Here is a 60,361-nt window from a genome sequence, read left to right as displayed (position 1 = left end):
AAACTCACCTGCCTAATGATCCCAAAAACATTGATTAGCATGCTCAGGTGTGTTTGATTAGGGTTGGAGCCAAACTCTGCACCGTACTAGCCCTCCAGGGCAAGATTTGAATAGCCCTGATGTAGACTATGGGTCAATCTGGCTACAGAGGCACCCTGATCCTCCTTTCCTTAAGCACTCCATCCTCCAGATGGAAACAGGGACGATTGGAATATGCATTTATTAAGTCCTAGACATGGAGAATGTACACATTTTGGGGACAGATGTTAATTAGCTTGAAAGACACTGGGAAACGGCACACCCTGTGACTAGTATTCTAGTCTACTTGTAAAATTGAGATCATTGTATCGGTTGCACAGAGGCAATTCAAATGACACCAAACATGACTGTGAATATCACTTGCATTCATGTAGAACATTATATTATGCTCTTGACCATTCTGAGTGAGGGAAGGATGGGAAGGAAGTGGATGAAAAGGATAAGTGAGAAAGGAGCTCTTCTCGCATCTTCTCTCAGTGAGATGTCGAATCGGATGCCTGTATGCTAATACACTGTCCGTATCCCAGAAGATCAAAGTGTCTGAGGTTCTTCAAGTCTTACATTATGCTTGAACAGAAGCTTGACAGATTCTAAAGAAACAATGACTTTATTCACTGCCAAATATATCTACTGTACATCAACTGATGCTTATGATTTTGGGAAATTGTTCAACAAATATTGATGTTTATATTTTGGAATGAATATCTATCCAAGATATCGATCAGATTGTATAATTCATATTGGTTTGTGTTCACAGCCACAAAGATGTGTTTAGGTGATAAAGAATTTGTAATATGAAGTGCACAGTTCCAAACTGTAAATATCTTTTTTTTTTTTATCCATTTCTATATAAGTGAAAGTTTTTATGTCTAATTCTGTGCCTGGTTTCATGTACTTTTCTGTATGGGTTTTAATCCGATAAAAAAAAACTTTGTGAAAGAGTGCCGGATAAGCTTTTTAATGTCTGTGCAGTATGCGCTACTTTGTTAAGTGCCGTAAAAGTGGTTTCAGTGTATGCTGGATTCTTATTGTGGAAGAAGCCAGTGCTCAGAAGCAAGCCAAATAAAAACTCTGAATGTAAACACTTTCTTTTGTCTTGTATTTTTCATTAGTGTAATTACAGTGCTGTCACTCCTACCAATTATATTTTAACCTTTAGAATGATTTTTCTATGATGAATAAATGAAATTAAGTATTCAAATATCTGAATTGAGTAAATATTGAAAAATCCCTGCAATTTATTTTAACAGGGCCGCTGCTGGTCAAATGGGAGCCCTAAGCAGAATTGTATTGTTGTCACTTATATTCAGGTCTATACTGCCACCTGTTGGCGCAGTTGTGTAACTGAGAGAACAATCTTTGTTATGTCGAGATCACGAAAGAAAAACAAGAATCCATGGCCTCTTAGGACTTCCGTAGGCTGAAGTTAGGGAGATAGAAATAAGTCTTTCATCCTAGAGAACTCAATATTCTTGAATTAGAAATATTTATTCATAAATGTGATGTTTTAAAAGTCAACACTAGTAAATGATAAATAGTATAAAGAAAATGATATTAGAGACATTGCACAATAAATTAGCAAATATACTGTATATGCCAGAACCAACAATTGCTGCAGTGCTCCACTCATGAAGGAATGAGAGAACACTTTAGCAGCAGGCAGCCGACATGCTAGTCGATGCAGAGCTCATTTATGTGCTCTCACTGAATCACAAACTGTAATGAGATTGGTAAACGGAAAAACAGTTCATTATGGACGAGAGATTGCTGTGTGCAATGACATTCCTGTATTTTGCAGGCAAAACTTTGTAGATAAAGATCTTTTTGAAAATAACCCATCGATATTGCTATATGACTTACTGTTATTTTTTGTAGCGGTAAGTGGAGAGATCTACACTGTTCATTCTATTCTCCTGCATTCATGACACTTTTACAATTAAAAGAGCGTTACCACAAAAGAGATTTATTTTGAATATCACTGGCTACAATTTTTAATATAAAACTCTTATAGAATATAAATGCATAATCTTGATTCGAAGTTTTGAAAGAGCTAATTTTTGTGCGTGTCTGTTTTTAACTAGAAAAAAGAAATAATATGCTGAAACAGGAGCAGTTTTCATTGTTTTATTTAGATGTAGCATAGGATGTTATTTACATAAATACGTTCTGAGGATTCATCTGAGGGTGTGATTAGAACTCTATAGGGTCACAGCCGGGGGTGGGTAGGGGAGGGGGGTTACTTTGCTGGTTTATCCCCAGACTCCAGTTTAGGAGCATCTTTAGGCTCGCGGTACGCAGGGAACGCTTCCCATGGACTGTTCAAGTCAAACTTACGGAACTCCTGGGCGAGCTCAACAGGTTCAGCCACAACCCGCTTCACTTCATCATCATAACGTACCTGACGAAGAAGGGGAAGAAAAATATTCAACATTACATAATCCACACCAAGTAATGTTTAAAATTAAAACATTAATTGCTCTATACCTTGGAACACACACTACTATTTTAATAATTTTGAACGGAGTCTATCAAGTTCAAGGCTGCATTTACTTGATCAAAATACAGTAAACAGTAATTTTGTGAAATATTATTACAACTTAAAAAAATGTCCTATTTTAAAATATTTTTAAATGTAACTTATTCCTGTGATGGCAAGACTGAATTTTAAGCACCAATGACTCCAGTTTTCAGTGTCACATGATCCTCTAGAAATCTAACATGCTGATTTAGTGCTGAAGGAACATTTCTTATTCTTATCGTTATCGATATTGAAAATAGCTGGGCAGTTTAATATTTTTGTGGAAATCATGATACATTTTTTCAGGAATTTTTGATTTATAGCAGCAGCATTTGTAGAGTAAGAGTGTATGAGACCGAGAAACAGTATTCAGAAAACAGTAACAGAATTCATATTCCGTGCATTTACCTCAACGTATCCAGACAAAGGAAAGTCTTTTCTGAATGGATGACCTTCAAATCCATAGTCTGTCAAGATGCGTCTCAGATCTGGATGGTTTGCGAAGAAAACTCCAAACATGTCCCAAATCTGTAATGAAATATCAGCTATGCTGCATGATCTCATGGACCATTGACAAGACATTCACAGTCATTCACAGTGTGTCATAGCAGGTGGGAAGAAGCTCAGGGGCTTCACTGCATGAGCACTGCAGCTTGTGTCCGAGTATACCGCAGACAAAACAGACGTCTATTTTTATAGTCTGTAAAACACAAAGCTCAAAACTTGTTCATGAAACCTCATCTGATCACAATAAGACACATACCTCTCTCTCATACCAGTCAGCTGCCCGGTGCACAGGCACAGAGGAGTCAAGAGGAGTCAGTTCATCAGTGTAGGTCTTCAGGCGGATACGAGAATTATAACGCAGGGACAGCAGATTATACACAATCTGAAAAGGAAATAATTGGATTATCAATGCTTTGCAGAACAGTTTCGGAAATGTTTTATTCAGTTAAATGGATGGGATATTTTCATGCTAATAATTTCTCCCATCCAGACTACCAAACTATGCACCTTTTTATGTTATTTTTACATGAATATATTACAAATAAAAATCTAATACAATAAATAAACACCTCGAAGCGGCACTGCCTTGTAGGGACATCCACGGCTGTCAGGTCAGTCATGTTGTGGAACTGAGCATTTGTGTGATCCTTCAAGAAGGTGAGAACAGGTATAATCCCTTCTGGGTGGATCATTACCTCCAGCTCATTAAAACAGGTCACCTACAATTCAAACAAAACGCTGTATATGAGAAAACCATTTCTGAGGAACTGCCGAGTGCATCTTCAATATATTTCACAAATCGGTCATCTGAAATGATGAATTTGAGAATAACTGACCTGAACTTGTTGCACGTATTTGGGGAGAATCTCTGCAATGTATTCTCCAAACTCTGAAAGCTGAGTGTGTGTGACTGGATCCTTGGGCCTTACAGTAGCTAATGCAAAAACACATTTAAACATCAACAGCCCACACGTTAACAACAATCACAAACCCAATTCCCCAGATCTACTCACGTCTGGTTTCAGTTGTCGTTGTTCTTGTCTGGACAACCGCAGGGCTCTGTCTAGCAACTATGAGAGATTGATAGAGATTAATGCAGTGCAGTATAGTGCTGCTATTGTGACAGCTTCAGATCAAACATCAAAATGAGTTAAATTAGTAGCTTGTGTCTGACCAACTCAAAATTAAATGATTCCTGAAATTTTGCAAAAAATAAAATAAAATAAAAATCATTCTCTCTAGAAGGGCGATGTGTTAATTTCAAGAATAAGAGAAGCATGACTTGCATAATTGATATTATAAATTTCAATCAGTCGACAATGTTATTATGATGGAGGAAGAGGAAAGGTCAACAGCGGGGAAAAGCCTAACCATAGAAGAGTGGGTTGTGGATCCTGCACAGTGCTCATAATGGTGATTACGTATATAACTAGTCACAAAGTGGACAGTGCTGCTCTTGGTTATTTCTTACCATTTAGACTTCTTCCAAAACCGCTGCGGACAAATCGAACGAAGGAGGCCGCCATCTTTACTCCCTCACCGCGTCATTCCTCGCGAGATCTGCTGATGCTGCGGTGCGCTCGAGTTCCGCAGTGCACTGCTGCCATCTTCAGGCGGCACGACCAAAATCTATGGGCACGACCGAGCCCTTCTTCTTCTTCTTCTTCTTACTTTTTTACGGCGGATCGCAGACAGATACGTGCATTACCGCCACCTATCTTGGAAATGGACCATTAACACTTCCTATACTATAACCTCTCACCAACATAACACCCTTTATTTACCCGCACAGAGGCCGACCGAGCCCTTTAACCCTGTATGGGCATATATATAGAATAATAGTCGGAAAATCGATTTTTAAGTAGTTAAATTGACTATAAGACAAAATATAAAATATAAAAAGTTTGCATATGTGTTTTATGCTTTGTTTCATATTTGATACATCAGGCTTTTATGGCGCATAGGCTATAACAATATACAGTGAGAATTTAAAGCTCACAAAAATACACCTTTTTTTTCTTAGGCCCCAACTGAGCAAAAATTGGCATTTTGATGCAGTTGTTTGATGCAGAAGTAATTTCGAAATTCTGATTGTAGTGTACTGTAAATCAATGAGATTTTGAATAAATGGCCTTTTACATACTAATAACATGTTAATTATCAATCCATCAATCAGAGGAAATAAAGCATGTAATACATTAGAACGTATACAATAGGTATTTGAGCAAACTTTTGATCATGTTGATAATTTAAAGCCACTAGAAATTCATGTTTCAAATATGGAACAGTACACCTTCCAGGGATAAAACACTGCCCTGTTGATTTCACTAAAACAGACCCCCTGTAAAGACCTTGTCTCAGAGGAGCACCAGGACAAGACCACAGGAACAGATGATTCTTCTGCACAATCTGACTTTGCTGCAGCCTGGAATTGAACTACTGGTTTCGTCTGGTCAGAGGAGAACTGGCCCCCCAACTGAGCCTGGTTTCTCCCAAGGTTTTTTTCTCCATTCTGTCACCGATGGAGTTTCGGTTCCTTGCCGCTGTCGCCTCTGGCTTGCTTAGTTGGGGACACTTCATCTACAGCGATTATCGTTGACTTGATTGCAAATAAATGCACAGACACTATTTAACTGAACAGAGATGACATCACTGAATTCAATGATGAACTGCCTTTAACTATCATTTTTGCATTATTGACACTGTTTTCCTAATGAATGTTGTTCAGTTGCTTTGACGCAATGTATTTTGTTTAAAGCGCTATATAAATAAAGGTGACTTTGACGTTGACCATCACCTACTGTTGTTTGTGATCATATTTATTAAAATGTATTCCAAAAGGTCTCTCTCTGTTTCATTATAGCATTTAATCATATAAAATTAATTAAATGCATAGGCTCTTTTAAGCTGTGTAGATAGGATTTCCTTATTTATAATTATAAAATATCATGACCTTATACAGTAGATAACATGCAGAAAGAAACAAAACACCAATTGCCAGATGTAGTCTTTTAAACAACTCCTAATACAAAGAAGCCAGCTATAAGTTCAGAAGAAAAAGAAAAAAAAACCTTACCTTACCAACTCGATCAAAAATAATTAATATTTGTAAATTCACTCAGGGGTTCCCTCACTTTTTAAGTGATCATTTCATCCAGAATCCAGGACTTTGAAGATTTTTCTAGGACAATAAAAGAAAAGGATTATGCCTTAAAGTAATATATTCATCTCCACAGAAGTCTCTAAAAACACAGTTTATGGCCATGACTTTAAAAAAATCAGATCTTTAATATGAGCTCTTAATTAAACATAACAGAAATAATTTTCGGATCTAATTTCAGCACTATAGCAAAAAAAAAAAAAATAATTATTTTATTAAACAATTTGAAAATTAAAATAAATCAGTTTATTATTCATGCTATAATGATATTAAAGAAAATTATATTTGAAAATATTGGCATGTAACCTTCAAATATTTTTCAAGCAAGTATTACTTTAAAAGGGTCAAGTAAAAAATGTGTGAATTCTGACTAATAAACACCTCTGATTGGCCCTTGCATATCACTGTTCACGGAAGGCAATATAAACATTTACGGAAGTGTTGGAAAGCAGCAGCTTGTCAGCGAGTACTGAACAGAATCTGTACCACGGATCTATATAATATTATATATGTATATATATATGTATATATATATATATATATATATATTACAGATCAGTGGTCTTTACTTGGTACTACCAGCGCTGCAGAAAGATATTGCAGTTATTTTTACATTTTTTAAAATTCAGTATCAATTTTGTACAGAAGTACCCCACTTTTGATATTAATCAAAATAATTAGTTAACAAGTCACTGAATCACTGAAATACTTCTCTTGAAGTTCACCACTGGATAACGTTGGGAAACACATCAGTGCCAAGTGCAGCCTTATAAACACTATTTTAATATTCATTATATGGAGGCAAGATGAAGATACCATCTAAACTTTTCTAATTCCCAATTCAGTATTAGGGATTTTCTTCCAATATTTCGCTCATCGTTAACAGTGAGCTGCTCTGTCTGCCACAGTATTTTCCCCTCCTGTTTACAGACTTTGTAGTATTTCCACACAAACAACATTTTGGAAGATGCTTACAACACAGTTCGTCTGCAAGTCCGAAATCGCAGTTTGGAGCAAAAACAGGCTGCTGATGTACCATTTTTTGTAACCAACTGAATTATGTGACCCTAGTTGGCGCTGTATTGAGCTTATCCAACCTACTCATAGAGACCTTAATAATTGTTTCAGACCAGAAGTTAACTGTTCGTTCTTGGCTAAAGGAAAACAATATTACATTCTAAAAAACATTTTCCAGGACATTTTCCATTTTCTCAAATTTTCCACGTGTTTTCCAGGACTGGAAGGTAGTCATCAATTTTCCAGGATTTCCAGGACACATGGGAACCCCGTCACTGTCTAAAGCGGTTGTGGCTAAAAGGGATACAGCTACGGCCAGAAACTAACAATAAATTTTATTTTCTACCTATTGGACTGTTTTATTAACGTCTACACCTACCCCCAACCCTAAACCATCCGCAGCTGTATCCATTCTAGCCTTAATGGTCTAAAACAGGGGTCACCAAACTGGGTCCTGGAGAGCTGGTGTCCTGCAGAGTTTAGCTCCAGCCCTAATCAAACACACCTGAACCAGCTCATCAAGCTCTTTCTAGGTATACTTGAAACTTCCAGACAAGTTGGAGCTGAACTCTGCAGGACACTGGCCCTCCAGGACCGAGTTTGGTGACCCTGGTCTAAAACATCTGAGGTAATAGAAATAACAACAATATTGTTTTATTCACTGTGTAATCCAGATGGATGTTATTATAGCTTTAGATCTGCTTTTATGTACAGTACACTGCTTATTGAAAGAATATATAGAAAAATATGCACTCCAACAAGGAAAAACAACTTATTAAGGCTCTACAATATAACAGAATTGGCATTATTGTCAGCATTTGTACACTGTATCTTCTAGCTGGACTCTGAAGCGCACACTTGCTTGTAGTACTCCTGCAGAATCTCCAAGTGGGCTGAGCGGATCAGCACATGAGGCCGGACTGAGGCCAGCACCTTACAGGCCTCCTCTGGACTCCAACAGTGCAGCTGTGAAAGCAAAACAAACATTTAACACATGGCTGTAACCACTATAGACAATGAGAATGACAATTCAACAATTATATAGGGACAAACTGCCCCCTCCTCTTCAATATTTGATTTTCTTATGCTACTTTGCTGCACTCCTTTACCAAAAAGATCTTTTTGTTTTTAGGATGAAAAAAAGTTTCAAAGTTAAATTTTTAGTCTGGTCTGATGTAATAGCACATAAAGTTTTAATGTTGACTGAGTATGAGTTAAGATGTAAGTAGCTAAACATTTAATATGACCGTGTTACAATAAAAATGTAAATACTTGCAGTAATATGCATTAATACAAACAACTTGACTTCATTGAATAATTAAATTCCTTTGGATAAGGACTCCCCCTACCCTGTCAAAAAGGAATAAATTAATATAAAGAATATACTGTATGTCTCTCAGTGGAATTGTGTATGGTTAGTTATTAAAAAAGGAGAACCGAAGCGTGGGTATAAAAATCCCTTTGAATTCTGCATATGTGGGTTTTATGTAGTGAAGTGATCAGCATCACATGAACTGACCGATATCATTTTTTCTTCTCCAGAATTTTCCACCAGCAATATTAAGAGACAAAAGATTATATAAAGATGAAAAAATGCAATCACACAATGACAAATATTGTTCACAGTGGTGAGCTATGACATAGAGCTGCTGGCTTTGTTATTGTATGCAGACTCCCATGATGAGTGTGTATGTATATGAAGTGTATATACCCACCCTGATGAGGTATGCGGCTGCAATAGTTGCACTGCGTGAGCGGCCAGCCTTGCAGTGGATATAGACACTGGTACCTTGATCTCGATGTTTCAAGGCGAAGTCAACCCCCTTGTGAATGTGCTCTAGGCTGGGAACACCTGTCAGGTCCACCGTGCTGAGTCTGATCTGGTCAACGCCAACAGATCGCCACTCCTGTTATTTAACCAACAGAAGAAGAAAAACATCCATATATCTACATTGACATGTGAATGTGATTATAGTTGGTAATGACTGACAGAGCTGGCAGATGCACTTACCTCAGCTGAATTGCAGAAATAGTTTGTCTCATATTCTTCATTCATAGTAATAACTCCTCTGACTTTCTCTTTTTGGACCAACTAAAGCCAAACGAGACAACAGGCATTAGGTCAATCCTGAAACAAGCCTGGAATTTGATACTGTGGTATTCTATAGATATAGTAGATTCATTTTAATTATCAGATTGGTAATTATCATACTGTAAAGGTACATATCTTACCTCCTCTGTCATTGACCTGAATGGAAGAGCACCAAGAATGACAGTAGGATCCACGCGATTATACCAATGCCTGGAAGTGATCTTTTCCATGACAACATTGTAAGCGAGTGTGGGATAAAATAAAGTCCTTGCTAAAACACTCGCCATCGTTCCTCATGTAAACTAACAGCATGCACAACTTCAAACGCGTCACAGGAGTTTCATTCTCACTCCTCTTCATATTCACTTCACATGAAGAGCTTTTTCTTCGACGCATGTTACAGATCCTCAACAATGCCATCTTCTGTTTTGGAGGTAAATTTGTTGGGGACGGATTGTTAAAGGGAATAAATTCACCGAAACAAGAACGCCTCAGCCGCTGACCAGATGCCATTAATACTGAAGAAACACATTATGTGAGGAGACTTATTAAAGTCATGGCTTACATTTGTTAGAGTCTCGTGTCATTTTGCAGTTTATCGTGCATTCGTGTTAATGTTTATGAATGAACATCAATGAATCTATTTCATTTTAATGTACATTTATACAAAGGATTACAATGCAGCGTATAAGAGGCAACAATGAACACTTGGCAGTATGTTAAATAAAAAGGAGACATGTGTTATGTCCACTGATCTATAACATAGATCTATAACATAGATCAGTGGTTATGTCTTAGTTTATTTGTAATATTCTCACACGTGCACAGTATTCCAGTAGAATGCAATCCTCTTTTAAGGATAACGCCAGTATATGGGCATCAGTTGTATAATTTTGTGCATGTAAAACGTGGTTAATGTCCTTATTGCAGTGTTTGTGTTTCCTTATGATTGTGAATGCTATTATAGTGCATTTTAACATTAAACCCATAATAACACCAACACAACTGCACTAATATGTTCACATTAACCAGCCTACCAGTTACTGTCATTTGATGTTTATCTCCATGAAGACCTCTTGGGCTTTTATTGACTTGAATGACCATGTGAGAGAAGCGCAACATCTCTCCCTTAGACAAGGGGGGGCGCTTTTTAACCAATTGCTTTTAACTATTGTTTTAAGTATTTATATACGAATTTATCATAAAATACTAATATATATTTTTATTATAGACGTGTATTTCAATGTTTTGACACCAAAAGTAAATTTTTAACCAATCCATTGCGACAGAGGCTCCACCCCACTCCCCTTTTAATAAATGTGATGGTGCATGCAGGAAAGACAGCCATTTTGCACCGTCCCTCTTCCACCCAGAAAGTAGGTTGTCGTGGGTAGACGTAATCAGAGAAAACTATTAACTCACAAATCCCACTACACAATCATTCCCCCGTGTCAGCACACCATACCTACTCAGTTACCTCCGTTTGCAAAAGGGGGCATCGAGGGTAAGTGTTGATTTTTGTAGCTGCGCGAGCTAACTGGTGGTTGTTTACGGTCGCTTGCACGCGCTAACATGCGTCATTATGTAAAAGCAGCTCGACCACCGCGCGCCAACGGGGCTTATGTCTCGTATAGTTACTGTTTGAGCAGTAGTGCATGCACAGCTGCGTCGAGAGTGATCGAAACTCGTGTAACCACAGCGCGCTGTTGGAGCTGCTCTGCTAAGTTTAGCATCTCAGAGGAGCGTAGCGATGCAAAGCTATTAAAAAGATGCAGCTGACGAGCAGGACTCGGGACAGATCGCTCCCTGTGTTGTGTTGCACACGCGGTCTTTACATCGCATGTGTTTTCACTGCGATCGCTCTCGAAATTAACAAACTAGAGGTCCTTTTGGAAAACGCATGGTCACTCCCCGGCTAAATGAGCACGTATATGAACGCAGCAAATGTGTTCGTATAGTAGTAGTGTTAAGATTTTAGCACAGAGGGCCTGTCGTGTCCCCCATTTGAAAAAGGCTCAAGTAACTTTGTGGCTTAATCTCATATCCATCAAAATGAGGAATTGATCCCAGCTAAAGTTCCCTGAGCACTAGCAGCGAATGGAAATGTCTCTTCCTGATAGAGCTTTTACTTTCTTGTTTCAACGCTAACGTGCTAATAAAAAAAATCAGTACACTACACGGAACTGCTTCTGAGGCCATCACATTCAGTGTTTGTCTAGCTTCGTTTGAAAGTGCACAATTAGATGAGTCTATAAGCTAAATGTGGTGAGAAATGTCAGTCTCTGGACTCTGAGCTCAGAGCCTGTTGAACAGAAAGCTGCTGCTCAGGACTGTCACGTGAGCTGTCACTATCATTTGATAAGAGCTTCCTAATGGACGATTGTGCAGTTAATCTCATAGCCAAAACCTTTGTGAAGGTATAATGCATACAGCTATCTGAAAATGACTCGAGGAAACCATAAAGTCGCATTATATTGACAGGACTTTAGCAGGACTAGACTGTGCAGAATGCAATGATAATCTAATGTGGACTCTGTTCTGTTGGGAATGCTTTATTCTGTTAGCAGTGTTGCAACCTTCAGTTGTAGTTTGGTATAGCATAGAAATAACAGGTTATGTCTAAAACGGGAGGCTTGTAGGTAAAAGCTTTTCAGGAAAAAGAAAACATGGATTTTTAATATGCTATTGAATAAGAGCTCTGCCATGAAGAGCAAGAAGGCCCATTTTGATTGACGTGATTGCTTGTTAATAGACTCTTTGGTGTATTTGTGTACTTCTGCTCAGTTGACATTATTAGGTGGGGTTAATGGGATATTTTATCCTGATTTCCTACAACTAATATGTATTGACACCTTTAAGCATACAGGTAACCATTCAGAAGAAATGCCCAAAATTGTGAGGACAAAGTGAAAATGTTGCACTGAAGGTTTATAATATTTTAATGTATACAGAGGGGCAGTACATCCCTGTATTGTGTTTTTGCATTACATTAGGCTTCATTAGATAGAGCCAGTGGTAACTGACCTGTTCAGTCCTTATCAGACATTGGCAGGATGTACAGCATTGACTCTCTTGCAAGACCTGTCCATCTCCGTGGCTTGATTGTAAAGGGAAAAACCCAACTCTAATAGAGACGGTCTAAATAATACACCAAGACAGCAAATGAGCCCCTGTGTCTTTCTCAGCATGGTAAAGGACAGCAAGTCCACAAATACTGGGAATCAACACAGATGTTCATTGATGAAATGCCAGTCTAACCGTACGATTGTTCTTTCTACAGATCGACAGGAGTAACATTTCAGAAAAGCAAGGCCACAGAGAGGGTAAGTGTTTCTCACTTTTGTGTTAGGATGTCTTACAGTGGACTGTATGTTAAACAAGATGTCACAGTGTTGTGCACGAATGTGGGAAAGGTAGGTATTCATATTCCAAAAGACTGCCGCTCCGAACACGATTTGACTAGAATCATCAGACGACGCGCTCCAAGCCAACCATTTAGTTTAAAAGGTTGCCTGATGAAAACTTCATTGTGTAACAATACTACTATACTGGTTCTTGAACTTCGCTTTCTATTCACATCTCTGTCATAGAAATGAACAGTTGTGGCCTGTGTTCCTCAAACTATTTGGACATTCAGTGCTTGTAGTTCCTAGAGTATTGAACTTTTACCGATAGCCACCAGCGTCGTATCTGTAAACTCTTATACTACAATGGTTTGGATAATTAGTGTCAGTTTATGTCAGCTTGTAATATTAAAGTATAAGTCATGCATGTGGAGGTTAGGGGTGTTATGGTACACGTATTTGTATTGAGAATTTTCAGTGCAGGTCTTACAGTTCAGTACGCATGTGTAACGAACAAATACAGCAATAGTTTAACCACTGCATGAGCGGAACTTAATTGGAAACTTCCTCTTTTATATATTGTTTCTTTGGATGAGAAACAAAGTCTTTTTTTTTTAATTGTCATTTTTTCAGGAAATTGAAACAATAGAAATGCCGTTGACACGATATGGTGTGACAGATCACTGTATAAATGCTTGTTTACTAGTTTTAATGCAAAATAGAATATGAATGAACTTCTTGTGCCTCACCGTTTCAACAGCAGAAACACGTCAATTAAATAGCTTGTAAACAAAATGACATTTAGCATTTCATTTACCTAAGGAAAGTCATCAGTGTCCACAGTGCGCTAGTTTGCTACAGAGAAATGAAGTGCAGAGAAGAGCATTTCACAGAACAATAGACTATATTTTACCTGTTAGTGCTGTCTCAATTATTTAATGTTTAAATAAATCTGTTATGAAACAAGTAGGGCTGGGTTAATTGATTAACGTGATAATTATTTTATCACATGTTAACGCAGGTTTTTTTATTTTTTATTATTAAAAGTCCATTGCTCACTGGCTCTGAATACACATACAGACAAATCATGGGTCACAGGAGGGGATGATCCCGATCAAATTATTCAGGCTAAGCATCAACATTCACAAACCGCTGTCCACTGTTATTTTTAACAGAAAAGAATGCAATGAGCTTATAATCACAACTTCATAAATGGAAAATAAGAAGTTTCTGGTAGTGCGAGAATACAGCAGAGAAGTGCTCTTTCTCATCACAGTGGAGTGCATTGTGTTAACTTTGTGGTTTATTGTTTTGAGTCGTATGAGACGCAGTAACACGCGGCCCTCTCACAATATATTGCAGAACACAGCTATGGCTTTTGCTGCTCAGAAATATTCATGCAGTCATGCAGCACGTATCAGAAGATCTGCACTCCAGCGCAGTTAGCGCTCACGCTCACTGATCTATAACTGAAACACGCTCTGGCCCACCTCTTCCAACCGAGCCAGGGACTGCTAAACGGAGCGATCACACTTGTCAAACGAACCAGGCTTTGGGGGTTAAGATTAGGGTGTGCTCACACTAAGCAATTATTCTCTCGCATCCCGCACACACGAGTATCTACCCGCCCATCGAGTGTTGTCCCGCGCCGCACTGTTGCGTTGGGGGCCGTGATCGTGCAGGTCTCTAATAGGAAGATGACTGTTATAATGTTATGATCAAGGCTATGGACTCTGAGCATAACTTGTTTTTCTGTAAAAAACTATAAAATATTTTCTATAAAAACGTTAATGTCCTGGCAGTGGCAAATAGCTTGTTTTATATTTAATTTAATTACATTAATGTTACAAATTAAGATTTACAATAAATATTTTAACTGCTACTATGTAGAAGGAATACTGCTGTAAAAAAGCACCTTATTTGTTTAAAGTGTTTGCAAACCAAATGTTATTGCACTTTTGTTCAGCAGTACTTTTAAATGGAAAAAAGTGCACAATACACTACTTTTGAATACATTATTGGTTTTGTGCATAACAATGGGATAAGACAATCATCTGATTAATTGCGATAAAAAATGTAATTCTTGCCCAGCACTAGAAGATAGTCACGACAGTTGCTGTGTAAATGATTATATTTCAACAACAAATATACATTTAATAAGTTGGAAGTTAATTTCTTAACTGCACTGTGCAATTTAAATTAAGTTGTGTTTGGTTATTTTATTTAAAAAATAAATAGTAATTAAATTTAAGTTTGGGCTCTGTTCATTGTCTCCGTTCATGTAATGTTAAAGGTACGTGCCCTGTAGTTTAGAACATAAGCGGAGGTAGATTTTTATCCATAAGAAAATTAATTATAATTGATTTTATTTAAATAAAAAGCAATTTAAGTAAACTACGGTTTATAAAAAAAAAAAAAAAATAGTTTTTCCATCTGCTACACTGAAAACATACCGAACCGTGACGTCAAAACCGAGGTATGTACCAAAATGCCTTGTTTGTGTACCGTTTCACCCCTATTGGAGGTCCTATGTCATTTAGGATTTTGCACCTACATTTGTCAATTTATGTTGTTTTATTAGAGAGCTACATGAAACAAAATTGCATGAAATGAACTGAAGTGTTTAGTGCTCCGACTTGAAGACAAAATGTTTCCTTGGTTACTTGTTAGTTCGCGCACACACACTCTTGTGTCGATGCTGCTACAGTGGGCTGTTCTTTGCAGTTGGATTTTTGTCTTGCATGGCAACACCTTCATTATCTGCAGCTGCGGGCTGGCAATTCCAACAGACTCTGTTCTTTGTTTGTGTGTATTTACATAAATACTACTAAGAGATTTCAGAAGTGTTCGATTGAAGGGTCTAGAGTGCAGTTGTTGTTGTGAGTTTATGAGCACTTGGTACAGCGTCAAGGGGGTTTATGTCTCTGTTACAGGGGGAAGGGACGTGTGTCAGAGTGCAGGCTCTTTAAAGGAGCCATCAATCATCTACAGCTTCACCTTTGAAAGACCCACGAGGAGACTAAAATACTTGTAAAGTGCTACTGAAAGTCTTAAGTTTCGTTTTGTATTTAATGCCCTTATACTTAAAGGCAAAAAGCTTTTTGGCTTTGCCTTCTGTCAGATTTCGCTGTAGTAAGTTCATCTCTGACAGTTGCTGCACCATGGCAGCTGTTAAATTGTGACCGTGCCCTCCAGAAGATTGTTACCACATGGAGGTCAGCAGCACCTGTCGGGAACATTTCTGTTTGTGCTCCTCCTAATGTGTTTAATGAATGCCATTAAATCCCCAAATAATTATTCCTATATATTTAATCTTCTCCAAAATTAAAAAAATAAATTGTAAGTATTGCATGTAGTGAAGGGACTAAGCTATATCTAATAGTATGCATGGCTTCACTGTTTGTGCTGCACATGTTCAAGTGAGTAATGTTTGGTCTAGATCACTGTTAATTTTGTCTGTGCAGTTATTATGAAACCCATTTCAGTATCCTCATACAGAGCTTGACGTTCTGTTTGACTTGACTTTGAGCAGGAGTTTATTATGAGGAATGGTTGCTGCTGGTCAGAGGTAGATTTGGCTGTGATGATTGTTTTCTCCAGTTTGGCAGTGGAATGGGTGAATCAGCAGAATGCAGAATGAGTCTCACTGTATCAGTCCAAAACTGACAAACCGTTGAAACCTGGAAATGGCCATGAAGAATTTTCTTCTGTCATATGTAAACGTGACGTCTCCGGGGTGTGTGTGATACCTGAGAGTTGTCTGCACAGTGCTTTTGCCCGGTGTGTGACTAACATGTATTTTTTATTTTGATTACCGGTAGTTCTAAAATAGAAGCAAATAAAGTGTGAGTATACATACAGTATCCATATGTAAGTTCAGTGTTATGGCCTTTTATGCAGATAGTTGCAATGTGTAATATTTGCAACAATCTATTTATAGAAATGGAATATAATATACATAACTGTGTTTTCAGAGGTGTATTAAGACCTTACTTAATGAACAGTTATGTTGTTATTACCTTTGAGCAATTTCTATCTACATACACCGCAGGTCCCCTTACATGGAAGTCGCCACCATGTTTGTACAGTAGCACTAAACGGTCAAACTGCTCTATGGAGCTTGCGAATAAAACTGTGATGAACAAGTACATTAACATTTGCAATAACATCGATTTATTGAATAATTAAGTAAATAGAATTCCTTAATATACCTTTTTAAAGAAGTCTCATTGCTCTCTGCTGTCTTTACCGACGACATCTTTACCGTTTCGGCCACCGTAGCTTCTCTAAAGGGAGGGGTGAGCGGGGGACTGAGCCGTTGGTTACAATTTGCAACTTCACTGCTAGATGCTGCAAAAAATTACACCGTGCACCTTTAAGCATGACTGCTGAAATTAAATGCTAACACTTTACAGTAAGACTCCATTTTTAAAATTAAAGGGATATTCACCCAAAATTTGATGTTTATCTGCTTACCCCCAGGGCATCCAAGATCAAGGTGACATTGTTTCTTAAGTAGAACACAGAGATTTTTAACACAAACTGTTGCAGTATATCAGTCTTATAATGGAAGTTGATGAGAATCATGGCTAAAACCATACAATAAAAAAAAAAAACATAAAACCAAATGAAACCCTGCGGCTCCTGATGATAAATTGATGTGATAAGACACAAAATGATCGGTCGGTGCAAGAAACTGAACAGTATCTATCTAGTTTTTTTTTACCTCTGATTCACGCAATGTCTGAACTGTTACACCTGTTTCACACATACTGTCTGCAGTGCGTATATGGGCCGTATGCATGTATGCAACATGGACTAATTTTGCTTTCACACAGGGCGCGTTTGCAGTCCGCTCCTGATCCGCGGCTGTTTAACACAAACACATTTATCCATTATTTTGATTTCAAATCCAAATGTAGTTGGCTTACTGAAAGTGCTTTTTCAGCATTGTGATCCTCTTTTATCACAGAACAGTTACACAATCTTTCATAGACATATTCACGTTTAAACTATAATATAAACAGCGTATTAAATGCATTTGGTTTCTAGATTTGTATATTTAGTTCCTCAAGCAAGTGGAAACACATCTGAACACAGAATATAGCTTTCCTGTGGTAGGTTATCACAAATATTTTAAATGAAAACTTACCACTGTCAGAAACAGTCAGCTCTTGTGTTGAATACATTTAAATCTTTATTACAGCGGTTCTCAGAGAACTTTATTTTTCTACCTCCAAAAGACACAAGTGCATAAGTTGACTTGTTTATCTAAAAGTGCACTTTTCTTTGTTTCAAACCTAGGCAAAAAACTTCAATTATATCTATTTATTGCGAAATTACAAAATTTCCGTATCAATCCATGTAAATTTTTACCGCAAAAAAAGTACTGTCACTTTAATTAAGCACGTGCAGCACAGCAAAAATAGACTCGGTGCGTAAACTATCTCTGAGCTGCTGCAGACACGCCGCTTCTGGAACACACTGACGGACCACAAACGTGTGCAGTGTGAACGCTCTCTTCCGTTAACATGGGTGTGTAAATAAATCTTACAACACACGCACACTGCAGACGGAGTATGTGTGAAACAGGTGTTAGAACTCTCCTGAGCGCATTCTCAAGCAGGCACGTGAGGAGGCTTCTTGCTTTACTGCGGATCGCAGACTTATACGTGCATTACTGCCACCTATCTCTCAAATGGACCATTGAAACTCTATCTACAATCTCCATTAGGAGTGCCAGTGGAGAGATAGGTGGCAGTAATGCACTTATAAGTTGACGATCTGCCGTAAAGCAAGATTTATTGTATGGTTTTAGCCGTGATTCTCATCCACTTCCATTATGAAACTGATAGATTGCAACAGTTTGTGTTAAAAATCTTGGTTTTTGGTTTCAACTGAAGAAACAATGTCACCCTGATTTTGGATGCCCTGAGGGCTAAGCAGATAAACATCAATTTTTCATTTTTGGGTGAACTAACCCTTTAACTAAGGCTGATAAAAGCTGTAGGAAGTATTGTTCCTTGTTAGTGTGTTAATTTCAACAATGTGTGTGTGTAATACATTTGTAATACAAATATTTTAGTTATTTCAGAAACTTCACTTTCTCCTTTACATAATGGTAAAAGTTGAGCTTGTGAAACTTCCAGTATGTGCGTGTGGTTTTCAGGACAACAGAATTAATGGAGGGTTTATGCATTTTTATCCCTGATCGATTTCTCTAAGCTGCTTTGGATCTTGGCAAAGATGCTTTCCGTATTCTGAAATGCTGCTGTGGCATTTAATGCCCAGCGTATCACAGAAATCAAATATGCACTCAAGGCAGTGAAGTGAACCAGGACTTGACCACTCCATTAGAATTATTGAGACACTCTTTGCTACACTTTGGAGATTCTAGTTCCAGTAGAACTATAGCTGTTTTATTTTCTGCCATGAAGTGACCTTCCGTTTTGGACCGTGAGTGAGCTGTGTGCGTAGGTCACCAGTTTATGATCCTTGGTATTCTGAACCGCTGGCACAGAGTGCTGCTGTGATCAGGATGTAGTAGTACAAGTTGTAATTATTGTAGTTGTACAGAGAGAAACAGGATTGAGATGCTTCATAATGAATGACTGATGGGTGGCTTGTAACTGTCCATCTATACCCTCGGTCTGATCAGTCAGCTGTGTGTGTGTGTGTGTGTTGTATTCTCAGCTGCTGGGTTGTTCCAGATGCTTCAGTATAAGTCCATTTGTCCACCATGCTGTCTTTCTGTGCCAGTGTTCGAGAGCGAGTTTGTTGTTAGATGAACTGCGCTGACCGTATGCTCTGCCCCACCACCCTCCGCCCACCCACCACCCCAAAGGCCTATAACACTGCCTTACATAGACAGTCCATGAATAAGCCTCACAGTCACTCAGCAGTTATTAAAACATGGCATGGCCTATGGTCTTCCCGGAGCATTCTCGCTATGCTTCCAAGGTCAGAAGCCACATTACTGCTGCATGGCATGCGTTTTTTAAAGGGATGATAAATCATTGATGTGCACAGTATAGGGCCCTGTTTTCCATGATGTGGAAAACGCAGATGGAATCGTGGAATCCAGTCATAAAAACTGAATTTACTGTATAACTGGGAATGTGAAGGAATTTGCCAAAGTTTGGATGAATTAATCAAAAGTAGATCATTACATTTAAATCAAGTCTACGTATATGGACTAGTATCTGCAAATTTTAGGCTGGAAAAAAACTATTTAAATATTAATCTCGCATGTTCTGCGTGTCTGCGTTTGAGGAGTGCAGACACATGGTTTTGTTTACTACACTTACTGAAGGGTGATTTCAGCAACTTTCATCTCATTAAATGAGCACATAAATACATGAATAACATCTCCAGAACTGCTCTGAGAGTCACTTCATAAGCCTTTTAGCGTTTCATTTGAGTAAAACTAGCGTCATATCTAGGGGTGCAGGCCCCATGGTTCGGCACGCATATAATTCGTGGATTAACTGTTAAGTTTAACCATCATAGAGTGAAAGTTTATCATTTGCACATGTTTTTTCTTGCCAGTTTAAACATTCAAGCAGTTTTAACTTGTGCGCTTTGGGAGTGTGCAACAGCGGCGGAGAGAGAGGGGCACAATTCAGACACTGCATGATTTCTCTATAGCATACACACAAAGTTGTGTTAAAATACCTGCTTTGGCAAGTATTCTAGTAAACACAGTCAGTTATGTCTTAAGTGAACAAAAAACAGGTGAGAAAGAAACCAGATGTGTGTCAGTATTAGGTCCGTGCATTTGGTTTTAAAGAGACTGCAGCCAATAAATACTATGGATGCATCGATACCATTTTTTCAGATCCGATACTGAAAATTCGGAGGAACTGCTGATACCGATCCACTCCAATTCAACAGCAAAAGATACTCTATAAAATCACAGGTGGACAATAATTTTATAATATCTAGTGAAATATATATAGATGTAGTCTCAGAAAAATGGTAGCAGGAGTCTCATTTTTTATGGTATCTTCTTTAGATTTGAAATAGAAACTCATGAGACGTGACTTTCAACCCATTACTTTTCTGGATTGCTCCCGGACTGATTTCTTGTGATTTTATATGAAATAATAAAAAATATATATATTTTAAGGCACTTCAGTGTCTATAACTTTTTATCTTTTTGAGCATTATCAACTGATGGACAGTAAAGCCTAAAGGGTCTTCTTTCCAAAGACACCCAAATTGTGTGTGTAGCACACTGAAGTCAGGAACTATTGCAATTTCAAGTTAGTTCATAGTCCCATTAAGGGGGATCTAGTTAACGGGTTAAACAATAAAATGTTACTACTAAACTGAAATGGTATAATCACACAATTTTTTCCATGTTTCAATTTTAATAGTAAATCCTCTTTGTTTGCCAAAAAATAGTTTAATTTTCATTAATTTAAAGATAAACTAAATTAATGATTTTTGATTATATATTTTATGCCTACATTTGATAACCAGAAAAATGTAATCACACACACACACACACACACACACACACAAATGTTCATAAGGCAATGGTAAGAATAAATTTGAATAAGTTGGTTTTATTCATTCAAATAATTAGACATGCTAAAACTGAGAATTTGGTAACAAGAAAACAAAGAGAGAGAAAACTAAACATTTAAACTTTTAATAAATTGATGTTAAATTGTTTAAGTTTCATGATTTTAATTTATTAGACATGTATTTTTAGGGCCCTAACAGTGTGGGAGAGTATCTAACCAAAACTAACGGCACTACTAGTTGTAGCTTGGGAGCTGTACTGTAGTTTAGAAGTAGTGTAACTTTTCAGGTATCAAGCTTTAATTTCAAGTATTTTTTTAAGTCAATTTAGTGCACATTTTTATCATGTGTAAAATTACTGACCAACATGAAGGAAAAAAGCAGCTCGTTTTTTTTACACCAGCAATATACTAGAAGCATACTACTTGGAGAACTTTTTCAAACTTGATGTGCTGTTGTGGGAGGCCAGTTTCAGTTCGCATATCTGGCACACTGCCTTTGTCTTGTCCTCAAGCAATTTAAAGTGCTCCCACACAGCTGAGGTCTTAGGCATTTTTGCCTTCTCTTCCAGATGAACTAATCATGATGTTTACTCATGAGCAATTCATAAGCCGCTTTTCCACTATCGGGCCGAACCAGTTTCAATCCGGGCCAGTCAGCATCAATATGGTTTCATTTTCCACTGTGGTGGTTTCATTTTGCAGTTGTTGTGTAATATAAACAAGTGATAAGGACGATGATCAGATATTTCTGTTTTTGGGACTCCTTTTTTATTTTTTTTATCTGATATTTTGTGTTATTGAACAAAGTAAAAGACACAACTCTTGATGTTAAAAATAAAATAAACAGAAGGCGACGACTGGTATAATATCAAGAAGCGCAAATGTTTCCTCCACAGACCAAACTGTCTTAGAAATTTTTCTTCTTTTTTTATATTGAACGTAGTGTAGCTGTTCAACTTACTTGGCTGTTTGATCAAATAGCGTGCTATGGAGAATCCAGTAGCCAGGCACCAGAATGGCGATGTCACGCACTCTAAAAGCACTGCAGAGAATTCCGCGACGAGAACAATTTGTAATCGTGCCGCGTCGTACCTGGCTCACGTGGAAATACAACAGTGACTGTACATGACAGTCCTTAGAACTGTTCGGCCTGATAGTAAAAAAAAAAAAATGTCAAGCACGAATAAAGTCCTGGGATGCCAGGTGCTAAAAAAAAAAAAAAAAGGATTATTCAAATCTCAAATTTGAAAATTGAATGCCAACACACCGAACTAATATTTGAATAATCAAATATTCTGGTCCAGCCCTAGTTCTTTCTTGTGAATTTTGTTCAGATGGTTCATGTGAATGAAAACATAAAAAAAATTCATGATTCAAATCTGTAGTTAAGTGCTTTTTTTTTCTCTCTCTCTCTCTCTGTTATATTAGGGTCTGTTCTAGTTTAAGGTGTATTTAGTGTAGGGATGGGCGATTTTTCCTAAACTATCATATCATGATCTTATAACACACAATCACGATCCATGATCGGAGTCCTATGGACATTATCTATTTGCACAATTTAAAACTCAGTATTGCATCACAAAGCATGTCCCGCAGTAGACTGCACTTCACGACAGCCACGTGACATGATTTGACCAATTTGGACTTTATTAGGATTTTAATAAACGGTGAAAGCGCATCGCTTTAAATTAAAGGAATGGCTAAGAAAAATCGTTTTATTGAAATCAAAACTCAAACTAAAATGTAATTAATCACACTACTACTGCTAGCTAATGTTGAATTGTTTTTCAAATGTCACCACACATAAGCAGCGTTTTTACTGCAGGAACTTTACCCAGGAACTAGGGACTTTGGGCTGGTACTCATTGTGTTTCCACCGCAGGAACCAGGAACTAAATAAAGTTCCGGGTAAAAAAAAAAAAATTGCCCCTCAGAAAGTCCCAGCTGGCGAGGTGGTACTTTTTCAAAGTTCCGGAACTTTTGGGGGTGGGACTTGGGCGCTAAACATCCTGATTGGTTGAGTTCACGCAGCATTGTGATTTCAACCACCATTTATTCGGATCATTTTCAAAATATTACTGTTGTGTCATGAAATGTAATTTTAAAAGTATTTCAGGCAAGAATGTAGTTGTTTAAATCTCAAATCTGCTGTTTATTTATAAAGGCAGCACCTATTTAAAAATGTGTTTCGCTGATTTCGGAGACGTGAGCTCCACGCGATCAGCGGGAGCTCAGTGATCATGTATCCGCCGAGAGCAGCCTCAATTCGGCTTGTCTTTCTGACATTTGCTTCTGATTGTTTACTTCACTATATTACAATTAAATCCTAATCTAGTCATGACCAACTATATATCATTGGAAAGGTCTAAGACTCCTAAATAGATATTTTACCAATCTTTTTTTGTTAAAAATGATGTAGGAAAAGTAATAGATTCATTTATGGCAAGAGTGCACCCCAAAAACCTACATCATAACAGGAGTTCTGACCTTTGTCAAAAAAAGTCGTCTTTGTTGCCTTTTTCTCTCACACTTTAGAAATCATCAGAAATTATATATCACTTGAAAACTTCTCAAAATTCATCATTTGAAACCCATTTTAAATTCAAACATTGCATTACCATGAAAATGGTACATCAAAATCATGTTACAAAAAGTTTTCAGTTATGAATTATAAAAATGTAGGTTTGGATCATGTACTTTCAAGTCTATGTTCAAAAATGTGATTGACAGTTAACAGGTTAATTACAGTAACGCATCTAGTAGGCAATCACTGCTGTAGTTTAAAATATTTTTGAAGACATAAAAGATCACGATCTCAACGATGCACTTGAAAAGTAGATTGTTGACATCTTCAAGATCGATCACAATATAAAATCTTCAGATCGCGCACCCTCAAGTTAATGTAGATTTATCTGTTTTAAGTTTAATTCTGTCGCTTTATTATTTAAAACCCTCTTAGTATTGCGGTTATATTAAGGGAAATTTTTACTTTGACACATGTTAAATGTACAGATTACATTATTGGCTACATTTAAAAATATATATTTTAAGTAGCTTAAATGTAGCACCTAATAGGCTGTCAGGTTATTGTCCCTTTTGTAACTGAGATCCTATTTTGGTCCCGTGTTCATGTTTATATTTTGCGAAGCTGTACAGAATGTGTTTACTCGAAACACTAATATTATGTTACTGCTGTATCAATTATAGTTTCTTTGATCACAGATCTGATATGTGACGTTTTTTTTCGCTATAGAGTGGGTATGTAAGACTTTATGTTTTGCAGAGTAAGAGTATTTGACACAGTTTTGCAACAGTGATACACCCTCTGTTGACTAACTCTCTTTGTTAAAAGTAAACTGGTATGTATACTTTAGGCTTAACCTAAATAAAACAATGTTTAACGAGCTTCTAGCTGTTTGAAGTTTTTTTTATTTCTTTTCGTTATGAGAAACGTTTGCATTTGAGCCTCAAACTGATTTCCTCCAATGTAACGAAGAACAGCTTCGTCTCAACTAATAGTCTGTCGTTCACATGATTATGTTCGGATCATCCAGGAAGTGCCGTCTTATTCTCCTACATACGTGTTTTCTGTGTGCATGCTGTTTTGTGACATGCAGTTTGCATGCTATCTATTCTGTCTTGTTATTTTTCCCTTCCAGTATGCGTTTACCTGTGTGTGTGTTTATGTGTGTCTGATGTGTGTGTCCTGTAATGTTTGGTGTGTTTCTGTAGCGTTTGACAAAGGCACTGGATGGATAGCCTCGACGCTGAAGCCCTCTACCTGACCACAGCGCAGCACGGGCAACCTCAATGCGAGCTTTCCCTTCCTGCTGTGGAAGTACCTGCCCTTGGCGGGTAAGAACACATACACTTCATGTCTTTTCACCCCAGGGGTATGAGGATACCCTCCTTCTGCAACTTTTCCCTGCCTGAGAAACCAATCTTTCAAGCAGCTTCTTTTTGAAGCTGGAATGAGAATAAAAAAAAAAAAATAGCTCTTCATTTTAAATTTCTCCTTTTTCTAAACAGTAACCATGCCCATAGCCCACCAGATGTCACTGCATGGCTAGCAATGATGTCATGGCCTGTTTGAATGTCTGACAAACCATTGAAAATTTAATAACAGATTATATTCTGATTAACCGCTGCTACATTAGTTTTCTCTTTTCGAAGGGTGTTCTTTAATATATTGCTGTGTATATATAATTTATATGCATTACCTTCGGAATGAATCAGCATATTGGATAGGTTTATTAAGCGATTACTGAATGTGTTGTTAGAATGCTATTTGTTATGTTGTTACATATAATGGTGTTTTTGTGCTAAACAAAGCCAAATAGTGGACCTCAGCCTGTCTGTGGCTTGTTTTGTTTGTCGCCTTTGACTGCAAGCTTATAACACGACCCATGTCGCATGACCCTAAGCAGCTTTTCCTCCCTCCCTTCCGTCACCCCTCTATGCTGGAATAGTGTACTGTTCATGGCCCGCTGCTGGAACCTGATTGTGTCCTGGCGGTGCTTCAGCTCAGGGATTACCATAGAGCTGCCCGTCCCCATTCATTCCTGCCGCTCACTCACGCTTATCAGCATCGATCTGACACTTTATTTACCTGACACTGCACTCAGTTCTGCTTTGCTAAGAGAAAAACTCACAAAAAAGTCCCCCTCCATCAGCACTTTCCTTTGTGGGAGCAGGGGTGCAGCTTTTAGTGGCCTGTTGGGCCCATCCTAATCCTCAGTCCCAGCCCAGTGACCAGAGCTACGGCCTGTGTTTGTCATCCAGCACAGTCCCGAGCCTCATTGTTGTCTCTCTTTGCTCCATGCCGATTTGAGTTTTGTGGGGTCTGATCAGCATCAATGACCCAGCTGTTCCCATGTCACTTATGACTGACCCTTGAGAGAGACGTACTTGACGGATAGTCGCTGTGGCTGTTTTAGTGTTTAAAGTGTGAGAAAGTCAGCTCTTGTGGATTCCGTCAGCGTTCATTTGAGACTTACTGACTTGTGAAGTGCTGAAGAAAATGGCTTCCTTTAAACTGGATTTTCTGCCAGAGATGATGGTGGATCATTGCAGTTTGAGTTCCAACTCGGTGTGAGTACAGACTTGATTTTAGCTTGGTGTAACTTGATTTGGGTTACACACTTATACCTTAAATTCTTAAGGTTGAATGTTCTGTATTTTTAATTGTATTCATCTATCTGGTTTGTTAAATCTTATGAGTGATTAACTGGTTTGATTGCTTTTTATTCAGAGCTGAGAGTACAGTGATTGTAAATGTCAGGTGTTTTGTGCATGCAAGTGTGATTCAGGGTTCATTCAGGAGGTGAAAGCTAACGCCCATTAGAGGCCTAAAGTGACAATACTACAGGATGAGAATGAAATGTAGACGTTGTACTGCTGCCTAAACAAAGGGAAGTGTCTTTCCTAAAAATGTGAAGAGTAGAATGGTTAAAATGATTTAAGGGTTGTAAATGCTTTTTTGGTGTGTTCTTAGAAATATTTCTCACTTTTTTTTTTTTTTTTTTTTTTTTTTACAATTTAGAAAAGGTGAATCCCTAGTTTTCACTTGTTGCTTGACAATTTTGAGTGGCTGTCCCCTGTCTGTTATTATTATGTATTATTTATAGGTTTACATATGAAATGTAAGCTTTAATTCTTGGCCATTTCACAATAATGTGTTCCAGTGTTTTGTTCTATTAAAGCCTTAAGGGTTGTTTGTGTGAGGTTTCACTGGGAACAATTTAACCAGGAACGAACGGGGCAGGAAACTGCTGACTCTGCCATGGCAAATTGTCTTCTATGTTCTGTTTGTATGTTGATTATTGTGCAAGGAATGCAGAAAAAAGTTAATTGTTGCTATTAAATAGGCTTCATATTGAAGGCAGCATTCATATGGTATTTATGTTAATTTGCAGCAATAGGAAAGATGTCTCATCTCCTAGATGTTAGATTGTTCTTCCATTTCTGTTTCCAGTGTGCTGCAAAATTGTGTCCGATGTGTAATGGCTTCTTCACTGTAGTCAGTAACTGGTCAGTTCACAAGAAAAATCATATCCAATCCTAAAATGGTTTTGTCCCAATGAACACCCAATGATCCTTTGGCTCCAGATTGAATGATCTTCTGGAGAATCTGTGTTATCTGCTTGTCTGAACAAGTTCTGGTTGCTGGAAAAAAGGATTTATTAGCTCTAGTCCTTGCATCGATAAACACCATTAATCTGACTTTTAGCTGCTGGCTAATGCTGCTCTTTGTCAGCAGCACAATGCTGTGTTTATCTTAAAGTGGTCTGTCTCTCCACTGATCAGCAGCTGCTAAAGAGAGTGAGGAAGCAGTGCTTCAGGCCTGTCAGTGACGTCCATCACTGCTCGCCCTCACACTCCACTTTGTTAAGCAGCAGTAAATAAAGATGGTCTTCTAATTCATTTAATCACAGACTTTGGAGATATATATATATATATATATATATATATATATATATATATATATATATATATATATATTAGGGGTGTAACGATACGCGTATTCGTATTGAACCGTTCGGTACGAGGCTTTCGGTTCGGTACGCGGTACGCATTATGGACCGAACGGTTCGTTGGACTAATTAATTATATTTGGAGAATAAAAAAAATTGTGAAATATAATATGCGTTCAACAAGGTAGCCCAATAACCCAAACGACGTAACAGGCAACGCCCCTGACACCCCCGAAGAAGAAAAAAACACCAACTTATATGTTTATGTTAGGCTACTCAGTCAGGCGCTCGCTCACTCAGTAATACACGCTGAAGGCTCGGTGCAAAATGGCCAATGCGTTTAACAGACCAGAAATAGATGATCCTCCAATAACCAACAGGTCTCGTGTTTGGGTGCACTTTGGATTCCCTCTAAGCTATAATGGTGATGGCAAGAGAGTGGTGGATAAAAAAACAACGATATGTTGCATCTAGGGTACACCAGCAGGAATACTTGAAACATGTCAACTCATTTACGCCGACATCACCTTAGTGTGTCAGTATCTGGGAAAAGACGGAAAAAAGGAGAAACATACATGCAACAAACTATCCACGCAGCATTTAGACAGACATTTCCAACGGATTCAAACAGGGCAAAATACATCACCACAGCGATTGGTAGGCTACATTTACGTTATAGCCGCGGATATGAGACCTTACTATTTACCATTGATTCTATCATCACCATTATAGCTTACAGGGAATCCAAAGTGCACCCAAACACCAGACCTGTTGGTTATTGGAGGATCTTCTATTTCTGGTCTGTTAAACGCATTAGCCATTTTGCAACGAGCCTTCAGCGCGTACTGAGTGAGCGAGCGCCTTACTCTGTAGTGGAAAACGTAGGTTTTTCAGAACATGCTTAATGTAATTGAGCCCTGTTACAATATTCCTTCACGAGCCCATTTCAGACAGAAATTATTTTATGTTCCAAAAAACATAAGCCATATAGAGAACCAATTGAGTAAAAACACACTCAATATAAAGTTATAGAGTTCCATATAAAAAGTTACATCTTTGTATTTGTTCATAACTAATATAACATTTTAATTTTTTTTTATAAGGAGCTGTTTTTGTTTTATACAGTATGCTGCTAAGAAAACACCATAGAAGATGGGTAAAAAATAGCTCCATCATTGTTCAATGTAAAAAAAAAAAACATACTTTGTTAGTTTTAATAAATAAAACATTTTTTAAAAATCAAGGAAATTTATCTGCCAACTTTTTCTTTTTGCTGTATCTAAAACGTACCGAACCGAACCGTGACACCAGTGTATTGTATCGAACCGAACCGTGAATTTTGTGAACCGTTACACCCCTTATATATATGTATGTGTGAATATAGTAGGTGTGTGTGTGTGTGTGTCATTTTCATCATCAAACCACGCCCCCCCTTGACCCACCATTTCTGACTGTTTATAGATGTTTGAGCATGGATTTCACTCTTCTGTTTGAGCTTCATATAGTGGCTGAAGAATTGACCATGCATTGAATGCTTTAGCACCCTTTTTTCTTCTAGCTTGCACTGCTAGTTGCCAGTATCCATCTTATTTTTAAGATTAGAGCGGATGAGGTCATTTGTAATTTGAATGTGTGTGGCTTTTGGTGTCATAGGCTTCCAGTTATTTTTAGCTGCTTGAAATTGCTTGTTATGCTGCTTGATAATGCAAACTGGTCTAATATTTTAATGTACTGTCGTCATTATAAATGCACTTATTTGTAGCACAGGCAGTTTTCTGCTTACTGCGCTGTTATTTTTCTAATTATTGACCTATGGTGGTTAATGAATCACAAATCTCCCACATTCACAGAAAATGACTTTGTTCCACATTGCAAAATTTTAACGCACGAGGCAGCAGCAACTTTTTTTTTTTTTTTTTTTTTTTTTATAAAATAACAATTTTATACTTATACACAGTCTGTACAACTTTTCTGCAACATTTACTATTTTATTCACATAAATTGCACCAACATTTACAGAAAGTTATTTTGTCATGGCAAATAAGATGTGCACAGTTGTTGAAATGAACACTTATTTTGCATGACATTTACTCATCTCATCCTGAGAACAGAAAATGCAGTATCTATTGGCAAAGCTGACCAAGTGGAAACGGTTTTCTGTCAAAGAAAAGCGCAGTCTCTCAACAACAAACATTATCAGATTAATCAGCCTGAGCAATATACTGTGTCAGTCTAACACTGGTGCTCTGCTAGTAAATGAAGCAAGTTGTTTTAGTCTTTTAGAGATTGCTGCATGCATTTTTCCTTTTGGGTTGCATTTAAGACTTCTCAGATTGACTGGAGACATTGAGGGTTGTGTCCTTAAGACTCTTTACACAGGTTTTTCTTTTTCTTTTTGTAGAACCAAGAAGATGAATGGGTCTCTGGACCACCCAGACCAGCCTGACATTGATGCTATAAAGATGTTTGTGGGTCAGATCCCTCGGACGTGGTCAGAGGATCAGCTGCGTGAGCTGTTTGAGCCCTATGGTGCAGTTTATGAAATCAATGTTCTTCGGGACAGGAGTCAGAACCCCCCACAGAGTAAAGGTACACTGCAGATTGAGACATGTTCTGTGTCGGTCACTCTCAAGACTTCTACAGACTGTTCCAAAACCTAGTGAGCAGATAGCACACACATATATGCAAAGCGGCCTGAAAACAAGTTGTTTTAGATGGCAGCCTAATTAAGTAGCCTACTATTACTAAGGTAAGAAGAAATACTTCTCACCTTAGAAACGTGCCAGTGATTCCTTAAAATGCTACTCACTAGGATTTGGAACTGGGTTCATTAATAACATTGTTTTCATTGGAAATGTTGTCATCTTGGACTTGGTTCACCGGCCATTTATTGCATTTGCAGGTTGTTGTTTTGTCACATATTACACCCGTAAATCTGCGTTAGAAGCACAAAATGCCCTTCACAACATGAAGATTCTTCCAGGGGTGAGAAAAGGATCTAGTTTTTCTTTTATTATATCGGTCAGCCATTAATCCTCTTGTGTGTTGTCAGATGATCTGGCCTTTACTATTTATTGCTCTTAAAAATGCATACAATCTTCACATATTGACATGCTTTTATAAAAGCTTTTTCAGTACACCCAGTCGAACTGTTAAAGCTTTTTTAAACAGCTGATTTCTTATGGTGGCTGGAAAATGTCAGTGTTGATAAGTCAAATATCTCTCTCTCTCTCTCTCTCTCTCTCTCTCTCTCTCTCTCTCTCTCTCTCTCTCTCTCTCTCTCTCTCTCGGGGTGTGTACAGATGCATCATCCCATACAGATGAAGCCTGCAGACAGTGAGAAAAACAACGGTGAGTAACTTTAATTTACCACAAATTATGACAGTCCCTCATTCATATAAAGTAATTTTCAAAAGTTTAGGGTCAGATTTTTATTTTACAAGAAAGAAACAATTAAGTTTCAGCAAGGATACGATAAACTGATAATGTTACAAAAGATTTCCAAGTCATGGCTCATTTTCAAATACGTTTCTGCAAAAAAAAAAAAAAAAAATCAACAATCTTATTCTTCCACAGTGACTGTCATACAGCTGCGCAGAGGTTTTCTTGCCATAACATTTTTTTTTTCCTTGTGTTTCAGCGATAGAAGATAGAAAGCTGTTTATTGGAATGATTTCAAAGAAGTGCAATGAGAATGACATAAGGCTCATGTTTTCTCCATACGGTCAAATTGAGGAGAGCCGCATACTGAGAGGCCCTGACGGACTCAGCCGTGGTGAGCACTCAAACACATTTATATCATCACTACCACCAGCCACAGCCGGTTCTGGATGCATACAGTGCTATGATTTCTGCGAAGCAGAACACGCGGACGGAATCTCAAAATCCAGTCATGAAAATGAAACTTACATTTTAATATGGACAGTCACGGAATTTGTCAAGGTTAGCATAAATTAATCAAATCAAATCTCCATATGGACCAGTATCTGTAAATGGTTTGTTTACTACATAGACTGAAGCGCATGACGCTTGCAATAATGAGGACATACAACATCACCAGAACTGTTCTGAGTCACTTAACAAGCATTTTACCGTTTCATTTGAGTAAAACCAGTGTCAATTTAAAGGTATTCATGGAAAACCATCAAAACAGCCTCTACATTGCGAGTAAATCACTCGCATATGTGAATAAATTTACCTAAGGGCGAGTAAATTATGTATAATGTTAGTCAGTGTTCAGCGAGTGAAAATAAATTTATTAGCCAATGGCTGAGCGCTTCAGAGTTCTCTCTCCATCAAGCGATCTGTACTTTTCAATTAATCTCAATGGACGCACAGTACACCCGTATTTGCCTCTTTTACTGTCTATGGTATTTGCCGAACTGTAAACTCTGTGTGAAGGAGCACGACTCGCCGCCGCTTTGCTGATAGCTCTGTTTCTCACACATGCAAAGAGAGAGAGCGAGAGTCTTACCACGCTGAATCGACATGCTACATGTAAACTATATTCTTTGTTGTCTTCTCCTGTCAAAATAATGGAGTTCATTTAGAAATATTCATGTTTTCGAACAAGCAGAAGATATGCCGGTTTCTCTGGTAGTGGGCGGAGCTAATGCGCAAATGGCAATTTCATTGGCTGGCGCTCATCTATTACCATCCCTGTTTTGATTTCAGCAAATCAGTTCGCCCGAACGCAGACAACGTGATTAATATTCATGAACCCAGCAGCTCATCAATCCATAGTGCATTGTATATTGTTAGTATGGTAGTAGAATTAGTAGTATTATTATCTTTTAATAATAATTATTATGATCTATTACTATTTTTTTTTTTTTTTTTACAGAAACCCTCAATGAACAAAAATGTCTTAAGCATCACCACCAGTCTTAAGTTCAGATAAATGACAAATATGCATTCATTACAAATTCATTTTTACATAAAGGCATTGTGCTAGAAATATTACTATTATTTTGTAAAATGTATGTGATACTGCTACTACTGTTAATTAAAAATTAATCACAAAATATTTCTTCCATGTTTTAATTTTAATAGCAAATCCACTTTATTTACCAAAAAATAAAATGTTTAAATTTCATAAATTAAAAGACAAATTAAATTTGGGTGAAACTTGTTTACTGTTTTTCATAATTATATGACTTGTAGAAGAACTTTAAACACAATTGTAAATAAGTATAAAGAATGGCATTGGTTTTATTTTTAGTGATGATAAGTTTTTTTTTTAATTAGCATATTTTTGTGTTTTGTTTTGGTACCGAAATTGGTACCGAGAACCGTGGATTTTAACTGGTATCGGTACCGAATACTGAAATTTTGGTACCGTGACAACACTAACACACATGATTAGGTACGATAAACACAAATACGGCAATAGAGGCAGTACTGTGAATGTTTTGACTTCTAGCGCACAAAATGAATTTAGCTAATAAACATGATGTAAATTTTCACCGCTCGATCTTCTCACTCTCATTTAAGTTCAGAGGCAGTGTTTTGCGTAACTAATAGTTGCAGACACACCCCATCAGAGAATAATGAGACTCGATTGGCTCCTGTCGGCTCAAATATAAATGCCTTCATTCATCCCAGACTCAACATGGCGACTGATATCACAAGTTAAATAACCATGACTGCATGCAACAAACTGAAAATATATGCGTGGTTGATTTAATCATTTGTTTGGTAATTTTATTCTCTTAGTTTCTAGCTGTTGTTTACCTGTGATCTATCCAAAGTTTACTTGGTGTCCTTTTGTGATCTGCTTTCGTTCTTGTAATATCTGTGTCCGCAGGCTGTGCCTTCGTCACATTCACAGCAAGACAGATGGCCCAGTCTGCCATCAAATCCATGCACCAGTCACAGACCATGGAGGTAAACACACACACATTCACACACAGACGCACAGCATTTGTGCGTTTCAGCTTAATATTCCTGTGTCTGAGAAATTATAAATGCCTATGCCTCAGTGCATAGTATACAGCAAAGTATTGTTTCTATATTTCTTGTATAGACGTTGCACTACCATTCAAATGTATTATCAGTAAGTTTTTTTGTAATGTTTTTGAAAGAAATCTCATGTTCACCAAAGCTGCATTTATTAAGGTGAAAAATACAGTAAAAAACGTAATATTGTAAAATATTACAAACGGGTGTACTGCTTATTATTTCTTGGAAACCCTGATTCGTTGAATAGAAAGTTTAAAAGAACAGCATTTATTTGAAACAGAAGTCTTTTATAAATTGATCAAAAGTATTAATTTCTCTTGAAACAAAATCATACTTGCCCCAAACTTTTGAATGGTAGTATATTATGAAAGGCTGAGACGCTGCTATATAAGTCAGAGGATACATATCGGTGAAAACTTGCCGTTTCCTGATTCTTGCCTGTTTTGGCCCCTTTCATTTATTTTTTCAAAATCAAATTCTATGCTGCATTTTAATTTGTTTGCATGTGTCCTGTAGGGCTGTTCTTCTCCCATCGTGGTGAAGTTTGCCGACACTCAGAAGGATAAAGAACAGAAACGTATCGCCCAGCAGCTGCAGCAACAGATGCAACAGCTCAATGCTGCCTCTATGTGGGGAAATCTTACAGGACTGAACTCACTTGGGCCGCAGTACCTTGCAGTGAGTACACAGGCTAGATCCTCTTGCATCTGAGGTCTATGCACATAGAAACCACACAAATATTGAAGACTACATAGTACCTATATAAACTGCGTAAAGCACTTGCTGAATGAAAAAAATCATGTTAAGTACATGAGTGCTGGTCTTTGCTCCATCTAGGGCTGTCACAATATTAGAATCTCACTACAATTGTCATGACCAAAAGAATTCACTGTAACATTATTATTGTGTAGGGGTGTAACAATATTCAAACTGAACCAAAAAAACAGGATACACCAACCACGGTACGTACCGTGGTGCTCTCTTAGCCTACCCCGCCCCCTGCTGAGACACTTTAAACACATACAGCCATGATGGTTTTGAATTGCTTGAATCACTTTGTAAAGGAAGGTGCCATTAAGGGCAGTGTGCAGAACAAATCTGTCATATAGGCTATATAAAATTATAATGAGACCACAAATGTAAAAGAAAATGCCGTGTTTTAATGGAAAGAATGCATCCACAGAGCCATGTCTTCATGTCTAGCACAGTCAAGTTCGCTTGTGCAGCCACTCCAGCCTTTTGTGGAATTGTAAATTGCAATATTTTGTGAGTGTATATTGTTTATCTCATATAAGATGCATTTTTTTGAGTTGGACCACAAAAACAGCCCAAACAACAGTGCAGAATATTAATAACTATGACTGGGACTGTCATATGCATAGTTTATTTGCGGTTTTTCGCTGTAGGACTGCAGGCATTGTGCATAATTCTACATGTTCCCAGAGGTTTTGCAATTATAAAGCGGGAAATCCAAACAGATTATCAGAGCAGCTCAGTCATTTTAAAACTTTGTCAGAAATTTTTTTACAAACTGAGTGAGTGGTATGTAGTGGTACTGCATCTTATCCCACTCTCTCAAAATGTACAAATGGCCTCACATCCATAATATCCATGTGGAGTTTGCACTGCAAGCAAGCTGCAGGTTGCAATATAAAACTAGCATGCATTTCGGACAGTTGACAGCATTGTCACTTGCGATTTAAGTCATGCCAATTTTAGGATTCAAGCTATTTTAACCGATAAATTCCTTGCACACTTTCTGAGAGAAGGTCTTCAGCCAAAGTGTGCACAGCTGCCTCTCAAACAGCTCTTGACTCTCGAGTATGTTGGCTAAGTAATGTTTTCCAGTGTCTGACTTGCATTGTTTAGGGATTATTTAACTTAATTTAAATTTTTCTAAGGCAATAGATTTTTTGAAACCCTTTACAAAGCAACACTTTTAAAAGTCTCATTTGTTAATGCATTAATTAACATGAACTAACAGAGCAATTATTATTATTAAATCTCAAAACGGCAATATGAACTGAACAGTGGGATTGATATATTGTTACACCCCTATTATTGTGATATCTGTAGTAATTTTGAAAGAAAAAAGTTATGCTTTGTCAAAATCAACAATTTTTTTTTTAGCCAGTGGATTGCACTCAAAAGTAGGGAGGTGTAGGTGAAGAGAGTTTTTAACCGTAACTGTACAGAAAAGATGCAGGTGTGGATGGAGTGTCCCGCTTTCACCTGTCATTCCTTCATCATGATTTTGTACAGTGTCAGTAGTTTTTTTTTTTCCCCTATTTTATGATGTTAAAACCAGTATGTAACACCGCCACCTTCTACGTTAGAGTATCAATCAGATACTGGCACTGGATTATATAAAAGATTATCATGAAGTGTAGTATTAGCATGATATCAGTATTTTTAAATACCACTGTTATCTTTAGTACAACTATATTGCAACACCCCTTGCTCCATCTAAAATGTAGTTTGCTTTATTCAGACTGTATTGCATTATTACTTGCATCTGTAGGGATTACATTAGATTGCATTAGAGCCTTTTAATCAGTCTAATCGCCTTTAAAATGTTGCTGTGATTTTCTGCTTTGTTTGAGCACATGGGCTAAACATCTGTGTTTGGCTATTATTTAGCTGCATAATTTAAATTGGCTTCTCAAAATCCTTCTTGATTGTTTATGATTGGTCACTCCTAAAACTGTAGTTACTGTTTTTCCTCATGTGGGTCAGCATAGATGTGTTGCCCTGTTTGAATGTGTTAGTGCTGCTCCATGGGTGTGCTGTGAAAACTACTTCTATCTTCCTTTTCCCTTCTAATTCTTCTTAGTCCCCTTTTAATTTTTTTATACTCCTTCGACGTCCACATTTCACTACTCTTTGTTTCTGTCTCCACATGTGTTCCTGCTTGTTTTAATTTTGCCTTCTTGCCTTGTTCTCTCCACCTCTCTCCTCTCCTCCTCCCTCCTCTCATCTCCTCTCCTCCTCTCTCCTCCCTTCTCCCTTCTCCTCTCATCTCCCCTCATCCTCTCTCCACCTCTCTCCTCTCCTCCTCCCTCCACTCATCTCCTCTCCTCCTTTCTCCTCCCTTCTCCCTTCTCCTCTCATCCTCTCTCCTCCTCTCATCTGCCCTCATCCTCTCTCCTCCTCTCTCCTCTAATCCTCTCCTCCTCTCTCCTCCCTTCTCCCCTCTCCTCTCTCCTCCTCTCCTCTCCTCTCCTCTCCTCCTCTCCTCCCCTCTCCTCTCCTCTCCTCCCCTCCCTTCTCCTCTCCTCCTCTTTCCCTCCTCTCCTCTCTCCTCTTCTTTCCTCCTCTCCTCCTCTCCTCCTCTCCTCATCTCTCCTCCTCTCTCCTCTCCTCCCCTCCTCTCCTCTCCTCCCCTACCTTCTCCTCTCCTCCCCTCCCGTCTCCACTCCTCCTCTTTCCCTCCTCTCCTCCTCTCTCCTCTCCTCCTCTTTCCCTCCTCTCTCCTCCTCTCTCCTCTCCTCCTCTCCTACCCTCCCTTCTCCTCTCCTCTCTCCTCCTCACTCCTCTCCTCATCTCTCCTCCCCTCCCTTCTCCTCTCCTCCTCTTTCCCCCCTCTCCTCTCCTCCTCTTTCCCTCCTCTCTCCTCCTCTCTCCTCTCCTCTTCTTTCCTCCTCTCCTCCCGTCCCTTCTCCTCTCCTCGTCTTTCTCTCCTCTCTCCTCCTCTCTTCTCTCCTCTCCTCTCCTCCCCTCCCTTCTCCTCTCCTCCTCTTTCCCTCCTCTCCTCTCTCCTCCTCTCCTCCTCTCTCCTCTCCTCATCTCTCCTCCTCTCTCCTCCCCTCCCTTCTCCTCTCCTCCTCTTTCCCTCCTCTCTCCTCCTCTCTCCTCTCCTCATCTCTCCTCCCCTCCCTTCTCCTCTCCTCCTCTTTCCCTCCTCTCCTCTCCTCCCCTCCCTTCTCCTCTCCTCCTCTTTCCCTCCTCTCTCCTCCTCCCCTCCCTTCTCCTCTCTTCCTCTCCTCCCCTCTTCTTTCCTCCTCTCCTCCCCTCCCTTCTCCTCTCCTCGTCTTTCTCTCCTCCTCTCTCCTCTCCTCCCCTCCCTTCTCCTCTCCTCCTCTTTCCCTCCTCTCCTCTCTCCTCATCTCTCCTCTCCTCATCTCTCCTCATCTCTCCTCCCCTCCCTTCTCCTCTCCTCCTCTTTCCCTCCTCTCTCCTCTCCTCATCTCTCCTCCCCTCCCTTCTCCTCTCCTCCTCTTTCCATCCTCTCCTCTCCTCCCCTCCCTTCTCCTCTCCTCCTCTTTCCCTCCTCTCTCCTCCTCTCTCCTCTCCTCTTCTTTCCTCCTCTCCTCCCCTCCTTTCTCTCCTCGTCTTTCTCTCCTCTCTCCTCTTCTCCTCCTCTCTCCTCATCTCCTCCTCTCTCCTCTTCTTTCCTCCTCTCCTCCCCTCCCTTCTCCTCCCCTCCCTTCTCCTCCCCTCCTCTCTCCTCCTCTCTCCTCCTCTCCTCCCCTCCCTTCTCCTCCCCTCCTCTCTCCTCCTCTCTCCTCCCCTCCTCTCCTCTCCTCTCTCAATCACAGTCCTGGATGCAGTCCTGACTCTCTGTTCTCTGTTTTGATGTAATGTCTAGCTTTATTTGCAGCTTCTACAACAGTCTGCATCCTCTGGAAATGCGCTCAACAATCTCCATCCAATGTCAGGTGAGAGTTTGGTGTGCTCTCCTCTACTCAGACCAGTTAGAGAGAATGGCGGCTGTAAGTTAGCCACTTTTAAACCTCCATTATATCGCATGCCCATAAAATGGGTTGAGACTTCCTGGAGGTTGTGGGTGTGAATGTTGCCATGATGTGTAGTGTTGTGCAGTTTTGATATGGAAGGTCTGCTATCTGCGGCAGGTCTGAATGCCATGCAGAATCTGGCTGCATTAGCGGCAGCAGCGAGTGCTACACAGGCCACTCCCACAGGTAGCAGTGCTCTGACCACCTCCAGCTCCCCTCTCAGCGTCCTCACCAGCTCAGGTATGCCCTCCGGACAGCCTGCTCAATCTGCCTGGGACGCCTACAAGGGTTGGTCCCACTTTTTAATCTCCTCCTCTCCTTAACTTTGTTTCTTATCAGCCTTTTAAATAGAATTGCTGTTTGTAAGGTTTTGGGTCGATAGTAAATGTCACTTTACAATAAAGGACAAACACATTAGATAATTTGAACTAACAATTAACAACTTAACTTTTTTTTTCATTTAAAATGGCATTAATTAAAGCTACTTTTTTTTCTCATAATTAAATAATTAACATTTATTATTTAAATAATGAAATGGTAAGAAAGTAGTTCAGAGACCATATTCATTAAACTTTCTTAAGACAAAGAGGTCATTTACATGACATTTTCAGCCAAAAACTGGAAACTTATGCGTTTTGCCTTTTTGTTTACACGACAGCGTATTTTTGAAAACGGTTTTCAAAGTGGATGTTTTTGAAAACGCCCACTATTATCGTTACCATGTAAACAACCAAAATGTGAATCTTTTGTGATGTTATGCGCGTGCATAGTACATGTTAGGTATGTAGACATGCGCAGTATGTCGATTTTAAAGGCATACGTAATACAGCCTTTTTGGCCGTTTTTGAGGATGTTTAAACGCAAATCGTTTTGAAAACGTTGTCGTGTATACGTGTAACTTTTTAAAATTGCAAGGGAAAAACTTTAGAAAAAATGTTTTCCCAAAAATGTTTCTTGTGTGGTGTTTTGGTGTGGTTAGTGTAGTGTACAACGAGGTAGAAGCCATCAGTGCCAAAGTTACATAGTGTAGCTTTTATTAATTTAATGTTAATTCACCATACTTGAACTAATTTTAGTTTATGCTTGATATTAAAGATATAGTGGCATATGTTAGGAATTAAGATTAATAAATGCTATATACATGTTCAATGTTAGTTCATGACAGTTGATGTTAAAGGGACAGTTCACCCAAAAATTTAAATTACCCCACGATTTACTCGCCCTCAATCCATTCTATGTGTATATGACATTCTTCTTTCAGACACATACAATCAGAGTTATGTTAAAAATGTCCTGGCTCTTCCAAGCTTTAGAATGGCATTGAATTGTGGTTGAGATTTTGAAGCCCAAAAAAGTTCATCCATCATAAAAAGTGCTCCATACAGCTCTGGGTGGTTAATAAATACCTTCTGAAGTGATGTTAGTGTAAGAAAAATATCCATATTTAAAACTTTATGAACTGTAATCTCTCGTACGCATGTTCACTAGAGAGTGGTGTTCCAGCATAGGATGAAGGCATAGTGTAGCATATGTTTTTGGTGAACTGTCCCTTAAATGAATTGAACCTTGTAGTAAAAAAAGAGAACATGTGAAACCTGAATTGGTAAGATGTGTGATGGCTTAGTAATGTCAGAGCTGGTTGTTGTTTTCTCTCCTCTGCACAGCGGGTTCCTCTCCCACCTCCAGTTCTAGTTCTTCTGTGAACCCCATGGCATCTTTAGGTGCTCTTCAGTCTCTTGCTGCGGGCGCTGGAGCAGGTCTCAACATGAGCTCCCTAGCAAGTAAGAAAGAAAGCTTTTTATTTTGTAATTTGTATGAGGTCAGATGGTTTTTAAAGATCCTGTTTACACCCGTTATTGAAATCCATCTCTGGTGATATGATCACAAGTGGTCAGCTGAGTCAAGTCGCAAGTCTGCACACTGTTGCAGCTAAACTATTTAAATCTTTTTTTTTTTCTTCCTTTGCATTACAGTATTAGTATGATGTGATCTAATGTGTTTTGAGGTACTTCTGAATGCACATTTTGGACCACATTCATTCACACCATTTTTTAGCACTGACCACATGTGACCAATGACCAATGGATGTTAAATGGGATCTATGTGCCATTCCTTGTTTGTTTTTTTAACTTACTTTGCCTTGTTTCTGTTTCTGCTGTGTCTGTTTCTGAATGTGGTTTGTCTGTATCTATCAGTGGTTTTATGTGTCCTCCCCCGTGTGTGTCTGAATGCTGAGCTGTGTTTCTGTGTGCGCAGGTATGGCTGCTCTGAATGGTGGTCTGGGCAGCGGGGGTCTCTCGAACGGCTCAGGGAGTGCTATGGAGGCTCTGACTCAGGCAGCCTATTCTGGGATCCAGCAATATGCCGCTGCCGCTCTGCCCAGCCTCTACAGTCAGAGTTTACTGTCCCAGCAGAACGTTAGTGCCGCTGGCAGCCAGAGAGAAGGTGAGTCTAATGAGCTTTGAGCAGCTTTTCCAGTTTGGGCATTGCCAGCCTCTGTGTAAGATAAAATTGCTAGTTTATGCCTGTAGGGTCAGCTCTTAGGGCATGTGTTGGCCCATGATGTTTTTCAGTATGTGTGTGTGTAGACTTGGCTCTTGTGATCACTATCTTAAGGATTCATTCTTGTTTTAAATATGCTGCAACAGCAAGTCCCAATCAGAGCGCGGGTAAGAGATCATTATCACTCTCCACAATGCCCATGTTTCCACATTTTGGTTTGTTTACAAGTAAGTGGAGATCCATACAGCAGCTCTTTGCCAATTAATTCCATGAGTATTCTGTGATTAAATACAACTTCAAGCCTGTCGGAAGCATCTGTGGCATGCTCTTCTATGCTGCTGTTTTCTATTACCAGTGTCAGTGTTGAAAACAAAGGTTTATATTTTTGTGGAAGCCAGGATATTTTTTAGTATTTTGTTGAATAGAAAGCTCAGAAACCTTTTAAATAGATTATAAAAATATTAGTGCTGTCAGTCGATTTAAAAAAAAATGTAACTATTCACATTTTTCTCCCACCTAACATTAAAGTTTTTAAATATACTTTTATACTGCAATCATTTCACATTCAATCTTCAAATGAATGTACAAACAACATAAAGACATATTATATTTGTTTAATGTTTATAAATTCTAAATTAAATCTAGATGAATCCTTAAAGCTAATCCTTAAAAAAAAAATCTCAGCAGCTGGTTAGTAGGTTGTTTTGGCTGCTATTTCTTTAAGAGCTGCCGCTGCTGAACGTAAAAAAAAACTGAAATATTTTCTTAGATTTTTGTCCAAAAACAAAAAATCTAATGAAATGTCGTTCTACATCCTGAAAGCCCTCTTTCCACATCATCATCAATGATCTCTTCAGCAAGGCCATGTAGGTTTTGATCTGTGTGAGGTTTTGATCAGCCTCCAGTATGATAGTTTAGCGTACATGACTTCTATCAACTTGGGGATGTCTTTTATTGTTTTCAGTGGTAATCAGCAGCATGCTTGAGTGGTATTTAACATAGAATGTTCTTTTAACTAGGCAAGGAGAATAAGTGGTGAAGCTTCATTGAAATAAAAAGGTTGCTCTTAGCTTCTAGAGTCAAAAGTTATCTTTTTGTTTCTTTCTCTCTTCTCTCTCTTCCTAAAGGCCCTGAAGGAGCAAACTTGTTCATCTACCATCTGCCACAAGAGTTCGGTGATCAGGATTTGCTGCAGATGTTTATGCCTTTCGGCAATGTTATCTCTGCCAAGGTCTTTATTGACAAACAGACCAACCTTAGCAAGTGTTTTGGTGAGTTGAGCCCTGCGTCAGAAACATTGTGCTAGTTGTCTTGCTTTTGGAATTCTGAAACCAGATACAAGACTTGGATGTATATTCTGTGCAGGGGGTAAGGTGAGTCTGAGCGTTTTTTTTTCTTGTCTTTTTTAGGCTTTGTTAGTTACGACAATCCAGTTTCGTCCCAGGCAGCCATTCAGTCAATGAACGGTTTTCAGATTGGGATGAAGCGGCTGAAGGTGCAACTTAAACGATCCAAAAATGACAGCAAGCCATACTGAGTCAATTTACTCTCAAATGGACTTGGTTTGAAAATGTTTTTCTGGTAAGTGGAGTGTAACGTTGGAAAGTTAAGAATGACCCCACCCACCCTTAACACCCGCCTTTCCTAATCCCTCTTTTACTTCTCTGGCCTGTCCTACATATCTTCTCTCTTAACCTTCAAAACAAAGACAACATGCAAATTAAGAATTTTTTCCAAGGAGAAAATTGTTTTTTCCCCTCATATATAAATATATCTAATTGTTTTGTTGATCTTTTATTTTCCCTTAAATCTTTTTTATTTTATTTATTATTAATTGTATTTATTTCTTTGTGCCATATTACAAGTTTGCTGTGTATAAATCTTGAATCAAAGGATGTTGCACAATGAAAGCCAGCCTGTGTGACTGCTATCAGTCACGTCGACTGTTAATCACCGCTGGTCTGGTCCCTGTAGATGTCCTCCTGTGTTTACACTAGACTCTTGTAGTACATTCGGACAGTGTAATGCTGATGCCTCCTACAATGCTGCCTTTCTAGAAAATGAAGGAGGCTTGCTGCATCGGTGCAAAAGATAATCAATCAATCAGTCACCTGATTTTTTTTTTCTTTTTTTTTGAACATCTGGAAGGTCAGGCTGCACTCCACTAGACTCCGTTTTCATGGATGCCTTTTTATTTAACTCATGTATTTATTTCACTAATTTATTTATTTAATTTTAATGTATATGTGTCTTCACAAAGAGGGTGATGTAACATTGCTTCAAGTCTGTTTTATGTATTCTGTCGGAGGGCTCGGCTGACAACAGTAATGTTGATGCTTTGTCTGTTTTTATTTACATTCAAATTTTTACATTCTCAAAAGACACACACTAAGCAAAAGGGTATTATAATCACACGTTGGTTCATAGATGGCGTTAATAATCATTCAGTATTGGTAGTTTGCAGGAGATGCTACACCTACGCTCAGGACATTCTCACCATTCTGTCAGACCAAAACTTCTCGCCCATTATTCGACTCGCCTGGTCCACGAACATACCTAAAGTATATGTGTGAAAGAGTGCTTCATTTCAGTTCACCAATCCTTTCTTAAAGCCTCAAAGAAAAACAAAACCTCTTTTTGACCCTAGATTTGTATTCTTTGGAAATTGCTGGAGAATCACATGCTAGCGTGTATGGTTTTAAAACGGCGTTTGTATAGACTTTTTGAGCAAAGACACAATCTACAACACGTTTTTTTTTCTTTTGATGCTTGTTTGATACATTATCCTCCGCCTCGGTTCAAGAGGTTGGCATTGAAGCTTTTAGCAATATTTGCATTCTGGAGAAGAGAGATGATACTGCCAAGAACAGAAGGAAGGAGGTTTACAATTGCTGAGTTCATGGCCACTTAATTGTCAGAATAATTTCAACTTAAATTTCCTATCGTTTGTGGCAAGTGTTCAATAAGTATTTGATCTCGGTGTTTGCAGGTGGTCTCTTGTACCCTGCTTGTTATTCAGACTTGTTCTGCAATCCTCATCACAATTTGTATTTCTGAGTTACTCCATGCAACTTGTTTTAGTTGATCATGGCAGTAAATAAGTGTTCAAATTGTAATCAGATGTTAATGCTAATCTGAGTCCTGCAGGGTCATGAGGCGAGATATTGTTTTTATGGAAACTGAGAAGAAAACATTATCCAGATAGTGTATATTACTTATCTATTATGCCTTTTCTATTTTTATAGAGGTTTTATAATATTGCCTAAATCATTTCTCTGAATTAAAACCGTTGTTTAAAAAAAAAAATCAACTCAAAAGTTCAACAGTGTTTTTGTAGAATCCTAATGTGAAGTTTTGTGGATACATTCACTGATTGTTTAAACAGTGGATGTGTGGCCCTTTTCACTAGTTGTAGTCGTCTGTTTAGTCAAAAACAATTAATTGTACCACAAGTATTTGTAAAAAAAAAAAAAAAAATTTAAATCCTGAAGCAAATCCACGGTTCAGTCTAAAGTTTATACTCAGTGTAATATCTCTAAAGTACACCATTGACATGTATAGTGATGAAAGCTGAAATGTGCTATTATCAGAAATCATTTAATGCTCTCACAACATGACTTGAGCTCGGAGTTGCAATTAGTTTAAATTGTATATTGCATTTTCTCTTTTGACATTTACCTCACTATTATCGTCACTGTACGAATTTGTATTTATTATCAGTGCTTTTTATTTTCACTGATTAATTGCAAATAAGCCAATTCTTGTTAACCTCACAATCTTTCTATTTTCAACGAGTACAGACATGCATCTCAATCCAGGTGAGGAGACGAGTGTGGCTTGTGCAGATATGCCTCTCTCAGTTGGTTTCATGCATTAGAGACGCTTTAGACTGAACCCAGGTGTGAAGCGCTTAGATGCTAGTGCAGGGAACGCCCCGTCGCTGATCTGTGCCTCTGTTCAGACAAACACATGATTTACATGCATTACAAATCATTAAGTGGAAGAAAAATGGGAAGGCCATTTAAATCACCATTTTAAACAATCCAAAGAATCTTGTACACTTATTCTAGGCAGGGATTTTTTTTTTTTTTTCATAGTTTTGTTCCTTTTATCCAGAGCAGATTGACTGACGTTTGTGCAAAGTTCATCGGATTTGTGCGCACTCAAAAATGCAGACTAGTTCCACTAATGTGCCAAACACATCAAGTCTTAAAATTCTGTATATGTTTAATGATGAATACTCTGTTCCTCGCTCTGTGTCCAATCATGTTGTTGTCTTTCACGGAGTTCACTGGAGCTAAATTGTATCCATTTGTGTTTCCCATGACGGGTGTTTTGTGATTGAGAACCAGTATGAGCAGCTCCAAATATGCATTATTCCACAGTCCCACACAATTCAGAATTGAAGCACAAAATAAAAGGAGTTTCAGTGAAAGAGCTGAAACATTGAAGCACAATTTTTCTTTTGGTTTCTCTCTCTTTCCCTTGGTCTAAAATGGAAATGTGGTTGTGAGAAATTGCACATTGAAATGTCACTGTTGAGGACCGTGTTGTCGTAGCTGTAGTAGACAGGTTGTGTTGTCTCTCGGTGTTGTTGATGTTTAATGTTATTCCCTTTGTTCACTATTGGCATGGTGCTTCTCTCCCTCTTTTCTTCCCACTTTTCTTCATCGTTTCCTGTGTTGCATTCGATGTTTTGTGTTTAGATGATGTGTGCACCTTTGAAATCCCCTCCTCATGCAAAAATAATCATTCATGATTTTCTTTTTCATCCCCTTCTCCTTTTTCCGTTGTGCTTTAACCTAGGTTTGTTATTCGTTTTTTTTTGTTCTAGATTTCTTCGTGCCCGTTTGTCATCGTTTGCCTAGCATGTCGATGTGACGTCAAAAGTTCATCGTCCAGTCCGTTGTCCTCTTCGCTTCTCTGACGCTTGAAATTTCACACTTGACCTTTTTGTTAACTTTTGACGCTTATTGATTACTTTTGTTTGTTTCTTTGTGTGATGTTCATTTGTCATTTGTGCTGCCAATAGGGAGCGTTAGAAAGACTGCTACAAGTGTTAAAAGTTTCATGAAAACTGTTCTGAGCAAAGAGTCTATTTTTCTAGAACGTTCAAACATAACCACTAGATTTTTGCAGAAGCTTATAATTTTAATTTTTCAGAGTTTTCCTTTAGCGATTTTTATTGTTTAAGCAGTCTTCCTAACGCTTCAAATTGTACTCCTTTTTGATCATAATTTTTTTCCTTCTCAAAGCAGCCATTCAGTTTATAGAATCACTTGTGTGTTCAAGTGTGGGTGTGTTTCCCTTTCTCTCACTTGTTAGTTCTAATACTTTTAGAGGATGTTTTCGTCACATTTTGCTGAAATGGAGGATAAACTTTGTAATTTTGTGTTAGGTTAGTTGGCATGATGTAATTTTGGGAGTTTCTATTAACCGAGTGACATTACAATAGACACTTGAATTGCCTTTTTCTTCTTTGTGTGTCGAGCCAACACAGGCACATGTTTTTTATTTCCTTATCGTGTGAAAATCAGGATTAGTCTGAAATAATGCATAGAATGAGCAGAGTTGAATTTCTTGTCACAGGTAAATATTAAGCATGCATGTTTTTTTTTGTAAGTGCACTGAAATCCTCAGCAAAATGTGATCTAGTTCTGTTTCAAAAAGTCAAGATTAATAAAGTGGTGCCAAAAGTTTTGCATGTTGCTGTTGGTTACATTTACAGTATGTTTTACATCGTGCTTATGGCTCCTTCTACAATGACGTGTGGTCTCATTTTGATAGTTAAGTTTAAGATTTAAAATGCAATACAATGTGTGTTTAGGTTATGGGTTAAAGTGTGTTTTAACATTGTCATAAAAATTGAAATGTTTCAAATGAGTCCTTGGGTATAAATTTATTGTGCCTATAACAGCAAAAACACATGCTCTTGATGATGTTCAGTTAATGAAAATGTTACAACCATACAGTTGGTTTTTTTACAGAGCTGGCAAGCATTTTTCCCCCCCATTCTGACTTCTATATCAGTTGTGAAGTTCTGGACTGGTTGGTAGAGCTCAACTGAAGCTTCGCCCCCTTAGCCTTTAGTTTAAAGGCATGTCTCCATTAATGAACAGCTACATTTGGAAGTCTTTTTCTGTTTAAAGATGTATTCTGACAGACTAATCTAATTGGGGGTTGAGGTGGTTGTTTTCTATTTAGATTTTAAGCTGCTGTTTTGTGAGTTTAAATGTACTCTGAAAGAAAATTTCCTGTGGGATGTTTGTCATTACTGGTACAGAGTGATTGTATTTAACATTTGTACAGATTTTGCCTTTTCTACTTCATAAGCTGTTTCACAATGTAAATCCCTGTAAGTAGAAGCATGTAGACGGTAACACCATGACCAAACATCCTGTACAAAGTAACCAAAATACAAACAGAAAATTAACTCCACAAAACAGCCTTTAACTGAATTAAGATTTTTAAGTTGTTTTGTCATTTAAGTTGTGTGATTTTCATTGGAAGTGTAGAGTGCATAATTGATTAAATGTATGAAATGTTGTATAAGGTTGGTTAAGGTTTTCATGCTACAGAAATATAGCAAAACGGACACCCATGGAGCAGTCATTGGTAGTTTCTTTAGTTTATGTATGATTAAACTGTTTGAAAACATTCACACACATTGTGTCTGAATTCATCTTTTTTCTTTCTTCTGATTTTAAAGATGCCAGAAATGCACATCATGCTTCCGTTTTGGAATGGAGTGTGATTTTAGAACTTTCAATTAAATAAATTTAAGTACAAGTAGAGAATCATGAAATTTAAAGACAAAAGTTATTGATCCTTGCCAGTGCTATAAATAAATGTGCAGTAGCTGCTGTGGTTGAATTTGTTGTAATTGATTAGTTTAGGCTAGCCAAAAACCAAACGAATGCAATATTTATACACACAATTGCGCAAGTTATTGTTTGCCTGTAGTATCATTTATTCAGCAAACTCAAAGCATGAAAACATTGAACTTGCAACAAATAAACATTCTGTAGCTTTTCCATCTGCAGTATTGCACTAACGAAAAACTGACAATTCAAACTTTACATCTGTTAGCTTTTTTTTTTTCTTTGGAAGCACTTTAAAAGAGCTCATGACAATGTTATAAAGAAATACACAGTAGTAGCAGTTGTCACATCAACCAGGTAGTCATTTTTTATCATCTTTCAAAAGTTAGGAGACCACATTGAACTACACTCATAGGTAGAAAAGAGCTGATTTATAAATCTAAAAAAAAAAAAAACACTTGTTTCTGTCCATCAGTCGTGCTGCTGTTTGAAAGGTAAGTGTCAGAGTTTGCTGTGTTCTTTGAAGGAGTTGTCCACATCTGCAGCGCAGAGAGGAGACAGGTGGTTATACTTGGGTGTGATGTTCATTTGTACAGTTAATGAATACGGATCCTGCCCAATGATACGGTGCAAGTTTGTGCTGTCCCGCTGGAGCTCTTCGAGACTTTTCTCAGTTTTCATCACGCCGCCGCCACTACTTCCAGAAGGGTCCACTTTTTCCGGGTACAGAGCATCCCCTGTGTATTAAAGAAGAGAAACCTTGTCCGACAAAGACTCCTTTGTCTGATAAAGAGGTGACAATTAGCAGAAATGTCTTTTAATTTATTATATGACACAAATACCTGGTAAAATGCTTGCAACGCAGTCAGGTGCCAGCAGGAGAACAGGCAGCCAGTGTTCGCACCCATCCAAAGACCTCTGCCAGGCGAAGCTATGGAGATCTGTGAGAGCTGCAAACCGGCGCATGCGTCCGAGCTCGTAGAACTGAGGAGGAGCGATCCAGAGCTCCTTTGATTTATAGCTGTGGAGCATGTCATAGGGACTCGACCACTGAGAAACAAGGCAGTGCATTTCCCAAGAGTTAAGCACGGTGTGTACTTGTTAGGATAAGTCTTAATGATTTAAAGGAGTAAGCTCACTTTCAGAAAGACAATTGTCATCATTTACTCACTCTTCACTTGATCCAAACCAGTACGAGTTTCTTTCTTCTGTTGAACACAGATGTTTAGAAGTTTTTTGGGATCTGAACAGATGAGCACCATTTACTTCCATAGTAATTTTTTTTCCTACTATGCAACTCAATGGTGCTCAACATCTGTTCCAATATTTTTTTTAAATACATACTTTTGTATTCAACAGAAGAAAGAAACTCACACGTTTGGAAAAATAAGAGAGAGAATAAATGACAATTTTCATTCCGATAGTGAACTACTGTTTTAATAGCTACTGCGAAAATGTTACGTTTATGAATAATAATTATGTTACGTGACGTTTAGCCACTTCCGTTAAGTGGGCGCAGCCTAGCTGGCGAATGAGCGCTTGCCTCATGAATATTAATGAGGCCATTGGCGAACGCTCAGAATGTCAACATGGAGACAAGTCAAAGTTGTTTCGCCAGCTGGATACAAATTGGGCGCGAATGCCTAAATTGATCAAATATAATTTCAGTGCAACGTTAGAGACTGACAAATATAGCTTTTAATCTATCGGACAAATTACTGTACAACGTGATAATCTCACGGTTCAAAACGCACCTTGAAGTGAACTATTTCCCTCTCGTCGTGAAGCGTGTGCGGCGTGTCGCGCAGACAGCAGAAGTAGAAGGCCGTGTCGTAGCGCCTCTGTTTGTCCTGCATGCCTATGGGTGTCAGCCAGTTGCCCCACTCGTGTAGAGCCCAGATATTGGGCAGACACTGCAGCTCCCTGCACATCTTAATAAAATTCGCCGAGTCACCAATAACCAGAGACCTCCACTTGGACAGCACGTCTCTGTCCCACAGTCCGCTCAGTGTGGTGAGAGCTGGCTGGGGGTCACTGTCCCTAGCATCATCTGTGCGCACGCGAATCCCGCTCTCCTCGTGTTTGGGAACCGCCAGGAGCACGCCGGACTCCTCAAACGTCTCCCTCACCGCACATATCCTGAAAGCCACGTCTCCGGGGATCGGGGATCCCAGTTTCGCTCTGTCGGTGGCGAAAATGGGTGGCCTGGTCCCAGGCGGCTGCTTCGCGACTCCTATGCCGAAGTTGGGCGCTTTCGTGAAGGATTTAAAGACCTCCTGCCACTCGCTGGAGAAGTCAGACGAGTCCACCAGCCCCCCGGGAAACACGTAGGCATTGGGCATGAAGCCGCTGTTCCTGCTCCGTTTCAGCAGCAGCACGTGATAATCAAAGGCAGGTTTGTGCGCTGTATGAGTGACTCTCTCCAAAGAGTCCGCGCTCGGAGCGTGTCTCAGGCCGGCCGCCAGGATCACCGTCGCCGCCTCCCGCCAGTGTTTCAGCGCCCTGTTCATCTTGGCCCTCGCTTAACTTACATGTTCAACCGTTACTCATGAACCTTTTAACTTCGGTCAACTAATCATGAATGGCGCCAAGGACAGCACAGAGAAAATAGTAGTGCATCTTTTCTATATTTGTTGAGTGGCGCCATCTACTGCAAGGGGTGAATGAACGATTGATTGTCATAACTCATGAAGACATTTTTGTCCCATTGGAGAAAATTCTATGCTACAACCACAAGTATATTGCTTTGAATATATTAATTTAGGAGTTCAAGCAAGTCCAAAAAATCCCTATAAAAGCCCAGTAACCGCCGAGAAACGTAACGGATATCACGTGAGTTCACACCCTTACAGGAACGCCCACCTGGAGGAGAACGTGACCTGAGGGCTGTCTACTGTCTATGGGCAAAACAAGGCTTTCCTCTGGTGACCGCCAGGAATTTGTTTTTACGAGGTTTGAATTAAGTGGTAAGAAAGTGATACAAATACAGTATATGCACCTTATCGATGATGCACACTTTGCATAGGCAATCAGATAAACCCAGAATATAAATGCAATGCGCAAAGTTTCACGTTAAATGTTTTCACATAGCAAAATGTTATAGAGAAAACATTTAACCATTTAACGTTAGTACATTGCGTTCATATTCCTAGCTCATCTGCTTGCCTGTATAAAGCACACATCATCAATAAAATCTGTAGTGAATTTGCATGTTTTACCCACCAGGTCTTCATTTAGACCAATCTAAGCACCTGCACAATTTCCCATTGTCATGATATACATTTCTAAGATATAGAGTGCAACCGAGACTGAATTCTACATGATTTAATAATTCTCCTATGGAGAAAATGAATGGGATATCTACTTCCAGAACCTCACTACTACACTTTATTACAAGTGATTCAATAATAGGCTACTTAAAGATGTACATTAATAGAATTTGTAATCTCCTGTCTGAGTAAGTTCATACAATGGGTTGTCCTAAAGTCATCGTTTGAAATGATCTGTTTAGCATTCAAGGAAAAATAATTTTACTCTGGATAGTTAATTTCTTTACAATTCATAAATTTGAGTTCAATAAACTTATCACTGCTATTCTGTACAACAAGAGTGCATATAATAACACACAATACACAAATAGAAAAAAAATAAAAAACACATTGCTGTGACTCAGGAAATACCTGTCAAACAATGGATCGTCAGGCATTAGAAATAATAATAAAATAATACAAAAATCGCTCCATGTTCCCTTTAAGAACCCTTTATCCACTCTTTCATGGATCAGTCTGTTGTCCATTGCTGGTTATTACATCTGTGTCTGTCCTCCAGTGTGAAGTCTGTCACGCAGTCTTTTCAGGTGGAACAACTTCCAGTAGCAGCTGAAGATGCATGGTGAGTGGCCCTGGAAGAGTCACGGTTCATATTTAAGAATTTATGGGAAGAGATGCTATTAGCCATTTCTTGACTAAATCTTATTGGGACTAGGATAGTAGATAGTAGAGATCTTTATAAAATTAATTACTGTATACAGAATGAACCTATTCATATTATGTGAAAATTCAAATATTTAATACATTTAGAAAATTTTAAAGTATTTATAAAATACAGTTTTAGGTTCTCATAATTATTTTTGTTTTGTGTAAAGTCATAATTTTTGTCATTACAATACTGTTTTGATCCGTTTGCTAACTGCAATGTTTACTATTTACTATTTTTCATTGTGTGATCTTTGGTGAACTGTATTTAAACTTCTTGTGTTCAGTCTGACCCACAAACATTAAAAAAACTATTTATTATAATAGTAAATGGAACCCACAACAATTAAATACAAAAATGTATTGTTCCTGTTTTTTAATTCATTGATAAAAATGGAGATTTCAATGATATTTTGACCACTGAACCAGGCAATGGCCCTAGTTTCATTTCATAAATCTGGTTACCTTACTTAAAATGTATTAAGGGTCAAAACAAACATACGTTCCGCTCACTAAAATATGTCCAGATGTGTCATTTCCAGTTACTTACTCATGATGCGCTGAGTCCAGTTGAATTTGTAGTAAATGAAGGGCACATATAAGAGGAGACCACCGACTATGAACACTGTGCAGTACAGGTATTCCCACTCAGGCTTGTCTATGATGGGAGCAAGAACCAGATAACAGGACACAATCACCACCAAAACAGGGATGACTATCGGGACCTGAGAGAAACAAAAAGCAAACATTTTGATGTCGAATAGCCATTTTACAACAGAGTACCATAAACCATAACAAAAGTATTAAACTTTATTTATATATATATAAAAATTTAATTCACATGATGAGGTGTCACTAACCTTGACAGGTCTCTGAAGATCCTTCCTGGTGAATCGCATAACAATGAGCGCAAGACATGTGAGCCCATAGAAAACCCACTGAGCAAAACTGAAGTAATTAATGAGAGTGTTTATGTCTGCTGGCATGATGTAGATGATTGACAGGAAGCCCTGCAAATCACATTCAAGAACAAATACTTAATCATAAAATGTAGATATTGTTAATGTGTTTATAACTGTTCTCATAGTTGATGTTATATCAATTATGGAAAAAAGTGTTGAGAATGTAATATTACATTAAATATTAGAGCTGGAGAAGGTGTGTAACGTTTCACACTGATGAATGACATGATCCTAGCCATGTGGCCCTCCCGTCCCGCCACATATGTCAGCCTAACATTTACAAACAGACATGACAGACAGTGAGAGTCAGGCCCAGAAAACAACTTTCAGCAATGTTCCAGTGTGCAAACTATTATAAAACAGCTGAATTTCCCAACCTGCCTGCGGTGAAACAGCTCCCATTGGCTGCACCGAAAGTGGAAAAGACCACAAATAAAGGCACAATCCATGATAATGGGTACAGCACTCTGTCACCAAAGGTCTGTGAGGTAACCAATGATTTAGTCAAATATAGCTCGATCATTTTACATCAAAAAGGATATTAACTGAAAACTTCAAAATAAAAACTGACATTAAAGACAATTCTCAAAATGACCAATGAATTTCCATGATGACTTATCCAATTACAAACCCGACTCCAAAGAATTTAGGACACTGTACTAATTGTGAATAAAAACAGAATGCAATGATTTTGAAGTTTCAAATTTCAATATTTTATTCAGAATACAACATAGATGACATATCAAATGTTAAAACTGAGAAAATGTATAATTTTATGGGAAAAATAAGTTGATTTAAAATTGCATGGCATCAACACATCTCAAAGTTGGGACAAGGCCATGTTTACCATTGTGTGGCATCCCCTCTTCTTTTTATAACAGTCTGCAAACGTCTGGGGACTGAGGAGACATGTTGCTCAAGTTTAGGAATAGGAATGTCCCATTCTTGTCTAATGCAGACTTCAAGTTCCTCAACTGTCTTAGGTCTTCTTTGTTGCAATTTCCTCTTTATGCGCCAAATGTTTTCTATGGGTGAAAGATCTGGACTGCAGGCAGGCCATTTCAGTACCCGGATCCTTCTTCTACGCAGCCATTATGTTGTAATTGATGCAGTATGTGGTCTGGCATTGTCATGTTGAAAAATGCAAGGTCTTCCCTGAAGGAGACGACGTCTGGATGGGAGCATATGTTGTTCTAGAAAATATGCAACCCCATACCATCAGAGATGCAGGCTTCTGAACTGAGCGCTGATAACAACTTGGGTTGACCTTGACCTCTTTAGTCCGGATGACATGGCTTCCCAGTTTTCCAAAAAGAACTTCAAATTTGGATTCGTCTGACCACAGAACAGTTTTCCACTTTGCCACAGTGCATTTTAAATGAGCCTTGGCCCAGAGAAAATACCTGCACTTCTGGATCATGTTTAGATATGGCTTCTTTTTTGACCTAAAGAGTTTTAGCCGGCAACGGCGAATGTCACGGTGGATTGTGTTCACCGACAATGTTTTCTGGAAGTATTCCTGAGCCCATGTTGTGACTTCCATTACAGTAGCATTCCTGTATGTGATGCAGTGCCGTCTAAGGGCCCGAAGATCACAGGCATCCAGTATGGTTTTCTGGCCTTGACCCTTTCGCACAGAGATTGTTCCAGATTCTCTGAATCTTTGGATGATATTATGCACTGTAGATGATGATAACTTCAAACTCTTTGCAATTTTTCCCTGAGAAACTCCTTTCTGATATTGCTCCACTATTTTTCGCCGCAGCATTGGGGGAATAGGTGATCCTCTGCCCATCTTGACTTCTGAGAGACACTGCCACTCTGAGAGACACACTTTATACCCAATCATGTTGCTAATTGACCTAATAAGTTCCAAATTGGTCCTCCATCTGTTCCTTATATGTACATTTAACTTTTCCGGCCTCTTATTGCTACCTGTCCCAACTATTTTGGAATGTGTAACTCTCATGAAATCCAAAATTAGCCAATATTTTGCATGCCATTTCAAAATGTCTCAATTTCACCATTTGATATATCAGAATCAGAAAGAGATATATATTATCTATATTCTATTGTGAATAAAATATAAGTTTATGAGATTTGTAAATTATTCCATTCATTTTTTACTCACAATTTGTACAGTGTCCCGACTTTTTTGGAATCGGGTTTGTATTTATGATTAGAGTAAGGGTTATAAAAATACATTTTTAGAAACTGTGATTGCAAAACCAATTATTTGGCTTATTGCATTACAGAACTAAGCACAGGTAGGTAAACTAAGAAAAACTTTTTGGAAATCACAAACATAAAAATGATAGGAAATATGATTAGTGACATTTGCGTTTGAAACATTTGGAGCAAGTAATTAAAGGTCAGTGTGTGGCAGTGAAGCAACGTAACTGATGCACGTCACATGATAATAACAACATGGCCAATGTAGTATACCAGATTGCGTTTGTACTTATTCAAAAGAAGCGATTTCCAACACAGCCTGTGACTATGATTATAATACACACTCACCACAGCAACGGCAGGAGACTGCAGAAATTCAATAGGGGTCAAGACACTGAAATATGCGATGTTGACTAATATATAGCACACAGTTACCAGGGGAATCCCAATGATTATTGCCAGGGGAAGGTTTCTGTTCAAAAAAAGAGGTAACAACACAATAAGACTTCATGGCTAACACTGAAGCACAGACTACATTTAATGGGTGAAACTTTCACATGCACATATAATTAAAGAATTAGATTTCATATGTTGTAGTTTCATTTCATTCTGACCTGTATGGATTTTTCAGCTCTTCTGTTATGAAGTTAAGCTGATTCCTATGAAAAAGAAAAAAGGACTTTAAAAAGAATTGCCATAGCTGACTTGTAGTCTTGTACATGCTTCTCTCAGAACAAGAACTGGATTGAGAATGATCTGGTGAAAGTCCAGGCAACTAAAAAAAAGATCTCACTGCATTGAAGTTTCCAAAAGCACTCAGTTCCCTTTTCAACACATCTCTCAATCCACTCTTATCAGATGTTGCTTTAACAGAGAAATCATTAGATTGTGTGATTCCCAGGGTTGAAAGCACACTAAAATGTTGATTCTATGAATCTGTTTGATTCTAAGAATAGAAAGAATCTGCGTGTGTGTATTAAAAGTTTCAAAAAGATGAAGACTGGTGCTTAACATTAGCCTCATATGCCACACGTGCAACATTATATGAGCTCGTCAATAATTTACCATCCATCATAAGCCCATAGTCCATTGTAAAATGCAAGGCCAATTGCTCCAAATGATGTTGTTGCCCCTGCAAATGGGTCTCTAAGATTCTGTGTATTGCCTATAAAACAATTATTACAATAAATAAGACACATTTTATTGATCTGTCATTGAGGTCACCTCATCTAAAACAAGCTCTGGCCATAGTCTACAATGAGTCATCTTTCACAACATAATAAAAAAATAATTTCTTTATCAAAATGTATTTGATCCCAGTCCGTTCGATTGAATAATACAATACTAATGTTGTTTGAATGTCACATAAGTCAGGTGTCAATAAAAATGAATATCACAGAGATCTCAAGGGATGGAGAGGTACCTTGAGCCAGCAGAATGATGCCTGAAACCACAATGATGACAATAATCAAGAGTTTGGCTGTTGTGAAAAAGTTCTGCACTCTGTAGGCCAGCTTCACACTCAGACAGTTGACGACTGTAATTATTACTGATGGAGAGAACAGACAACAGCTGAGTACAGTATAATGTCATTTGAATATAAAGGCCTAGACCTGTACATACAGATACAAGATGCAGCCAGACACTTGGTGACCACTTGAGGAGGAGTGCACCCTGGGTAAAACGGCGTGGAGGCATATTCAGCACAACTCAGGGCGATGATGGCAAATGACGAAGGCTTCAACACGATGATCGTGGTCCAGGAATATAGGTATGCTAGCACTGGCCCAAAACCCTCCATCAAGTACGGATACTCTCCACCAGACTTCATGATCATTGTGCCTAGTTCAGCATAACAGAGGGCCCCTGCACACACATGCACAGGTAAACCTCTTAGTTTCCCAGTGTTCAAGCTGAGGTCAATGAGTCCGTTACTGAAAGGTCTTCTGCAGGCAGAGTCAGTATTAAACTAAAGAGGATTTCTGTGTCTTGTGAATTTTCCCCAAAATTATGTGGCTTAAAAAGACTGACTGAGGGTTTCTGAATGAGTGAACATATCTGATTAACCTCCCTGCCTTTGCCCAACTATAATCTCAGCAGAAAGTGCAGGATAAAATAAAGACTGCCATTTAGATATTTGTAACACATAATGTAGTAAAACAACAGCTGCAATGGATGGAGCAAAAAAGGTTCAGTACAATGCATCTGGCATAATGAACTAACAATCTTGCTTAATGTTAATTTTGAAATACACTGCTTAAAATTCCAATTGTTCAATTGCAATTATTTATTATGAGCAAAAATGAATTAACACTGAACAGCAGCATTTTTGAACATTGGTATAAATGCATGCTGTAAAAATACTGTTCATTGTTTGTTATCTAATGCTTTATCCATTAACTGAACCTTATTGTAAAGTGTTAGCAATAAAATATAGCACCAATTAATAAAGCAGCAACCTATGGACATAAATGACACTATACTATATTAGAAAAAGATTGTACTTTGCTTTTAGAAACAGTGAATCTTATCGTTACGTCATATGGAGAGATTACCAAACAGCCAAAACAATAGGACACAATACATGAGGTGACAATGCTTAATCTCACCCATTTATCGTGGTTATGAGGGTTTATCAAGGCTTTTATGCAACCTTATAGATAATGTGTCTGTTGTGCGTATACTGACCCATCGTAGCCAGCACTCCACACACCGCCCACACACACAGACACGGGCCCACTGCTCCAGTCCCCTCCAGAACCGCTTTGGGAGAAACGAAAATCCCTGAGCCAATCATTGTTCCCACTATAAGACAGATGCCGCTTACGAGACCCACCTGAGACATTCAGTATGACAAGAGGTTAAAGGGTATTGGATTCATTCATTATGAGCAATTGAGTTATCGTGAAACTAAAATTAGGGATGCATGATGTATCGATTTTTGTATATATATTTCTACTGTAGCAATATTTGTTGCATACTTTAATCCTCATTTACTTTCTTATGTACATTTAGGTTAGCTATGTCATTTGTCATATATATATATATATATATATATATATATATATATATATATATATATATATATAGACTAAAGAATTCAAAAGTATTTGGTTTTGTGCCAGTCTGAAGAGATGCTCCAGTGTCCATCCTGTCGTTGTTGTTGATGTATCAAGAAAGGTTAATGTATTGTCTTCCTTTTCTATTTATAATACGTTTTGTAATAACTTTTTTGTGTTTGAATTCATTCATAGCATTGAACAGGACTAATTCTAGTTTTTAGTGTTTATTTATATAGAATTGCCATTTAATCAGTTATCGACAGTAACAAATAATAATTCAACATATGCATCCCTAATTTCAATGATCTACTACATGATCTCAACCCACTATTATCACAGAGAGAATGAAGCTTGTAGTTTGGTCTATATCCCTTATATTGTATGACTTTATTTTATTTTAATATAAGCTTAAGCTATTTGTATTACTGTGACCGTCCACGTCCTCATGCATGCACATTTCCATATAAAAAGTCAAACTTGTCATTAGTGGGAGTCCCAAAAGAATATACAGACAGCCGGGTCAGGAAGGAAAGGGATTACACCGCAGTGATGGCGACAGGCACTGCCTGGTTACCCCACAGTTAAACCCTTCACACACTACACATCCATATGTCTGGATGGAAACCAGTGATCTTGAAACATTCTTCACATTCTTGTGTGTGCTCATAATGAGTAAGATTATCTTTCTCTCTCACATTCTTCTGCAGAACTGCTGCTTTTGGCTGATCGTGCTTTTTGGCTTCCAGTGCACCCGAGATGCTCCCATTGTGAGTGTTCGGCTTTTTCAGATCTTCATCCATCGTTCACAAGATCAACTCTACAGTCTTAATTTGGCGCAGTCAGACTGAATAAATACAAACAAAAATATAGTATACTTTTTACTATAAACAATTACACATAGTGCGATCAATTGAAAAAAAGTTAATTAATTAAAAAAAGAAGAAGAAAACAACCAAGCCTGAACCTGCCTCAGTCTCTAAAATACAAACAGAAATCTAAAATACTAAGTCTAAATCTAAGGAATAATACTTTTATTCTCAGGGTTGAAGACATTATATTGTTTTAAGTGTGTTGCTAATGCAGGTGACCTTGTGTCAAGATGTTGTGGGCTCTTTATTTATTCAGAGCTATTTATTCATACACTATAACATACAGTAGCCTACTATCGTTAATGGTTCAGTTCATACTACAGTCAAGAAGCCCTGACCAAAATCAACTGCAAATCAAGTCTGCGAGAATTCAAGAAAAATGAGTAGTAAAACAAATAATATAGAATAAATAACATTCAAATTCTGCTGTAAAGTCAGTAGAAGAGTTCACATAGACCACATTTTTGTTTAGTTAAATGATTAAACCTCTTTCAAAACCCATTAATTTGTGCATCCGGAATCTTTTCTCATTCTACGCAGATAAGAAATCAAGACACCGAGGCTAATGTCCACAAGTGGCTACTAATGCTAAGCCTACTGAAAAGAAATAGCATGAGTAAATTAAATGGGATTTGCCAATTGATTTGGAGACAGAGACATCCACGCAGCCATTATGGTCCATTATGTAGCACTATGAATACACTCATTTAACTTAAAGACTCACAGTATAAACAAACACACATCAAAATTTCATTTAAACTGTCCATTTCGTTTTCTGCCAAACGTTTGTCAAGCTTGTAAAAAATATTTTTCACTACTGACAAAAAATATCACATTATCAATAACTTCGCAACATTATTTTAACAAAGATATGGTACTGAATGTTTTCTGAGTGCACTTTTTCAGGTGCAGTTGGCAAGACTAACTAAAAGTTAACTCAAGCTTACTTTCAGGTCCACCAATTCCACCGTCACATGACAATCATGTTTAACTTGAGGCATGAGGAGAAAGACAAACCTGCAATGCATTCGGTTTTTCCAGCAGATATCCTAAGTTTTGATCCATATCCAAATCCATGTGTTTAATAGCCAACAAAAGTGGGTGGGACTTTCAATGTTCAGTCATTCTCCAGCCTGACCGTGATTGAAGCAAACATGTGATAAGGAGGAGGAGAGGGACCAGGATTGGCTAGAGGTGAGCAGACTCTGACCAACACAATACTTCTTTGAAAGCGACACTTGATAAAGGTTCGGTGGAAAGAGGGGGTAACAGTACACAGAACAGAACAGAACAGAACAGTCTCAGATCAAAGCTCTACAAGCACAACTCAATACAAGCCATTGCTCAAATACATACATGCCTGCTGCCGATTTACAGAATTTATTAATCAAGCTTAAAGTTAATTTATAAATGTACTTTTGTTTATTTTTATTTATGTTTGTTCGTAACACATTCATAAACATTCATTTATTCAACTGATGTGTTAGTATACATCTAGAAATTAACATTAGCCTAAAGTAGATTAATAAAGTTAAAAAACTGTAAGAATGATAAACTATAAAAAAAAATGTAGTTCACTGTTCATGTTATCTAATACATAATATATTAATAATGTTAATGT

At 38.2% G+C, this 60,361-nt stretch overlaps 5 protein-coding genes across 10 annotated transcripts; 1 reads left to right on the top strand and 4 right to left on the bottom strand.

The window, feature by feature from the left end:
• Positions 1-2,222: 2,222 nt before the first annotated feature.
• On the bottom strand, positions 2,223-4,681 carry LOC132097532 (NADH dehydrogenase [ubiquinone] iron-sulfur protein 3, mitochondrial-like). Its single transcript, XM_059503319.1, has 7 exons — positions 4,536-4,681; positions 4,078-4,134; positions 3,901-3,998; positions 3,634-3,783; positions 3,321-3,446; positions 2,966-3,085; positions 2,223-2,437 (listed from the first exon to the last, which is right to left on the bottom strand). Exons 1-7 carry the CDS (start codon positions 4,588-4,590, stop codon positions 2,276-2,278), a joined length of 768 nt encoding a protein of 255 aa, XP_059359302.1. The 5' UTR covers positions 4,591-4,681; the 3' UTR covers positions 2,223-2,275.
• A 3,194-nt stretch (positions 4,682-7,875) lies between these two features.
• On the bottom strand, positions 7,876-9,746 carry LOC132097525 (phosphatidylglycerophosphatase and protein-tyrosine phosphatase 1-like). The gene is made up of 4 exons (XM_059503306.1): positions 9,474-9,746; positions 9,253-9,333; positions 8,957-9,148; positions 7,876-8,207 (listed from the first exon to the last, which is right to left on the bottom strand). Exons 1-4 carry the CDS (start codon positions 9,618-9,620, stop codon positions 8,076-8,078), a joined length of 552 nt encoding a protein of 183 aa, XP_059359289.1. The 5' UTR covers positions 9,621-9,746; the 3' UTR covers positions 7,876-8,075.
• A 920-nt stretch (positions 9,747-10,666) lies between these two features.
• Positions 10,667-47,541, top strand: LOC132106832 (CUGBP Elav-like family member 1). 5 transcript variants are annotated; one of them, XM_059512879.1, is made up of 16 exons: positions 10,667-10,837; positions 12,614-12,656; positions 24,941-25,063; positions 30,083-30,270; positions 30,584-30,666; positions 30,984-31,032; positions 31,322-31,456; positions 33,488-33,567; positions 34,159-34,320; positions 38,231-38,300; positions 38,496-38,618; positions 40,043-40,159; positions 40,635-40,823; positions 42,008-42,151; positions 42,290-42,461; positions 45,715-47,541. In XM_059512879.1, exons 3-15 carry the CDS (start codon positions 24,960-24,962, stop codon positions 42,415-42,417), a joined length of 1,572 nt encoding a protein of 523 aa, XP_059368862.1. In that variant the 5' UTR covers positions 10,667-10,837; positions 12,614-12,656; positions 24,941-24,959; the 3' UTR covers positions 42,418-42,461; positions 45,715-47,541. The 5 variants fall into 5 exon arrangements, with proteins under 5 accessions (XP_059368862.1, XP_059368881.1, XP_059368871.1 ...); XM_059512888.1 differs by having other exon boundaries at positions 10,668-10,837; positions 38,243-38,300; XM_059512861.1 differs by having other exon boundaries at positions 10,668-10,837; positions 38,496-38,666.
• A 244-nt stretch (positions 47,542-47,785) lies between these two features.
• Positions 47,786-50,434, bottom strand: LOC132106824 (acyl-coenzyme A diphosphatase NUDT19-like). The gene is made up of 3 exons (XM_059512849.1): positions 49,456-50,434; positions 48,544-48,751; positions 47,786-48,438 (listed from the first exon to the last, which is right to left on the bottom strand). Exons 1-3 carry the CDS (start codon positions 50,209-50,211, stop codon positions 48,203-48,205), a joined length of 1,200 nt encoding a protein of 399 aa, XP_059368832.1. The 5' UTR covers positions 50,212-50,434; the 3' UTR covers positions 47,786-48,202.
• A 780-nt stretch (positions 50,435-51,214) lies between these two features.
• On the bottom strand, positions 51,215-60,079 carry LOC132106800 (b(0,+)-type amino acid transporter 1-like). Of its 2 annotated transcripts, none has more exons than XM_059512802.1 (13): positions 59,688-60,079; positions 58,567-58,715; positions 57,498-57,645; positions 56,433-56,675; positions 56,233-56,358; positions 55,875-55,974; positions 55,424-55,468; positions 55,158-55,281; positions 53,015-53,118; positions 52,811-52,907; positions 52,536-52,685; positions 52,226-52,400; positions 51,215-51,602 (listed from the first exon to the last, which is right to left on the bottom strand). In XM_059512802.1, exons 2-13 carry the CDS (start codon positions 58,669-58,671, stop codon positions 51,541-51,543), a joined length of 1,479 nt encoding a protein of 492 aa, XP_059368785.1. In that variant the 5' UTR covers positions 58,672-58,715; positions 59,688-60,079; the 3' UTR covers positions 51,215-51,540. The 2 variants fall into 2 exon arrangements, with proteins under 2 accessions (XP_059368785.1, XP_059368796.1); XM_059512813.1 differs by having other exon boundaries at positions 59,758-60,079.
• Between the last annotated feature and the right edge of the window lie 282 nt (positions 60,080-60,361).

The sequence above is a fragment of the Carassius carassius genome, chromosome 2 (genome assembly GCF_963082965.1).
Source record: "Carassius carassius chromosome 2, fCarCar2.1, whole genome shotgun sequence".
NCBI lineage: Eukaryota > Metazoa > Chordata > Actinopteri > Cypriniformes > Cyprinidae > Carassius > Carassius carassius.
Note: the sequence above shows the minus strand (reverse complement) of the source record. Positions and strands in the feature narration are given on the sequence as shown.

Excerpts from the sequence above, each read along its gene's own strand:
- LOC132097532 (XM_059503319.1), bottom strand. The coding sequence starts at position 4,590 with ATGGCGGCCTCCTTCGTTCGATTTGTCCGCAGCGGTTTTGGAAGAAGT. Across the intron at positions 3,086-3,320 it reads CTGACTGGTATGAGAGAGAG|ATTTGGGACATGTTTGGAGT; the intron begins GTATGTGTCTTA and ends ATTTCATTACAG. Across the intron at positions 2,438-2,965 it reads CTTTGTCTGGATACGTTGAG|GTACGTTATGATGATGAAGT; the intron begins GTAAATGCACGG and ends CTTCTTCGTCAG.
- LOC132097525 (XM_059503306.1), bottom strand. The coding sequence starts at position 9,620 with ATGGCGAGTGTTTTAGCAAGGACTTTATTTTATCCCACACTCGCTTAC. Across the intron at positions 9,334-9,473 it reads TCAGGTCAATGACAGAGGAG|TTGGTCCAAAAAGAGAAAGT; the intron begins GTAAGATATGTA and ends GTTTGGCTTTAG. Across the intron at positions 8,208-8,956 it reads CAGCCGCATACCTCATCAGG|CTGCACTGTTGGAGTCCAGA; the intron begins GTGGGTATATAC and ends TTGCTTTCACAG.
- LOC132106832 (XM_059512861.1), top strand. The coding sequence starts at position 24,960 with ATGGATAGCCTCGACGCTGAAGCCCTCTACCTGACCACAGCGCAGCAC. Across the intron at positions 25,064-30,082 it reads GAAGTACCTGCCCTTGGCGG|AACCAAGAAGATGAATGGGT; the intron begins GTAAGAACACAT and ends TTCTTTTTGTAG. Across the intron at positions 31,033-31,321 it reads AGACAGTGAGAAAAACAACG|CGATAGAAGATAGAAAGCTG; the intron begins GTGAGTAACTTT and ends CTTGTGTTTCAG.
- LOC132106824 (XM_059512849.1), bottom strand. The coding sequence starts at position 50,211 with ATGAACAGGGCGCTGAAACACTGGCGGGAGGCGGCGACGGTGATCCTG. Across the intron at positions 48,752-49,455 it reads GGGAAATAGTTCACTTCAAG|TGGTCGAGTCCCTATGACAT; the intron begins GTGCGTTTTGAA and ends CTTGTTTCTCAG. Across the intron at positions 48,439-48,543 it reads CGTTGCAAGCATTTTACCAG|GGGATGCTCTGTACCCGGAA; the intron begins GTATTTGTGTCA and ends TTTAATACACAG.
- LOC132106800 (XM_059512802.1), bottom strand. The coding sequence starts at position 58,671 with ATGGATGAAGATCTGAAAAAGCCGAACACTCACAATGGGAGCATCTCG. Across the intron at positions 56,359-56,432 it reads TCTGGCTGCATCTTGTATCT|TAATAATTACAGTCGTCAAC; the intron begins GTATGTACAGGT and ends TCTCTCCATCAG. Across the intron at positions 55,469-55,874 it reads CTATGGGCTTATGATGGATG|GAATCAGCTTAACTTCATAA; the intron begins GTAAATTATTGA and ends TCTTTTTCATAG.